We start from the raw sequence: 51750 nt of genomic DNA on the forward strand, positions 1-51750 counted from the left end.
GGCTAACTATAGTAGCTTGCAGTTTATGTGTAGTAACGTAGCAGGTTAGGTGAACTAATGTAGCAGGTTAGATTAACTAGCATAGCAGGTTAGGCTACTATGGTTAAGGTTAGGGTTGGGGAAGGGTTAGCTAACATGCTAAGTATTTGCAAAACACTGGTGGTTAGCTAAAATTGCTAACTTGTTAAAATGCTAAAGTTGTCCTCGAAACAATTCAAACATGCATGTTGAAACTGCTGATTGCCCCTTTAAGTAACCAGACCATTCGTACATATCATATGTTTTGGAGGTACACAAAAAAACGTAATATCCTTTGTATGGCTCTGAGGCCAGCCAGTATATATTTTTTTACTGACACTAATGACAAAAGAAAATAAATATGCCACTTACAAACATAAATTAATCACACCCTTTTGTTTGCAAAGACCAGCTCCTTTGAAGTATAGATACAAATAGGGCAGGTTTCCCCGGAAACAGATTAGGCATAATCCTGTACACAAAAGCAATTTAAATGGACATGCTTCTTAATCCAGGAATAAGCGTAATCTGTGTCCTGGAAACCCGCCCATAGGCTTTCAGATAGAACACATCAATTAAACATCTCTGTAGGTAGATTACAATTTTTTATTGTTTATGTTGGTCATACCCAGTGAAAATCTGAGGTAAGGAGAAACTTCAGCATTTTTCTACTTCATATGCATCATCTCTAGCACCACCCCAACATCAACATATATGAAAATGGTGCATTTCTATGTTTTGTTGTTAAAAAGATAAAGTAAGATAAGTGTTTCCAATGACATCATCGATGTGCATCGTGTCATTTTGACCAGTTGTGAGTATGCATTGCCTACTAACTGTCTACTAATTGGCTGATGATGTCATTGGAAACACTTATCTTTCTCAATATTTTTTACTACAAAACATAGAAATGTGCCGTTTTGACATATGTTGACGTTGGGGTGGTGCTGTGTGTAAACAGATCAGAACTTTGATTACATCAGTACATTTGACATACCCTCACCTCCATATGCACAGTATTTGGACAGTGAAGCAATTTAAAAAAAAAAATTGTCTCTATACTTCAGCATTTTGGATTTGAGATCAGTACAGAACATCACCTTTTATTTCATTTTTATACATATCTGTTGTACCGTTTAGAAATGAAGACACTTTATGTTAGTCTGGTTACCAGTATTTTTAGCTAACACGCCACCGCACATTTGGCAAATCACAGGAGTAGCAAGGAGTGGAATGTATGGCTGAACAGAGACGGCAACTGGGCTAACTTTACATACAGTGGGGAGAAGAAGTATTTGATACACTGCAGATTTTGCAGGTTTTGCTACTTACAAAGCATGTAGAGGTCTGTAATTTTTATCATAGGTACACTTCAACTGTGAGAGACGGAATTTAAAACGAAAATCCAGAACATCACATTGTATGATTTATAAGTAATTAATTTGCATTTTATTGCATGACATAAGTATTTGATCACCTACCAATCAGTAAGAATTCCGGCTCTCACAGACCTGTTAGTTTTTCTTTAAGAAGCCCTCCTGTTCTCCACTCATTACCTGTATTAACTGCACCTGTTTGAACTCGTTACCTGTATAAAAAGACACCTGTCCACAGACTCAATCAAACAGACTCCAACCTCTCCACAATGGCCAAGACCAGAGAGCTGTGTAAGGACATCAGGGATAGAATTGTAGACCTGCACAATGCTGGGATGGGCTACAGGACAATAGGCAAGCAGCTTGGTGAGAAGGCAACAACTGTTGGCGTAATTATTAGAAAATGGAAGAAGTTCAAGATGACGGTCAATCACCCTCGGTCTGGGGCTCCATGCAAGATCTCACCTCGTGGGGCATCAATGATCATGAGGAAGGTGAGGGATCAGCCCAGAACTACACGGCAGGACCTGGTCAATGACCTGAAGAGAGCTGGGACCACAGTCTCAAAGAAAACCATTAGTAACACACTACGCCGTCATGGATTAAAATCCTGCAGCGCACGCAAGGTCCCCCTGCTCAAGCCAGCGCATGTCCAGGCCCGTCTGAAGTTTGCCAATGACCATCTGGATGATCCAGAGGAGGAATGGGAGAAGTTCATGTGGTCTGATGAGAAAAAAAATAGAGCTTTTTGGTCTAAACTCCACTCGCCATGTTTGGAGGAAGAAGAAGGATGAGTACAACCCCAAGAACACCATCCCAACCGTGAAGCAGGAAGGTGGAAACATCATTCTTTGGGGATGCTTTTCTGCAAAGGGGACAGGACGACTGCACCGTATTGAGGGGAGGATGGATGGGGCCATGTATCGCGAGATCTTGGCCAACAACCTCCTTCCCTCAGTAAGAGCATTGAAGATGGGTCGTGGCTGGTTCTTCCAGCATGACAACGACCCGAAACACACAGCCAGGGCAACTAAGTAGTGGCTCCGTAAGAAGCATCTCAAGGTCCTGGAGTGGCCTAGCCAGTCTCCAGACCTGAACCCAATAGAAAATCTTTGGAGGGAGCTGAAAGTCCGTATTGCCCAGCGACAGCCCGAAACCTGAAGGATCTGGAGAAGGTCTGTATGGAGGAGTGGGCCAAAATCCCTGCTGCAGTGTGTGCAAACCTGGTCAAGAACTACAGGAAACGTATGATCTCTGTAATTGCAAACAAAGGTTTCTGTACCAAATATTAAGTTCTGCTTTTCTGATGTATCAAATACTTATGTCATGCAATAAAATGCTAATTAATTACTTAAAAATCATACAATGTGATGTTCTGGATTTTTGTTTTAGATTCCGTATCTCACAGTTGAAGTGTACCTATGATAAAAATTACAGACCTCTACATGCTTTGTAAGTAGGAAAACCTGCAAAATCGGCAGTGTATCAAATACTTCTTCTCCCCACTGTATCTAGTCCTCCCATTTGAGGAAGTCATAAATATTTGGACAAATTAACTTAAAGTGTATTAAAGTAGTCAAAAGTTTAGTATTTGGTCCCATATTCCTTTCATTCAATGACTACATCAATCTTTTGACTCTACACACTTGTTGAATGCATTTGCAATTTGTTTTGGGTTATATTTTTCCCAATAGGAACTGAATGATTAATAATGTATTGTGTCATTTTGGAGTCACTTTTACTGTAAGTAGGAATAGAAGATGTTTCGGGAACACTTTTACATGAATGTGCATTTCACCATGATTATGGATAATCATAAATTATATGTGAATAATGATGTGTGAAAGTTACAGAGGCACAAAGATCATACCCCCAAAATAAATGATATTATTGGTAATGGTGAAAGGTTTTATTGTAGCCTCTGTAATCTTATCACTCATCATTATTCATGATTCATTCATGATTTTTCTTAATCATTACATTATCAGGATTCATTTTGAAGTGTTCAGGAACATCTTATCTACTTACCATTCACCATTCAGTTCCTATTGGGTTAAACATAATCCAAAACACACAAAAATGCATCCAACGAGTTTGTAGTCACAAGCGGGATGTAGTTATTACATGCTAAGAATATGGGACCAAAAACTACACTTTTGAGGGGAGGACAGCTCATGTTTTTCCAAGTGTTTGATACCATTCCATTGACTCCATTCCAGCCATTATTATGAGCCATCCTCCATTCAGTAGCCTCCACTAGTAGGCACTAGCTACACTGCCTTCAGAAAGTTCACACCCCTTGAATTTTTCTACATTTTTTTGTGTTACAGCCCACATTTAAAATGTATTGAATTTAGACTTATCACTGGCCTACACACAATACCCCATAATGTCAAATCAAATCTTATTGGTCACATACACATGGCTAGCAGATGTTAATGGGAGTGTAGCAAAATGCTTGTGCTTCTAGTTCCGGCAGTGCAGTAATATCTAACAAATTCACGACTACCTTATACATCGTTCTGCCCCTGAACAAGGCAGTTAACCCACTGTTCTTAGGCCGTCATTGAAAATAAGAATTTGTTCTTAACTGACTTGTCTAGTTAAATAAAGGTTAAAAAAAATTATGTAACGGGATGAATAGAATATGTACATATAAATATATGGATGAGCAATGGCCGTGCAGCATAGGCAGTAGACGGTATAGAATACAATATATACATATGAGATGAGTAATGTATGATATGTCGACATTTTTAAAGTGACTAGTGATACCTTTATTAAAACCATTTATTAAATGTATTAAAGTGTCAGGAGATGTGTCTGTATGTTGGCAGCAGCCACTCTGTCAGTGATGGCGGATTTTCTGGGCTAACAATGTAAGAAATAATACAACAACAAAAATGACTGCAGTTTCCTAAGGACCTGAAGCGAGGCGACCATCTCTGTCGGCGCCATCTTACTGTTGATGTCGAAGTGGAATTATGTTTTTACAAATTAATTAAACATTTAAAGCTGAAATGTCTAGAGTCAAGTATTCAATCCCTTTGTTATTGCAAGCCTAAATAAGTTCAGGAGTAAAAATGTGCTTAACAAGTCACATAAGTTGCATGGACTGATTCTGTGTGCAATAATAAGTCTGATATTTTAAAAAATCCATCACACCCTTTTAAAGTGAAATAAAAATCTGGAAATGTATTAACAAATGTATGACTGTATTGGATAAGACTGTATAGACATCAGTTTATTCTGGATCAGTAATCATTATGTATGACTGTATTGGATAAGACTGTATAGACATCAGTTTATTCTGGATCAGTAATCATTGGTTGCATCGTTTTGTAAAAAAATGTTTATTTTATTTTCATTTCTCAAAATAACAAAAATGGCATTACATGCATGTTGAACTAATATAAACTTACAAATCAAGCAAGACTTGAGACATGAGATCCGCATAAAATGATCCGTTAACCGGTGAGTCATGATCCGTTAACCGGTGAGTCTTCATCCATATCATCATCCTCAGACTCATCTTCCTCAGACTCTTGTTCTTTACCCTCCTCCCTCTCTTCTTCCTCCTCCACTTCTTCCTTTTCTACCTCCTCCACCTCCTTGACAGCTACCTCCTCCACCTTTCCCTGTACCTCCACTACATCCTCTTCCATCTCCTCCACTCCATTTCCTTCCTCTGTCTGTATCTCTCGTTGCATATGCACAACCCCGTTCTCCTCCTCTTCCTCTTCCACCTCCACCATTTCCGGGGGGACTGCAACAAGAGAAATAAAGACCGGAAACAGTCAAAGAACCATATATGCAAACCCCTCTGCCCCATAATGCTGTTTACTTTGTCCATCGATGACGCTCATTTAAATACTCAGACAACGCAGGACATGACAGACACACAGTACATGCCTTGGACATGTCGTATGAGAAGATGTATTCGCCTGTACACACCTTGTCTGACCTCCCGTCCGGGGATCTGACCAGCCTGCAGCATCCCCTTCAACCTCTCCACCTCGGCCAAAGACGAGGCGTTAGCTATTGCATTCTGGGTAGGGCACAGAACAAATGTATTAGTTCATACATACAGAACCATTACATTAGATAGGCATTTGGGTTTTGATGAACAGACTCTTTTTGAAAGGACCATTAGAGTAGATTGCCAGTCCCGTTACATTCATTTGTTTAGCAGACCATAAATTGACCATTAAAATTGTGAAAATTACAGTAGGTCAGTGGAATAGTGGTATAGAAACTGAGCTGTCCACGCCATAGTGTGTCACTGTCTGAAAACAATGACGTAGGTCTAATCCATGTGTTGCAATGAGTTTGAACACACAATCTGTGGAATGAAAGCTGGCCAAAAGGAACAAACTACACAGCGAGTGTACATTTTCTGGCGCTAAATAAAATGTATAAATAAATTATGAAGTGCCTTGATCGCTTCCACGTCAGCGGGAGATGGTCCCATCTTCTTCTTCTCAGGCTGCTGCACGGCAGCTCCGGGGGTGAACCTGAGAACGCACACCAGCAGAGTTAGAGAGAACATGGAGGGGATGGGTGCTTCTCTAGCCTCTCAACCAGTGTAGTATCTCAGGTGTAGTATCTTTTCTTATTGAGTCAAATAAACTGATTCGACAGGAAATGCCATTGAGACGGCGCTCCTAAGAAACACTGTTGCATGGGGGGTGTTTACAGTAGTTGTGTCACATATTTAGATACTCCAGTTGCTACGCAACACCCCATCTACAAGAGTGATCGGTGGTGCAGATAGTCCAATTCTAGAGTCTTCCGGTGATTGTCCGACACCCCCACCAGCCAGTGTCCAGTGATTCTAAGGAGCTGCCGCCCGACGGGGACTTTCATCTTACGTTTTGGTCCGCTTGGCAATATCCTTTGCAAGCTGAGCACCTCGTTTGCCCTTGAACATTTTCTCCGCCTCCTGACGCTCCTATGGTAATACATCACAGTTAAAGTGAGAGCTTTTTCAATCAGACAACGACACCTTCACGAGAAGGACGGACAGCCGTTTGGGAGAAACATACAAATACAGCACTCTCTTAGCATGCCTAGAAAGACAGAGCTCTTCTATACATTTCCTTCTATTCTGCAGGCACTGCACTGCAAAGATTAAAAACTAGGGCCTTCGTAGGCCAAGTCCAACGGTATGTGATTGTTTGCCCTGACTAAAGGCCTACATCATTACAACTTTGTTTCCTACAACCTGACCTGTGTTATAGACGACAACCCTTTGGACCTGGTAATGACAACGCTTTTCTATAAAGCTACAACTCTTAGTTTCTGAACGATGGCATGCACTTACCTTTAACTTGACCTTCTGGAAGTCAAGCACGTGAATCTGGGGAATTTTGTTGATGACATAGAGCCTGTAGTGCTTCTTGTTGGTCACTGGATTCCTTAGGAGACTGAGATGTCACAAAATCAGAGATTACGATATTGATTTAGTTGCACAAATATAGCAACTTATCTTGTCCTGCAATTTACAGTGAAATTGATAGCAACCTAATGCATGAATCTGACTTTACTAGGTGTTGTAGTAGATGCACGTATTGATCAAGAGATACCTGAGAAGGGTCAATGTCTTCACTGAGGCTAGCGGATCCAAATCACCCTGGAGGTAAAAGCACATTTAAAAACATGCCAACACATTAAAAACAAATCGATGGTTCAACCGCTGTGACTGAACACAGGAGCACACTCATGTCACAAATATTGTTAAATAACAGCACAGGTCATATTTTTCCAATCAACAACATGCATAAGTAAAATGCTCCCAATCAGTAATTATTTAAAAAGATCTGATAAGGCCTTGACCCATTCACTGATGGGATGTGTGATAACTCACCAATTCCTGGATGTTGTTACTTGTAAGGATCAGCTCCCTCATACTCGGCAATGCCTGTTCAAGGTTTTCACCAACACGACTGTGGGGAGCACACAAAACACAGTGATAGCTAGCTAGCTAGGAAGATAACCTTAAAACGAATTCTAGCAATCCTAGACAAAACAATTGCTGCGAAAGTTACCATATTCTGTTGTTGTTCATGAGCAACGTTTTGAGCCTCTTGAGCAAAGGGAAGCCGTCCAGTTTTCTGATTTCATTGTCAGAGAAATCGATGGTATCAAACTGGTCAAGTGTAGCCCCAAGGTTTTCAAGTACAGGAATTTTGTAACCTAAATGAGAGCAGAGCATACCAGCATTAGGTTAGCCGGATAGTTTGTGATGTAGCTAGCAGTTAGCAATCACTATCCATCAGTTATTACAGTGCGAAGGCCTAGCCAACCAGAATTAGCTTCTCAAGCTAGCTAGCATGAAATGCGCAGGTTTATTTACCTCGCAGATCCAGCTCCCTGTCGCGCACGGGGTTTGTGTACTGAGCAGCCTGCTCAATTAGCTCTGCCGATAATTTGACCATATCGACGGCTAACTGTGAAATCAAAAAAAAAAATTTATAAGCGGGTTTCTTGATTTAAAAAAAAATCCAGTCCTTACAATGCTTTTTCAACACGCTGCCGCCCGGAAGTAATACCACTCCCACAATGCAACTCGGTGTAAAATAATAACTGGTCAAATTTCATCGAGCGCGCTCTAGCGCTGAGATCTTAATAGGTTCAATAAGTGCATCTGATGATGACTTGATTATCATTCAAAGATAACTGTCAGGAACTCACGGGGGTGACTATGTATTTGTCTAGAAGCTGCCCAGAACCGTATTCACTTGATAAGGGTTTCACCAGACCGAGATAGCTGCACACTTGCCCTTCTTCTTCAGTCAGTGAGATCTGGAATCCTTGGGACGTCCCTATCCTAAACCCTAACCTTAACCTTAACCCCTACTCTAAACATGTAAAATGTCATCATTAATGGGGTAGGGATGTCCCAAGGATCCCGGACCCTTCTTCTTGTAACTTTCTGGCGGACTAGATGCTTTCCGGCTTATTGCTGCCACCCACAGGTCAGTTTAGGTATTATCCAATTGGTATTATCAGAGAGGAAGAGGCGAGATGATAATTGAGATTGCACGGTCAAACTACATCTCTTCATTTGGTTGAATTTTAGTAATTTAGCAGATGCTCTTATCCAGAGCAACTTACAGTAATGAGTAACTAAATTTTCATATTGCTTCCCACTGGCCCCCCATGGGAATCAAACCCACAACCCAGGTGTTGCAAGTGCCATGCTCTACCAACTGAGCCACACAAATATCAATAAGTGAGTGCAGTGATCTTTTGGTTTCTCAGTTAAGGCAACTTCTTTGAAAGTCACCTAGGCATAACATGTTTCTGAATTACAATTAGATATCCTTTGTTCATGTATAATGATAATCCCATTTAGCGTGTTATGTACCCACAGGTAGGTTACTAATAGATCTTTCTCAGCTTCACCTCGCCCAAAACTTCAAAGGACGGTAAGCAGGGCAACTCATCCTCATCTTTGCTATAATTGGGACCCGTCTCCATTTCTTCCTTCTCTAATCCTCTGATGGTGTGCTCATCCTTTTATGTGTTATAAACGGACTGGTGCCTTAGCTCTGCAATTGTGTGCTTATTGTCTTTTAAAGTAGTTAAATAAGTAGTAGTTAAATAATATAACATGGGTTCTGAGGGGAAATCCAGCGACCTGCTAGGTCAGCATCAAAGTGAAATAAATAATTTAATCTTGAAGGGTAAGGAAGGGTGGGACCCACATTTATGGGATTTTGATTTTTTTTTTTTTAACTGTGTGGAGTGAATTAATGAATGTGTGTAGGACACTGATAGTGTAATATGTTGTGATGCGAAACAGTCATTAAAGATGAACATTAAAATGCACATTGCCATACTGTCTGTCTCTCTTGTTTGTGATGCTGGGAATAACAGCCCCATAACAGTTCAGTTCATCCTAAAAGATTACTCATGCACACAGGATCTACAGTATATGTACATTCAAATAAAATGAAATTGTATTTGTCACATGTGCCGAATACAACAGGTGCAATAGACTTACCGTGAAATCATTGCTGATGATTGTTGTCAACATTTCTGTTGTCTATCTTGTCTTGCTGGTTACTGACCGAAATGCCGGCAATAAATGTGCAGAGGTAATTGTGCGTGGGGATGTAATCTTTTACAAAGATAATGAACATACTAAACTGTATTAGTTTTACTAAGCTACCTACCTTTATTCTCTCTGGGATCTCTCTCTCTGTCCCTCAGGTATGAACTCACTCGACCTGGGCTGAAGACAACCATCTAAAACAGGGGTGTCAAACTCATTCCATAGAGGGCCTAGTGTCTGCTGGTTTTTCCTTTCAATTAAGACTTAAACAACCAGGTGAATTCTTAATAATCAGTTACCTTAATTCATCAATCAAGTACAAAGGAAGAATGAAAACCCACAGACACTCTGCCCTCTGTGGAATGAGTTTGACACGTGATTTAGAGGAAAGACCTTTACTCCCCACCCAACAACAGTAATGACGGCATGACTGTGTGAGAGACATCCTCATTAAAATAACTGCAGTGGATACAGACACTATGAAGCTTTTCAACCAGACTGGAGGGACACAGAATCAGTCTCTTTCTACAGTATCTATTTCTATGCTCATTCATTTCAGGGTCTGAAATGTTGACGTGATTCACACCAAAGTTCAAAGGCGCAATACATTTGCCATTGTTGGTTGTAATTTTCCTGAACCAAATATATTATTTACAAGTTGTGAAATTATTCACTCCCCTTGCCCAGTTTTTACATTTTCGCCTTAAATCAAAATAATTTAAATAATACCAAATCTAAGATGTCTTGATTGCATTAGTATTGCTGTGCCACACCAAAATTATTTCAGGTGCAAACATTTCTTTAAGTTGAATGGAGTCCATCTCTGTACAATAGCAGTAGTTCACATCAGTCCACACTAAATAATCCCGGTCTTTGCCAGGTCCCTCAACACATTTAAAAAGGGGGGAAAACAGCATGTTAATGCAATATATTTATTTTCACTTTATTTTCACATTTATTGTAGACCAACAGATAGCCAGAAGCATTATCACAAGATTTAGCAGAACAGCCATATTCACTATTCATTAACCGAAAGGCTTTATAATCCAAATATATGCATGTAACAAGGCAAAGACGATGGTTTATGACCCACTTTGCAAGAATTGTGTTCTCTTTCACAAAACCTGATGACTTACTGTTCAAGTGAAAACACTAAGGGCTGGTTTCCCGGATAGAGATTAAGCCTAGTCCTGGACTAAAAAAGCATGCTCAATGGAGAATCTCCATTTAAATAGCCTTTTTGTCACAATCGTCGTAACGATGAGACCAAGGCGCAGAATGATTGGAATACATTCTTTATTAAACGAAGAACACTTAAACAAACTAACAAAATAACAAAACGAACGTGAAGCTATAAACAAATAGTGCTGACATGCAACGACACAGACAACTACCCACAAATACAGGTGGGAAAAGGCAACCTAACTATGGTTCTCAATCAGAGACAACGATAGACAGCTGCCTCTGATTGAGAACCACACCCGGCCAAACACACAGAAATACAAATCATAGAAAAAGGAACATAGAATGCCCACCCAAATCACACACTGACCAAACCAAAATAGAGACATAAAAAGCTCTCTACGGTCAGGGCGTGACACTTTTAGTCCAGGATTTTACTTAATCTGTGCTGTCTGGGAATGTGATTCAATATTTTGGTGAAGTTAGATGTTCTGGTGATGTTTTAGACATTCAAACAAAGTGGACATGGAATCAGTAAAAATCACAAAACCGTCTAGGCTGAAATTGTTACTATCTAAACATTTTGAGTTTGACTTGACTGAATATTCCAATATAGAGCATGTCACAAGTAAAAAAACTAATTGCATTTGAATTATAAAGCAGATCCCACTGGGCACAGACATTAGTTAAACTTCTAGTTTTGATTATATTTGGTTGAGTTGTTAACTAACCGTGAAATCAACAACAAATGTCACCATGTCATTGGATTTAGGTGAAAAGTAGGGTGAAAAAAAGGCAAAATGCCCTTACGTTGATCTCTTTTTGCAAATCCAATCAGTTTTCCACGTTGATTCAGACGTCTTCACAGATGTTTTGGTTGAAATGACGTGGAAACAACATTTATTCAACCAGATTTTGCCCAGTGGGATTTTGGTTTTGGATATTACACTTCAGATAAACCTCATGAATTACAGATAACTAATTACATATTGAGATGTCATTTATTATGTATCAGTGTGATCAAAAAGTTGTAAAAGATCGATACAATTTATTGGCCACATCGCCCACACCTACTTGAAAGTGATCAAGTACTCAGGATATGCCTGACTGTCATGGAAGATTATGAACATGGATGGTGGAGATACACTATCTGTCACACTGTCATAAAGCTGAATAGTTGAGTTGATTTTAGGTGGAGGTACTTTCATCCCCGGTGTTCCTGTTGTGAAATCTCCAGTCAGAACTCGACATAGGTACATGTACTTCTGGCCTTGGGGATCCGGTTTTGAGTATGTGTCACTGGCAGAGTAATTTGCATTTACAGCAAAGTAGGTGCCGTCTCCATACAATGCAGCTGCAAAAAATATTTTGGAATAGTTATGAAATTCTCTAAACTTTGAAATCATTGCAGACTGTAGAGTAAATGCAGGAGAAAGCTTATTGCATTTGAATAAAAAATGTGCAAAAACATCATGCCAATATATAGATCAGAATCATAAAGTTGGATAGAGGGTGCACTTGGCCCAAGGCCTGTTTTAGCATAGTCACACCCAGAAGTAGCCAATCAATTACACTCCTGAGAAAATATTTCATAAGTGCAGGTTCCAGACAGTAAATCACCAAACGTGGCTTTATACCTTTAAAGATTTTACTGTCCAGCACAGTGGTGTTATGCACCTTTTTTCAATTTATGTATGAACAGACAATACTTTAAAATGGAATTAGCCCTCAATGGTGCTGCCCATACTGTCACTGAAGAAGCCATTGCCAATATAGGAGATGAGCTCTCTAGTAGATCTCTATGATCGGAATGCAATAATTCAAACAAAAGAAAGTGTGAGAATTCAAACATTAAAACAGAAAGAAACCTCAAATTGTTGGCTTTTCTCTTTTGGTGTTAGCCATTACTTACCATTTTTCCCAGCGTAGCTCCGATTGAAGCCAAGCTCGTTAATCTTATCTATGGTTGTGTGGCAGGCTCCATGGAAGAGCTTCCTCTCATTGTTCTGGTGACCGTTCCTGACCTCCATGTCTTTCTTCTTGATCTGAAAGCCCCCCCATAGGCCTGGGTTCTGGATCCTCTCAATCTGAGTGAAGAACAACCTTGCATTACACATTCATTGGCTAACTACACAGTGACAAAGATCTTTCACTACCATAAAGAGGTTCCAGAAGCCCTAATATAATGTTACTAAGCTGTGATGTTTGCACCTATCTAGATCAATTAAATTGAAAAGGCTATTGTACTTTTTCAACCCATTTCTGAGTATGTACAAATCATTCCATTCACCAGATCCAGCCATGATCTCAAGAGACTTGTACAAGATAGTTGTACAATAAATAAATATACATGTAACTACTATGGAAAATAGGAGAAGAGAGACCTTTAGAACATTCTTCTTGCAAGTATCTTCAAATTGTTTTAGGACGTCAATATGCTCTTGGGTTTCAGGTTGAATGGGGAATGACAGACATGGGGTGTTGGCTGGCATGTCATCCCAGTGCTGGGGGACATCTTTAAAAGTATCTTCGGGCCGGACCTTTTTCAGCATCTCATGGATCTCATTGGAAGCCTTGAGCACGTCTTTGCTGAGACCCTCTATGGTGAGTTTAGCCTCCTCTTGGGAAGATGTGGGGAAACTTATGCTCACGTCCATGGCGGTCTGCATGTCATAGATGTTCTGCAGGTCCAATTCTGATAGGCTGAAGAGGGCTTTGTCATTGATGAGGTTGAAGTCTTGCTCTTTCACGATCAGGTCCTTGATCACTTGCTTGGCATGATCAACGTGGGCCTGAGACACACCACAGATGTGGAAGCATGCAGGATCCATGTCCTGGCTCTCAATTTCAATGACTTCATTCTGTTGTGCATTATCAACTTTCCTTCTGGTAAAGAATGCTGTAAGAATATGAAGATAATTTAGTTACAGTATATTGAGTCCAATAGTCTTTACAGGTTTAAATAACAGGAAATATTACTATTAAGTACAATGGTAAACCTGACTTTATTTTCCATAAATTATGTACTGTAGATCAAAGTTTAGAAAATGAAGTATGTCATACATAAAACATTTTGGAAGAAGCCCTCCGTTTCCTGAGCGTCAGTGCCTTCCTTTTTAAGCATACTTGTGTGGAAATCATTAAGCATGGCAGGCTGAAAGATGACCATTCGGACAAGCTTCAGGGAGTTCTGGGACTTCTTGCCCACCACTTCCACAACAGCATCCAACATGACGTCTGCCACTTCACTCGGCTGTATGTTGCCTTGGCCTTGAATGACAGGACACTTTAGTTGGCACATATTGCAAACATGGATTTGAGATTGAACAAGTGTGAACACATCTTAACAGCCTCACTGTATGTCTGCTGTTAAGTTAATCATTAACTAATGCATACAGACTAAAATCTCCTTTCAGTACCTCACATTCTCTTTCCCTCCTCTGTTTTTGTAACTTACCCGTGCCAATAGCAGGTAAAGATATGGATGTGAAGTTATTCTTTGTGCACATTTTGAGTGCACCTTCGACAGACTGCTGGATCTTCTTAGTGTCTGTCTGGATTACCAGGTGGATGATCTTCTTACACTGCAGGTTGCCTGGCTTTGTCATTATCATGCCTTCGTGTGGCTGGGCTCCTGAAAATATACATTGTAGATTTCATTGTAAAGAACTGAGAAAATCGATAATTTCTTGCTTATTTCATAATTGTTGAATAGGACAGTGAAAGACTGACAAGAAAACTAGGTACTCGTCCTCATCTAATGACAAGTATGAAAGATCGGACCAATGTGCAGCGTGGTAAGTGTCCATTTTAATGAAAACAACTGAACACTGAATGACAAAACAAAAAGCGAATGACCGAGACTGAAACCGTTCTGTATGGACAGACACAGAAAACAACTACCCACAACCCATAGTGGGAAAACAGGCTACCTAAGTATGATTCTCAATCAGAGACAACGATCGACAGCTGCCTCTGATTGAGAACCATACCAGGCCAAACACAGAAATACAAACATAGAAAAACAACATAGAATGCCCACCCCAACTCACGCCCTGACCAAACCAAAATAAAGACATAAAAAAGGAACTAAGGTCAGAACGTGACACATGATGTAGGTCATGTAACTGTTTGTTAAATGCAATATGTTTTGTGGACAAGCATTAGACCCAATGATATGTTTCTGCGCATGAGCTTTGCTAGGTTACGTCACCAACATCGCCTACAAGTGTGATTGGGGGATTTCAATTGGAGTGACAGTTCCTGGAACTGTTCATGTTCACTGTCTTTGGTTGTAATGTACAAGTTATCAATCTAGCTAGATTAGCTGTTTATGCCAGCTAGCCATTTTAGTGGTTAATGTTAGCAAGCTTCTCACGATAAACGCCACTGACACTGTATGTAGCATAGTTAAGGTTTCATAATACAAACCATGGTTTTGGTTTGTAGCTGTTGCTAGTCGTTTGTTTGAACGAGAAAGTCCCGCGCACCACCAAAACCACTCTGCCCATGATTCCCTCAAAATGTATCACCGAACTGGGAGCAGGCAGAGGTAAACATTGTGTTTGATTGCCTGATTGTGTAAAGATGGAGCACTAGACAGCTAGCTAGGCCACTCCAGGACATGTGATTCTGCTTTCTAAGTTGATGTTGATGTTGTTTACCACTGGTAAACCAGGAGGAGGAAAATACCCAGATGAAAGGGAAGTATAGTGTAACCCTGTGATTGTCATATCTTGTGTTATGATGTCAGGGGTAGAGGCTCTTACCGAGTCGTTGGCATTCAGTCTCCACAGTCGGACCAGCTGCGTCCAGAATGGCTTTAGACACCCCTGGAGTGGTGTACAGAAGGGATATTTCATTTTGATTTAAAATATGCCCGGCTGAAGCTAGCTCAATGGGTTAATACAATATTCAGTTGTGCAGACATGTCAGGTTTGATACTCTATCAGTTATATGGCAATAATATTTTTTAATCCAAAACTAAACCATATCTACTTTTGTGTTTGCTATTATTTGCTATGTTTCCAAGTGTATGATCTTAAATAGAGGTAAGAGTACCTGACTTGAGGCTGAAGGAGGAGTTGGAAGAGTTGACAATGACATCCGTAGTCTCTTTGGTAATGTCCCCTGTGACGGCCTGTACAACCACTCCTGACATCTTTATCTCATACATTGCTGAACTTGAGGAAGAACCTAGCAGTTGAGAATAAAAGTCAAGCTATGGACCATCAAAATGATGGGAGTGACCTGGCAGTAATAGGAAGTTGCAAAGACAGCATGAAGCACGGAGTATGTAGCAATAACCATAAGAAATTATGTTGGCTGAATAACTATCAACTAGGATACATTTTTCCTGGTTAGGTCACAAGGTCAAGAAACACTCTGGCCCTAATGTATTATAATTCAGGTCACCATAACTATGAAACAACAATAACATTAAAGGATATCTTCACTTTTTTAAACTTACCTCTGTTGCATTTACCCTGAAAGTAGTCCGTCATCCACAGAGAAACTGTCATACACGGTTCGGATTTGTTTAAATAGCCACTGCTAACTTGGGCTAACACTGCTATGCAAAAAGGGGCAAGCTCAAAGTTGATGACCAAATTCAGATTACATAAAATAAAATAAATTAATTTGTTGGACACGGTTGTTTTTTGGTTAGCAGTGGCTAATGTTAGCAGTGGCTATTGAAACAAATCCAAAATGCTAATGTCTCTCCTGGACCATGAACTACCCACTGGGCACACTATGCCATTTCAATATGACAATTGGGTGATATTTGGTTGAGACGTTGATAAATGAGATTACAACCTAAAATATATTCACCCATTCAAAAAGACAGCTAAATGTTTGTTGAATTCCCAAATGTGCTATTACTGTGCTTTCAACCATTTACAAGCACAATAAAGTTAAAAATGGAAAAGAAATGTCAGATGTTTTGTTTATTTATACAACAACTGAATGTGTTATCACTGATAGCCAAATGAACTGAATTGCAGTTGAGGTTACATGATGGTCAATGCTGTTTAAGATTCTGCACAGATTATTATAGTAATTGTGAAGATCTCCACAGACCTGCCAGCTTGGCATGTTGTCCTGAACATACACACTCTCTAAGAACTTTGTAAAAGCTATGTGTGAGGGCCTCCCGAGTGGCATAGTGGTCTCTAAGGCACTGCAATGCAGTGCTAGAGGCATCACTACAGACCCTGGTTCGTTCCAAGGCTATGTCACAACCAGCCGTGATTGGGAGTGCTATAGGGCAGCGCACAATTGGCTCAGCATTGTCCGGGTTAGGGGAGGGCTTGCCCGGGGGCGTAGGCCATCATTGTAAATAAGAATTTGTTATTAACTTGACTAGTTAAATAGAGGTTAAATAAAAATAAAATAAAAAAGATAAAGTAACCCCAAAATGAGGCCATGGATATTTTACTCATTTTAAGGTTGAATAAATACTGTTACATACGTTTGGAAGATACAGTAAATAGCCTGAAGGTTATCATAAAAGTAATTTTGAATTGCCTTTGGTTGTTACACAAAGAAATATCAACATTTGAAGGAAATGTATCTACTTCTTGGATCGTTTCATCTGGCTTAGTCCTATTCTTTAACTTAGATCTTTGGTTGAGTTGGAAACGTGAATCCCATATATAATTTGTTAACTTGTCAACGAGTTAATAGGCTAATTACTGTATTACAAAAGTGATATTGAATTGTGTACCTACCGCTTGGAGATGTACCTACCGCTTGGATAGTTCCATCTGTGCCACTGGCTTAGTCCTATTCTTTAACTTAGATTTTTGGTTAAGATGGTGACGGGAATCCAACATATATAAATTATTACCTTTCAGAGAAACTGTATTTAAATGTAAAGTGTCCCAGAGTGGAAAATGAGTAGAGATATTTTTCTCCTACTCTTATGGGTAGATATGAAAGCTATGCATGAAACCTCTTTAGACACAAACCTTTTATTAGACCTCAAGAGCTGTCCTGACCCGTCGACAGTTACCAACAAGTGTCTTCATAATAGACAAAGGAAGTGAGTCAGAGGCTCCTGCGCCATACTCAGAAAATTGCTTTGGAGTCGCTGAAATAAGTTTTTTATATTTCTATATGATCAACCATAAATATTCTAGGCCTCCACGCAACAGTATCTCTTGCGCTTTTGAGAATGATTTCACATGAGGCCTAATTCACAAGATATGCCAAAATACTTATAACCACTAGGCTAATACTGTATATAATCACATATTTTTATTTCAATTATTTCATTAATGTACATCATGTTATTTGAAGTTATCCCTCTGGAGGGCACGTTATTATTATTTTAAATGCCTAAATTGGTCCTATAAGTTGGGCAATTGAAAGCATAGAGCCTATGTTAACTTTTATTGTGTTCAGTGAAAATGATAAACCTTTCAAATGTTTTATGCAACATTATCAGCAAGCTACTTGATGCTTAGCCTCCTGGGCCAAAGCGATTTAGAGTTGTTCAACGGGATTGACGAGTGTGTTGATATAAAGGTAATATTATAAAAATTCACTTTTAACTTTTATCACACTGTATGATTCAATGCAATATACTTGTCACATTATTCAAAATATTAGAATTGGTAAAAAAAAATATATACAGTATATGCATGCCAACATATTAGGCAAGAATTAAGAATAGCTAAAGTGATCATGTCAGGCGAAAATTATATAAACCGTTTTACAATTCCAAATCAAAGTTAATTTGTCACGTGTGCCGAAAACAACAGGTGAAGACCTTACAGTGAAATGCTTACTTACAGGCTCTAACCAATAGTGCAAAAAAGGTATTAGGTGAACAATAGGTAGGTAAAGAAATAAAACAACAGTAAAAAGACAGGCTATATACAGTAGCGAGGCTATATACAGTAGCGAGGCTACATACAGACACTGGTTAGTCAGGCTGATTGAGGTAGTATGTACATGTAGATATGGTTAAAGTGACTATGCATATATGATGAACAGAGAGGAGCAGTAGCGTAAAGGAGGGGTTGGCGGGTGGTGGGTGGGACACAATGCAGATAGCCCGGTTAGCCAATGTGCGATAGCACTGGTTTGTCGGCCCAATTGAGGTAGTATGTACATGAATGTATAGTTAAAGTGACTATGCATATATGATAAACAGAGAGTAACATCAGCGTAAAAAGAGAGGTTGGGGGGGTTACACAATGCAAATAGTCCGGGTAGCCATTTGATTACCTGTTCAGGAGTCTTATGGCTTGGGGGTAAAAACTGTTGAGAAGCCTTTTTGTCCTAGACTTGGCACTCCGGTTCCGATTGCCATGCGGTAGTAGAGAGAACAGTCTATGACTGGGGTGGCTGTGGTCTTTGACAATTTTTAGGGCCTTCCTCTGACACCGCCTGGTGTAGAGGTCCTGGATGTCAGGCAGCTTAGCCCCAGTGATGTACTGGGCCGTACGCACTACCCTCTGTAGTGCCTTGCGGTCAGAGGCCGAGCAATTGCCGTACCAGGCAGTGATGCAACCAGTCAGGACGCTCTCGATGTTGCAGCTGTAGAACCTTTTGAGGATCTCAGGACCCATGCCAAATCTTTTTAGTTTCCTGAGGGGGAATAGGCTTTGTCATGCCCTCTTCACGACTGTCTTGGTGTGTTTGGACCATTCTAGTTTGTTATTGATGTGGACACCAAGGAACTTGAAGCTCTCAACCTGCTCCACTACAGCCCCGTCGATGTGAATGGGGGCGTGCTCGGTCCTCCTTTTCCTGTAGTCCACAATCATCTCCTTAGTCTTGGTTACGTTGAGAGATAGGTTGTTATTCTGGCACCACCGGCCAGGTCTCTGACCTCCTCCCTATAGGCTGTCTCGTCGTTGTTGGTGATCAGGCCTACCACTGTTGTGTCGTCTGCAAACTTAATGATGGTGTTGGAGTCGTGCTTGGCCATGCAGTCGTGGGTGAACAGGGAGTACAGGAGGGGACTGAGCACGCACCCCTGGGGAGCTCCAGTGTTGAGGATCAGCGTGGCAGATGTGTTGCTACCTACCCTCACCACCTGGGGGCGGCCCGTCAGGAAGTCAGGATCCAGTTGCAGAGGGAGGTGTTTAGTCCCAGGATCCTTAGCTTAGTGATGAGCTTTGAGGGTACTATGGTGTTGAACGCTGAGCTGTAGTCAATGAATAGCATTCTCACATAAGTGGTCCTTTTGTCCAGGTGGGAAAAGGCAGTGTGGAGTGCAATAGAGATTGCATCATCTGTGGATCTGTTTGGGCGGTATGCAAATTGGAGTGGGTCTAGGGTTTCTGGGATAATGGTGTTGATGTGAGCCATTACCAACCTTTCTAAGCACTTCATGGCTACGGACGTGAGTGCTACGGGTCTGTAGTCATTTAGGCAGGTTGCTTTGTGTTCTTGGGTACATGGACTATGGTGGTCTGCTTGAAACATGTTGGTATTACAGACTCAATCAGGGACATGTTGAAAATGTCAGTGAAGACACCTGCCAGTTGGTCAGCACATGCCCGGAGCACACGTCCTGGTAATCCGTCTGGCCCCGCAGCCTTGTGTATGTTGACCTGTTTAAAGGTCTTACTCACGTCGGCTACGGAGAGCGTGATCACACAGTCGTCCGGAACAGCTGATGCTCTCATGCATGCCTCAGTGTTGCTTGTCTCGAAGCGAGCATAGAAGTGATTTAGCTCGTCTGGTAGGCTCGTGTCACTGGGCAGCTCGCGGCTGTGCTTCCCTTTGCAGTCTGTAATAGTTTGCAAGCCCTGCCACATAAGATGAGCATCGGAGCCGGTGTAGTATGATTCAATCTTAGCCCTGTGTTGACGCTTTTCCTGTTTGATGGTGAAAGTGGCAGCTCTACCCTTTAGCTCAGTGCGAATGTTGCCTGTAATCCATGGCTTCTGGTTGGGGTATGTACGTACAGTCACTGTGGGGACGACGTCCTCGATGTGCTTTTTGATAAAACCAGTGACTGATGTGGTGCACTCCACAATGCCATCGGAAGAATCCCGGAACATGTTTCCAGTCTGTGATAGCAAAACAGTCCTGTAGTTTAGCATCTGCTTCATCTTACCACTTTTTTATAGACCGAGTCACTGGTGCTTCCTGCTTTAATTTTTGCTTGTAAGCAGGAATCAGGAGGATAGAGTTGTGGTCGGATTTACCAAATGGAGGGCGAGGGAGAGCTTTGTACGCGTCTCTGTGTGTGGAGTACAGGTGATCTAGAATTTTTTTCCCTCTGGTTGCACATTTAACATGTTGATGTGGTAGAACTGATATAAGTTTCCCTGCATTAAAGTCTCCGGCCACTAGGAGCGCCGCCTCTGGGTGAGTGGTTTCCTGTTTGCTTATTTCCTTATACAATTGCAACATTTGATGTACAGTCACATTCACCGTGGTTGTCTGAAGCGTGCTAAAGAGTTCACAGCTGGCAATGACTCATTGCGATTGGTTAATGAGCGTCATCACTCTCTTTCCTTTCTGGTACCTCAAATTGTTGTGATTACCAGCTGAGAAACTTTTATGAGTTGATTTTACTCCTGGAACAGACTTTGTCTGAGCAGTATCTTAACATCATCCTAAAACCTACTCTGAGGTTTGTTTTGTCTTAAAACAGGTTTTAATAGGATTTCTTGGACCTTTTCTGAGACGCTTTGCGGATACAGCCCCTGGAGTAATCCCGAAAACCGTCCTTCTCGCGAAAACGTCCGTAAAGACCAAATGGTTTGAGCTACAAACTAATATGACCCTACTATGGAAAGCTAAGACTCTCACGAACACTGACATGCAAATATTGGCACAATGACTTGAATGGGATTTGTGACACAAATGCAAAAATTTGGAAGGTTTATAGCAACAGTGAACCTATTTAGTTTTAATGTGGTGATCCCTCAATTACAGTGCATTCGGGAAGTATTCAGACCTCTTGACTTTTTCAACATTTTGTTACGTTACAGGATTCAGCTTTTTCAGCCAAACCCGTTGCTGACAGGTGTATAAAATCAGGCACACAGCCATGCAATCTCCATAGACAAACATTGGCAGTAGAATGGCCTTACTGAAGAGCTCAGTGACTTTCAACATGGCACCGTCATACAGTATATTGGGGGAAACCATCATTTGTTAACATACCTTTAATCTTCTGAGTAGACACCGCTGCTGAGCCACCTGAGGTTGCAGACTTGGTTGTGAACCTCTTGTTAAATTCATCAGAGAAAGCCTGAAAATAAAATCTAAAGCCTTTAAAAATACTAAACAGAAAATCATAAATCAATCTGCTAGAACCAACTCGACTCTCCTCCCTAGACAACATTTACCAGTATATCCTGGCTATCAATGTTATTCAGTCCTGGTCCTGAGAGAGGCCCCACAGGGGTTTGTTCTTACCCAGCACTAACACACCTGATGCAATTACTCTTTGTGTGTCAGGTGTGTTAATGCTTGGCTAGGACTTCCTAATCAGTTATAATCAGTGATTAATGCCCACCCCCCGTAGAAAGCGAATTAGCATAATATCTCTAGCTGTTAAAGCTAGAGATAATGTATATCCGCATCTGAGGTGGAAGGTTGCAGAGCTACAGCGGTGTTTGTCAGACCAGGAGACATCCCGAAAACGAGTCTTCCAACAAAAACATGTCTATGGAAAAATGAGACTCTCATGAACATGATGGTGTTATCAGTTCTGCTGTACGACCCCCACAAGTGTCACAGGACCCGTCTGAAGGTAACCCGGTACCGGGCCGGAAAATGAATGGTAGTGAATAGGGCATTTCCACTGTAAAAAAATATATAATAATTTTCCTGAGCTTTCTTATTTCTATCAGATATGACAGACACTTCAAAACATACTTCCTTCTGATTTACACTGAACAAAACTATAAACGCAACATGTAAAGTGTTGGTCCCATGTTTCAAATCCCCCAAATTTTCCATACATACAAAAAGCTTATTTCTCTCAAATGTTGTGCACAAATTTGTTTACATCCCTGTTAGTGAGCATTTCTCCTTTGCCAATATAATCAATCTACCTGACAGGTGTGCAGGGTTGGGGAGTAACGGATTACATGTAAAAAGGTAACTGTAGTCCATTACATTACCAGCAAAAATCAGCATTGAAAAAAGGTGCAAGTTTAAGTTTGTTCCACCTGAGCGAGTCTGACCACAAGTCAGAGACCACTATGATGACACACGAAATGTGTTTGATGGGTTGCGGGAAAAGAGCAGGAATAGGCTTTTGTAGGCTACAGTCCAAGCTATGTCTTCCAATGGTGTGACTGCTGTCGGCATCCAAAGATGAACCAACTTGAATAAACGCTTGGAGGATGACAGCAGGATGACAGTAGTGGTGTAGTCTACGGGGATATGGATATCACTTATTATTGATATCTACAGTTGAAGTCGGAAGTTTACATACACTTAGGTTGGAGTCATTAAAACTCGTTTTTCAACCACTCCACATATTTCTTGTTAACAAACTATAGTTTCGGCAAGTCGGTGAGGACATCTACTTTGTGCTAGACACAAGTAATTTTTACAACAATTGTTTACAGACAGATTATTTCACTTATAATTCACTGTATCACAATTCCAGTGGGTCAGAAGTTTACATACACTAAGTTGACTGTGCCTTTAAACAGCTTGGAAAATTCCAGAAAATGAGTCAATTGGAGGTGTACTTGTGATTGTATTTCAAGGCCTACCTTCAAACTCAGTGCTTCTTTGCTTGACATCATGGGAAAATCAAAAGAAATCAGCCAAGACCTCAGAAAACAAAATGTCGACCTCCACAAGTCTGGTTCATCCTTGGGAGCAATTTCCAAACACCTGAAGGTACCACGTTCATCTGTACGAACAATAGTACACAAGTATAAACACCATGGGACCATGCAGCCGTCATACCGCTCAGGAACGAGACGCCTTCTGTCTCCTAGAGATGAACGTACTTTGGTGCGAAAAGTGAAAATCAATCCCAGAACAACAGCAAAGGACCTTGTGAAGATGCTGGAGGAAACAGGTACAGAAGTATCTATATCCACAGTAAAACGAGTCCTATATCGACATAACCTGAAAAGCCGCTCAGCAAGGAAGAAGCAACTGCTCCAAACCGCCAGAAAAAAGACAGAATACGATTTGCAACTGCACATGGGGACAAAGATTGTACTTTTTGGAGAAATGTCCTCTGGTCTGATGAAACAAAAATAGAAGAGTTTGGCTATAATGACCATCATTATGTTTGGAGGAAAAAGGGGGAGGCTTGCAAGCCGAAGAACACCATCACAACCGTGAAGCACGGGGTGGCAGCATCATGCTTTGCTGCAGGAGGGGCTCATGCACTTCACAAAATAGATGGCCTCATGAGGGAGGAAAATTATGTGGATATATTGAAGCAACATCTCAAGACATCAGTCAGGATGTTAAAGCTTGGTCACAAATGGGTCTTCCAAATGGACAATGACCCCAAGCATACTTCCAAAGTTGTATAAAATATCTTAAGGACAACAAAGTCAAGGTATTGGAGTGGCCATCACAAAGCCCTGACCTCAATCCTATAGAAAATTTGTGGGCAGAACTGAAAAAGCGTGTGCGAGCAAGGAGGCCTACAAACCGGACTCAGTTACACTAGCTCTGTCAGGAGGAATGGGCCAAAATTCACCCAACTTATTGTGGGAAGCTTGTGGAAGGCTACCTGAAACATTTGACCCAAGTTAAACAATTTAAAGGCAATGCTATCAAATAGTAGTTGAGTGTATGTAAACTTCTGACCCACTGGGAATGTGATGAAAGAAATAAAAGCTGAAATAAATCCTTCTCTCTACTATTACTCTGACATTTCACATTCTTAAAATAAAGTGGTGATCCTAACTGACCTAAGACAGGGAATTTTTACTAGGATTAAATGTCAGGAATTGTGAAAAACTGAGTTTAAATGTATTTGGCTAAGGTGTATGTAAACTTCCGACTTCAACTGTACATTGCACATTGATTTGAATCACACTGCTGCTCTCTCATTTAGCTATTTGCACCTTACGGATTGTGGTTGTTGTGAATGGCTGTTCACAAATCTAAATGAGTATTTGAACCCAATAATGGTTGAATTCAAGAAGTTTAAGCTGCTTATCAATCATTGTTTTTGAAACCAGTGGACAGACAGTGAAAATGCGCTCTTGCAACAGCTGCGTAGTGCGAATCCAAGCCTATGGAATAAAAGTGGGGCTTTAATTGCTCATTTTAATTCATAGGCCTAATGGACACATGCTCAAACCTGTACACTTTTGATAGACTTAAAGGGTCAATCTGTAGTTGCTACATCTATTTTTTTTAACTTATAAATGATATATACAGTACCAGTCAAAAGTTTGGACACACCTACTCATTCAAGGGTTTTTCTTTATATTTACTATTTTCTACATTGTAGAATAATAGTGAAGACATCAACACTATGAAATACTACATAATGAATCATGTAGTAACCAAAAAAGTTTTAAACAAATCAAAATATATTTTAGATTTTAGATTCTTCAAAGAAGCCACCCTTTGCCTTGATGAAAGCTTTGCACACTCTTGGCAAAGCATGCCATTCCATGAGTGCAGCATTTATTTTTGAACTGGAATCAATGAGCCCAATCAGTCCTCCATGACAACAAAATCATAATCAACAGAGGACAGCTGGCTAATAAGTCCTTAGTTTTGGGGTCATGCTCAGGTTAAACAATTTGGCTAAACTATACCTCCATATTTCCAAGTCCTATTCTTGAAGATCAAGGGTTATAACATTTATTAGAATGACTGGAATTCTGATGGACTTTGGTTTTTAATGAAAATATATAATTGAATCGTATTATTATATGTAGTAAAACGTGATGGGTTAAAAGAAACCTACATGTCAACTCATAAAGTAAAATGTAACATCCATATATGGCCAGCTATGTAAACTTTAACATTGATTTATCCTGCAATGGAGTTTGTTCAATTGGTAACATAGATTTTTGTCTTCTTCTAATGCTTCTTACGTGGAAAGTAATCTAAAAGTAACAGAATGTAATCAGAATACGTTACTGAGTTTGTGTAATCCCAAAACTACATTACTGATTACAATTTCGGACTGGTAACTTGTAACTGTAACGGATTACATTTAGAAAGTAACCTACCCAACCCTGCAAGTGTGGCATATCAAGAAGCTGATTAAACAGCATGATCATTACACAGGTGCACCTTATGCTGGGGACAATAAAAGGCCACTTTAAAATGTGCAGTTTTGTCACACAGCACAAAGCCACATGTCTCACATTTTGAGGGAGCGTACAATTGGCATGCTGACTGCAGTAATGTCCACCAAAGCTGTTGCCAGAGAATGCAATGTTCATTTCTCTACCACAAACTACCTCCAATGTCGTTTTAGAGAATTTGGCAGGACCACTACATGTAAGGTGGTCTGGGATGTTGAGGAGTGTTTCTGTCTGTAATAAAGCCCTTATGTGGGGAAAAACTCATTCTGATTGGCTGAGCCTGACTCCCCAGTGGATGGGCCTGGCTGCCAAGTGGGTGGGCCTATGCCCTCCTAAGCCCAAATCCATTGACTAGGGCATGATGAATTTATTTAAAATGACTGACTTCATTATATGAACTGTAACTCAGTAAAATCGTTGAAATTGTTGTGTGTTGCATTTATATTTTTGTTCAGTATATTTTTACATTTATTAATCTGTTATTTCTATGGGCTAATAGCAGCAAGGCCAAATTCAATGTTTCATAAAATTATTGTTTTATATATTTTTATACCTACAGGGGTCCTAAAATTCAAAATCAAATAGCTAAATGATCCTTGGTATGACGGTGACCATTTTAAAACAATTCCACATTAGCTTAGAAACCCAGAGCTGGGCCCTTAGACTCTAGGCGGATATTTAGTCTAAGGCATTAAAAGCTTATTTTGACAGTATTGCATGTTTTTCTGCTTTCCATACCTGGATAGTATCTGGATCACCTGGGTGGAGGATAAACACAACCTCCTTCAAGTGTTTGTGCTTCTTCTTACTGCTGAACTTGAGCACTTGATCCAGCATAAGTGAAGCCACCAGATCCTTGGGGAATCCTAGGTTTCCTGTGCCGATGGCAGGGAAGGTCATCGAGACTAGTCTCTGCTGCTCTGCCTCCCCCAGGCATTCCTCCACAATTCCACTCAACAACTGTGGGATGTCAGGCACAAGATGTTTGGTTTATGTTACCTTTATAAAGAAATTGTAGCAAATGTGTTCTAATTGGTAATTATTGGACCAGGCACTGTAGGTTTTTACGATTTTGTCCACCACTAAACCTTTTAGGACTTCCACGTTTGGCCATACTGTGCTGGAAACAGACTGGGTTCCTTTCAAAATATTGAATTGTACAAATTAAACAATGTACGATACAAATTGATTGAGACAAGAATAGGCTGTTCAAAATGACCCGCTTAACTTGGAAAGGTTATAGCAGCATTTGACAGTATGTTTTATTTGATCTAAGAAGTCAGTGAGATACGTGGACAGCTTTCTACCTTCTGTGCTGCACCTTTCCCTTGATCCCACTTAGGGGCAATGGTGTGAAACACCAGCTTGCTCTTAAGGTTGCAGCCATCAGTGATGATGAGTGCTCCTTCAGCAGCACTGCCAGTGGGCCCATGTTCGTTTATCAGGTCTTGAAGTCGGGGTCCGGCAGCTTTTAGGATGGCATTCGAGACCGCTCCGCTATGAAGTAGCAGGTCTAGACCCACTGTGTTCACAACCACCTGAGTCTGTAACAGACAAATACAAATATTCTATAGATCTTTTAGTTGCACTGCATGGTTAATGGCTGGTTTTAAATGAGTTGTGAATTTAATTCAATGACAATTATTAGTGTGTGTCATTTAAGTGCCCAAAGGGTAATCTCTGATACAGTATATCCGGTTTTTATTGAATCTAAATTGAATGAAGAATGAACTAAGACAACTGAGACAAAAGCCAGGAAGAGGGTGCAATAGTGATAGTTTACCGTAGCATCCTGGATGTTCCCTTTCATCAGGATGATTGTCAACCCCTCTTTGGTCTGCACTCTGTCAGAACCATCCCTGCTCTGAATCAGTCTATGCTGGTTCTGTGTCGAGAAAGTTGGATGATTATGCTGCTGGAGACTTTTTCCATGGCTCCCAAACCCCTTCTGATCTGTGTCCTCCATAGCCTGGACCGTCTGGTCATCCTTTTCAACCAGATGGACCACACAGCCTGTCTTTCTCAAGATTTCTTCAACACACATTGCCTCCTTTTCCTGGAAGAACTTCTTTCCGCCAGGCTTGGAGACTCTCAAGATATCAAAGGATGTTGAGGATATTAAGTTTTGAAAAAAGTCCATGCAGTCCTTGACATAAACCCTGATGCCGCTAAAGCAAATGGCCTTATCTTTGAAAGACACTTTTACTGTGTCTTTAACCTTATCGGACCAAGCATTTTTGTTGTGTTCCTCGATGAATTTGACAATGGCCTTAGACTTGACCTCAAGAGTTTCATCAACTGGAGTATTCTGACATAAGTAGTCATCAACTTTTTTCCGGACTGAATCAACAGTTTGCTTATAGCCAGATATTACCACTTGTAGACTTGGATATACACCAGGTGTCCTGATGATGCATTTCTTTGATGGAGTGTTGAAAGCTTTCTCCAAATCAGTGACAAGGTCTTGCCACTCTGACATCTTCAGGACATTAGAGTCTTCAACATCGATGTATTGTGAAATCAAAAGGGTATCTAGTTGGTTTTCTGCTTCGCTCAGAACCTCCTCTGAGACAGCCAGGAGCTGTACTCCCTTTCTTTCTAGTTCTAGTCCTGCATTAATCCCTTGTGAGGTGAAAAGGGTACTGGTAAACTGTTCCTCGTCTCCCTCATTGTTCTTCTGCAGAAACTCAAAGACATAGTTGTCTAATTGCACCATCCTCCGTTTCACTGCCATTCCTCTTTCCATAAACTTCCTGTTAGCACCCAAAACCTCTTGTGTCAAGCCAAATAAGATTACACTCTGATTCTGATGATTGTACGTCATTTTCAGCTCTGGAAATTCACCTGCAATTTTGTCCTGTAGTCCGTCTTGCAAAAGTATATGGTAGGTAGAGGGCGGCAGTGGGAACTCCTCTGTTATGCCCGTCTTCTCCCTCTCAATGCTGTTGGCAATCCTGTCCATGATCCCATTTAATGTTTGTTTGAGCCTATCCACATCTTCTTCCAATCCCACCACTTTCACAATACCTCTAGGCTTATCAGGAACTACAATCACTGCTTCCCCTGACATCTCCTTGTGTATTGCACCTTCATGTGCTTCCCATGCGTTGGCCTGGATCTGGAGCTCCAAGGACTTGAATTTAGACAAGGCTTGAATGAAGACAGCCTTGGCAGTGGTCTTCCACTTGTTGATGTGCTTGGCTTCGACATCCTTCTGCTGGAGTAGAGAAGGCAGAGGGCTTAACTGGACGGTAGGTTGTTGAAAGTCTACTTTGCAGAAGTGATCAGCCATATTCTTGTGGATGGTCTCTGCAACTCCTTGCTTGTCAGAAAGGTATCTCCAAATGGCCTGGTCAATGTTCTCAGTGAAGGCAGCAGGGAGTTTCAATGTGGGTCTATCTTTGCCATACAGGGCCATTCCCAGAGATTCATAAAATGGGAAAACTTTCATCTCTTTATGTTGCTGTTTTAGGATTCTGTCAACAGCTAAAAGACAATCAATATTTGTTAATACATCATTTTCAAATATGCATTTTTCCAAGGCATACTGTATACCAATAATTTACCTTTCGGATCTTGAAAAGTGATGATTGCAGATTGATCCTCTTCAGTCATTACAACGTCTTCCACAACCTCATATTTGTCAAAGTGTAAGCTGAGGTGTTCTGAACTAAACTTCGGCGGTATGTTTTCAACTTTCACTTTTGCTGTAACCTCCAGGGGTTTGACTCGTAATTGTTTCTGCATGAACTTTCTGTTCCCGGGGCAGCTTGACATGAAGTGCTCAGTCGCTGACAAAAAAAAGTATACTAGTTTAGATCTTTTCTTCATTTCAATCAATGTACTCAAATCATGTTAAATTATGTTCTGGAGATTTTCTCTTTAAAGTTTGACATACTGTAAATGAAACATTACTGAAACTCAATTAAAAACGGGACATTTTCATGTTAGATAAACAGTAAACCATAACTTTCCAAATATGTATATGACCTACACTGTAAACGGGTTGCTGTGAATTTGACAGTTATTTAAAGGCAGCTCGTGGTAATCTAAATACAGTATCAAAGCATATACTGTGTAATGACACACAGTACAATACCGTAAAATTGACTGTATTATACTGTAAAAAGTTAATGCTACTGTAATTGTAATGAATTATTAAATTCATGAATTCATGAATGCAATTCATTGAGGGGAGATGGGGTTTGTATTTCACAGTAGGTTGAGTGTTAGGTAATGTTTTTACACGTTACAGCATGTCAATGAATATGTTGTGTTTTATATCACTTGCACTTCTAGAGGCCTTAACAAAGGCTTCCAAACTGGCAGCGACTACAGGGAAAAACAGACCAAAAGGACATGGCAAAATGCTCAACCATTAGAAGCACATACGAGTTAAATTGGAACAGCACTCTCACTAACGGGTGTAACAAATATAACCTCTTATAAGGCACTTCTCAAAATAATGAGACGGAAACAACAATACCATGCAATCACTTGTGGTCAAAAGGTTTTTGCTGCTCAAAAAATATGGTCCAGTGCTGAATTACAGTACAGCTAATTTTTCCGCACCCACAACATCTTCCCACAGTGCACCATAATTTACAGTAAGCTGCAGTATGGTGCGTTTTACAGTAATTTACTGTTGATCATACAGGTGAAATACTGTAAAAACACAAACAAAGAAATAAAACAACATTTGGAGTTATGATAGGGTTCAAAAGTTTTACTAAGCTCATGAGGCACTTACAGTGCATTCAGAAAGTATTCAGACACCTTCACTCTTTCCACATTTTGTTACGTTACAGCCTTATTCTAAAATTGATTATATTGTTTTTTCCCCTCATCAATCTACACAATTTAACCCATAATGACAAAACAAGAACAGGTTTTTAGATTTTTTTTTAAATAACTGAAATATCAAATGTACATAAGTATTCAGCACCTTTGGCAGCTTTTACAGCCTCGAGTCGTCTTTAGTATGACGGTACAAGCTTGGTACATCTGTATTTGGGGAGTTTCTCCCATTCTTGTCTGCAGATCCTCTCAAGCTCTGTCAGGTTGGGGACCATCAATGCTACAGAAATGTTTTGGTACCGTTCCTCAGATCTGTGCCTGGACATAATCCTGTCTCGGAGCTCTACGGACAATTCCTTTGACATCATGGATTGGTTTTTGCTCTGACATGCACTGTCAACTACACTGTCAACCTTATATAGACTGGTGTGTGCCTCTCCAAATCATGTCCAATCAATTGAATTTACCACGTGGACTCCAATCAAGTTGTAGAAACATCTCAAGGATGATCAATGGAAACAGGATGCACCTGATAGCATAGCAAAGGGTCTGAATACTTATGTAAATAAGGTATTTCTATTTATTTGTAATAAATTTGCAAAAAAATCTAAAAACTTGTTTATTTGTTTTGTCATTATTGGGTATTGTGTGTAGATTGATGAGGGGAAAAAATATTTTATCCATTTTAGAATAAGGCTGTAACGTAATATAATGTGGAAAAGGTGAAGGGGTCTGAATACTATCTGAAAGCACTGTACTGTATAAGGTGTTCCCTTTTTTATTCGTTTACCTTTTGCATTTTGAAAAGTCACAACAGCCAAGCAGGAGTCAGGCAGGATCTCCAGGCTGAAGTTCTCTGATGCAGAAGGAGAGTCTTTTAAAACATTCTCCACCAGCATCTCCAATAACTCCTGGTCCACACTCTCCTGAATGTTCTCCAACAAGGCTGAGGTGGACCCCTGCTCTTCCTCGTCCGTTGGTGCGCTCACACTAACCATCTCCCCCTGAATCTCAGGAGGAGCTGTGTTTCCACCCTGAAGTAAGTCTTTTGGACCAGTAGCAGCTGAGAATGAACAAATTGATTGCTGTAAATGTAAAGGCAAAAAACTCTGCCCAATATAAGAATTGTTGAGAGGGGGCATACTCTTCCTGTGGAAATTGTCTGTTGTCACAAACTGTGCCAGGAAAAGAGCCTAATTGTCATAATTTCGAAACCCTTTTAACACTAGTTACCGACAACAAAAAACTATTTACCATGATTTCTGTGTTAATATAGAGGAATTAAGAAATAATCTATCTTTTGTATACTAGTGGTACGCTGCTAAACTGAAAATGTGAACTCAGTAGTAAACTTTGTAATAAAAGCACACAATTTGGCACAGAGGTAAATACAGTCATGGCCAAAAGTTTTGAGAATGACACAAATAGTATATATTTTCACAAAGTCTGCTGCCTCAGTTTGTATGATGGCAATTTGCATATACTCCAGAATGTTATGAAGAGTGATCAGATGAATTGCAATTAATTGCAAAGTCCCTCTTTGCCATGCAAATGAACTGAATCCCCCAAAAACATTTCCACTGCATTTCAGCCCTGCCACAAAAGGACCAGCTGACATCATGTCAGTGATTCTCTCGTTAACACAGGTGTGAGTGTTGACGAGGACAAGGCTGGAGATCACTCTGTCATGCTGATTGAGTTCAAATAACAGACTGGAAGCTTCAAAAGGAGGGTGGTGCTTGGAATCATTGTTCTTCCTCTGTCAACCATGGTTACCTGCAAGGAAACACGTGCCGTCATCATTGCTTTGCACAAAAAGGGCTTCAAAGGCAAGGATATTGCTGCCGGTAAGATTGCACTTAAATCAACCATTTATCGGATCATCAAGAACTTCAAGGAGAGCGGTTCAATTGTTATGATGAAGGCTTCAGCACACCCAAGAAAGTCCAGCAAGCGCCAGGACCGTCTCCTAAAGTTGATTCAGTTGCGAGATCTGGGCACCACCAGTACAGAGCTTGCTCAGGAATGGCAGCAGGCAGGTGTGAGTGCATCTGCACGCACAGTGAGGCGAAGACTTTTGGAGGATGGCCTGGTGTCAAGAAGGGCAGCAAAGAAGCCACTTCTCTCCAGGAAAAACATCAGGGACAGACTGATATTCTGCAAAAGGTACAGGGATTGGACTGCTGAGGACTGGGGTAAAGTAATTGTCTCTGATGAATCCCCTTTCCAATTGTTTGGGGCATCCGGATAAAAGCTTGTCCGGAGAAGACAAGGTGAGCGCTACCATCAGTCCTGTGTCATGCCAACAGTAAAACATCCTGAGACCATTCATGTGTGGGGTTGCTTCTCAGCCAAGGGAGTGGGCTCACTCACAATTTTGCCTAAGAACACAGCCATGAATAAAGAATGGTACCAACACATCCTCCGAGAGCAACTTCTCCCAACCATCCAGGAACAGTTTGGTGACGAACAATGCCTTTTCCAGCATGATGGAGCACCTTGCCATAAGGCAAAAATGATAACTAAGTGGCTCGGGGAACAAAACATCGATATTTTGGGTCCATGGCCAGGAAACTCCCCAGACCTTAATCCCATTGAGAACTTGTGGCCAATCCTCAAGAGGTGGGTGGACAAACAAAACCCCATAAATTCTGACAAACTCCAAGCATTGATTATGCAAGAATGGGCTGTCATCAGTCCGGATGTGGCCCAGAAGTTAATTGACAGCATGCCAGGGCGGATTGCAGAGGTCTTGAGAAAGAATGGTCAACACTGAAAATATTGATTCTTTGCATCAACTTCATGTAATTGTCAATAAAAGCCCTTGACACTTATGAAATTCTTGTAATTACACTTCAGTATTCCATAGTAACATCTGACAAAAATATCTAAAGACACTGAAGCAGCAAACTTTTTGGAAATTCATATGTCATTCTCAAAACTTTTGGCCACGACTGTACAGTTGAAGTCGGAAGTTTACATACACCTTAGCCAAATACATTTAAACTCAGTTTTTCACAATTCCTGACATTTAATCCTAGTAAAAATCCCCTGTCTTAGGTCAGTTAGGATCACCACTTTATTTTAAAATGTGAAATGTCAGAATAATACTAGAGAGAATTATTTATTTCAACTTTTATTTATTTCATCACATTCCCAGTGGGTCAGAAGTTTACATACACTCAATTAGTATTTGGTACCATTGCATGTAAATTGTTTAACTTGGGTCAAACGTTTCAGTTAGCCTTCCACAAGCTTCCCACAATAAGTTGGGTGAATTTTGGCCCATTCCTCCTGACAGAGCTGGTATAACTGAGTCAGGTTTGTAGGCCTCCTTGCTCACACGTGCTTTTTCAGTTCTGCCCACAAATTTTTTATAGGATTGAGGTCAGGGCTTTGTGATGGCCACTCCAATACCTTGATTTTGTTGTCCTTAAGCCATTTTTCCACAACTTTGGAAGTATGCTTGTTTTGGAGCAGTGGCTTCTTCCTTGCTGAGCGGCCTTTCGGGTTATGTCGATATAGGACTCATTTTACTGTGGATATAGATACATTTGTACCTGTTTCCTCCAGCATCTTCACAAAGTCCTTTGCTGTTGTTCTGGGATTGATTTGCACTTTTCGCACCAAAGTACATTCATCTCTAGGAGACAGAACACGTCTCCTTCCTGAGTGGTATGACAGCTGCGTGGTCCCATGGTGTTTATACTTGTGTACTATTGTTTGTACAGATGAACGTGGTACCTATAGGTGTTTGGAAATTGCTCCCAAGGATGAACCAGACTTGTGGAGGTCGACAATGTTTTTTCTGAGGTCTTGGCTGATTTCTTTTGATTTTCCCATGATGTCAAGCAAAGAGGCACTGAGTTTGAAGGTAGGCCTTGAAATACATACACAGATACACCTCCAATTGACTCAAATTATGTCAATTAGTTTATCAGAAGCTTCTAAAGCCATGACATAATTTTCTGGAATTTTCCAAGCTGTTTAAAGGCACAGTCAACTTAGTGTATGTAAACCTCTGACCCACTGGAATTGTGATACAGTGATTTATAAGTGAAATAATCTGTCTGTAAACAATTGTTGGGAAAATTACTTGTGTCATGCACAAAGTAGATGTCCTAACCGACTTGCCAAAACTATAGTTTGTTAACAAGAAATTTGTGGAGTGGTTGAAAAACAAGTTTTAATGACTCCAACCTAAGTGTATGTAAACTTCCCACTTCAACTGTATGTCTACTGTAGCTGAGAAAGTAATACTAAGTTTGTATTGCGTAGTAAGCTGTTAGTAACCCATGTGCCTCACCCTAATAATCTATTTTCACCTCTTAATTTCGCCTACTGTTCTGACTTGGTCGTGCACATGTAGCCTATAACCTGTTTTTGAGACATGTAATCGTTGAATACTGTAAGAGCTTTCATTGTCTGCTTATATGCCCCTTTATTTATCCTACGGTTCTGACTTGGTGAACACTGTAAGAACGACACATGTTCTGAATTCTGTCGCTGTACATTTCAAAAGTGCTGAACAAATAGTTACATTGACTACGTCCGTCCTAGCGCGCTCATTAATGTCTTAATCGAAATTATGGATTGTTTCTTATCCGCTTGTTGTCCCCTTATGCCATAGTTTGTACATCTCAGTTGTCAGTAGAAACCACATTTGTTTAAGCAAGCCAGCCATATCAGCTATGTTTTTTAAAGGCAGTAAATGAGGCTGAATGAACTGTTTTGCTGCCAGACAAGGCTCCGCTGAAAGCCAGATGTAGCAGTGGTAAGGTGTTGGGACTGCTGTTCGGACTCTGAGGTTGGGACAGCTTTATGTAGGCCCTAACAGTTTGTGGGCACCGTTTGTCACCGTTATAGTGCAATTAATGTATTGTTTAATGTTGTGTTGTTTAGTGGCTTTGCTGGCATGCATCCCACTTTCTTTTTTTTTGCACCACCAAGATTTACATGCTAAAATCGCCACTGCTCCCCTCTATTTTCTGGCTCCCTTTCCTCCGATCCTTTTCTTAACTCCCTTTACTTTCCTTGTTTCCTTGCTCCCTTTCCTTCCCTAGCTTCCTTTCCCCTCCTCCGTTCCTACTTCTGTTTCCTTTCCTCCATTCCTAGCTTCCTTTCCTTGTTCCCCATTCCTTCCTTTCATTTCCTCGATTCCTAGACTAATTTCCCCCTTTCCCAGCTCTCTTTCCTAGGAAAGGAGGAAAGAAAATGGAGCTAAGAGAGGAGGAGAGGAAAATAAGCTAATTAAGGGAAGTGAGCAAGAATAGGAGGAAATTAAGCTAGGAAAGGAAGAAAGGAAAGGGAGCTAGGAAAATAAAATAGGGAAAGGGGTCTAGGAAAAGACGGAAAAGAAGCTCAAAGGATAGGAGGAAAGGAAATGAGCTGGGAAAGTCGAGGAGAAAAGGGAGCTAGGAAAGGGAAGATAGCTCGGAAAGGAGGAAAGAGAGCTAGGAAATAAGGAAAGGAAGCTCAGAAAGGATAGGAGGAAAGGGGGCTAGGAAAGGAAATTCGAAACGGAGCTAGGAAAGGAAAGAGAACTAAGAAAGGAGGAAATGGAGCTAGGAAAGGAGGAAAGGAAGTTAAGAAAGAAAAGGAAGCAAGAAAAAAAAAAAAGAACGAAGGCTTCATTCCACCCTATTAACACCGAAATCATGGTAAACTGTGTGTTTTTGTCAGAAAATAGTCCTAAAATTTCAGAAAGATCAAAAAAAGGTTAAGAAATTAAGACATTTATGACCCCTTGGTGTCAAAATTGACCCTTGTTGGCGGTTTTAGGCTTTTACATGGACTCTGACATGTTTCTCTGTGAACATTTATATTTCTGAAAGTGAAAAACCGAAAAAGAAAAACCAAACCAGGATTTTTTTTACCAAGAAAAGAGAATTCAGGAAAATCCCAAACTGAATTTTGGAAAAATGAAGAAACTAGGAAAAAGTAGGAAAGAGAGCTAGGAAAGTAAAAAAGGAAAGGGAGCTAGGAAAAGAGGAAAGAAAGCTAGGAAAGGAAAGGAAGCTAGAAAAAAAAAAAATGAAAGAAAGCTAGGAAATGAAAGAAGGAAAGAGCTAGGAAAGAAAATAAGGAAAGGGATATAGGGAAGGAGAAAGGGGGCGGCAGGTAGCCTAGTGGTTAGAGTGTCGAACTAGTAATCAAAAGATTGCTAGCTCGAATCCCCGAGCTGACAATGTAAAAATCTGTCGTTCTACCCCTGAACAAGGCAGTTAACCCACGGTTCCTAGGCCGTCATTGTAAATAAGAATTTGTTCTGAATTGACTCACCTAGTAAAATAAAAAGAAAGATAGGAGATAAGGTAAGGATGAAAGGAGGAAGCTAGGGAAGAAAAGGGAGCTAGGTTAGGAGGAAAGCAATATAGGAATTGAGGAAGTAGGAAAGGGATCTCGGTACAGAGGAAAGGGATCTTGGAAAGAAAAGGAGGAGTTAACATGTATGTGGTAGGGAATAACTATGGTCTGTAGGTTAGTGACAGACCATCTGCTGTGGGCCTGCAGCTGGACTAGATCAGATACAGTACAAGTGGCTCAACAGCACCCTGGCTAGATTAATGGTAACTGTGCATTATGTGGCTAGACTAGTGGCAGGTAACTACATCAAGACTGGCAGATCCCAATTTTACAGGAATTGTTTACAATAATCATGAAACGGTGTATGATAAAAATGATTGTGCAATCCGGTTTCCGAGCTGGTCATGGGTGCACCTCAGCCACGCTCAAGGTACTAAACAATATCATAACCGCCATCGATAAAAGACAGTACTGTGCAGCCGTCTTCATCGACCTGGCCAAGGCTTTCGACTCTGTCAATCAACGTATTCTTATCGGCAGACTCAAGGTTTCTCAGATGACGGCCTCTCCTGGTTCACCAACTACTTCGCAGACAGAGTTCAGTGTGTCAAATCGGAGGGCCTGTTGTCCGGACCTCTGGCAGTCTCTATGGGGATACCACAGGGTTCAATTCTCGGGCCGACTCTTTTCTCTGTATATATCAACGATGTCGCTCTTGCTGCGGGTGATTCCCTGATCCACCTCTACGCAGACGACACCATTCTGTATACATCTGGCCCTTCTTTGGACACTGTGTTAACTAACCTCCAAACAAGCTTCAATGCCATACAACCCTCCTTCCATGGCCTCCAACTGCTCTTAAATGCTAGTAAAACCAAATGCATGCTTTTCTTTTTTTCTTCTTTTTTTTACCCCCTTTTTCTCCCCAATTTCGTGGTATCCAATTGTTAGTAATTACTATCTTGTCTCATCGCTACAACTCCCGTACGGGCTCGGGAGAGACTAAGGTCGAAAGCCATGCGTCCTCCGAAACACAACCCAACCAAGCCGCACTGCTTCTTAACACAGCGCGCCTCCAACCCGGAAGCCAGCCGCACCAATGTGTCGGAGGAAACACCGTGCACCTGGCTCCCTTGGTTAGCGCGCACTGCGCCCGGCCCGCCACAGGAGTCGCTGGTGCGCGATGAGACAAGGATATCCCTACCGGCCAAACCCTCCCTAACCCGGACGACGCTAGGCCAATTGTGCGTCGCCCCACGGACCTCCCGGTCGCGGCCGGCTGCGACAGAGCCTGGGCGCAAACCCAGAGTCTCTGGTGGCGCAGCTAGCGCTGCGATGCAGTCCCCTAGACCACTGCGCCACCCGGGAGGCCAAATGCATGCTTTTCAACCGTTCGCTTTTCAACCGTTCCCTGCCCTCCCGACTAGCATCACTACTCTGGACGGTTCTGACCTAGAATACGTGGACAACTACAATCACCTAGGTGTCTGGCTAGACTGCAAACTCTCCTTCCAGACTCATATCAAACACCTCCAATCCAAATTCAAATCTAGAATCGGCTTTCTATTTCGCAACAAAGCCTCCTTCACTCACGCCGCCAAACTTACCCTAGTAAAACTGACTATACTACCGATACTCGACTTCGGCGATGTCATCTACAAAATAGCTTCCAATACTCTACTCAGCAAACTGGATGCAGTCTATCACAGTGCCATCCGTTTTGTTACCAAAGCCCCTTATACCACCCACCACTGCGACCTGTATGCTCTAGTCGGCTGGTCCTCGCTACATATTCGTCGCCAGACCCACTGGCTCCAGGTCATCTATAAGTTTATCCTAGGTAAAGCTCCGCCTTATCTCAGTTCACTGATCACGATAAAACACCCACCCATAGCATGCGCTCCAGCAGGTATATCTCACTGGTCATCCCCAAAGCCAACACCTGCTTTGGCCGCCTTTCCTTCCAGTTCTCTGCTGCCAGTGACTGGAACGAATTGCAAAAATCGCTGAAGCTGGAGACTTACATTTCCCTCACTAACTTTAAACATCAGCTATCTGAGCAGCTAACCGATCGCTGCAGCTGTACATAGTCCATCTGTAAATAGCCCACCCAATCTACCTACCTCATCCCCATATTGTTTTCATTTACTTTTCTGCTCTTTTGCACACCAGTATCACTACTTGCACATCATCATCTGCTCATCATCATCTGCTCATCTATCACTCCAGTGTTAGTCTGCTAAATTGTAATTACTTTGCTACTATGGCCTATTTATTGCCTTACCTCCTCACGCCATTTGCACACACTGTATATAGACTTAATTTTTTTTCTATTGTGTATTGACTGTACGCTTGTTTATTCCATGTGTAACTCTGTGTTGTTGTTTGTGTCGCACTGCTTTGCTTTATCTTGGCCAGGTCGCAGTTGTAAATGAGAACTTGTTCTCAACTAGTTTACCTGGTTAAATAAAGGTGAAATAAAAATGTAAATGAAAAATTACAAGATATTGAACACAAAACATTCTTTTCACAAACATTGGACCTAGTCCATGAATCATGAGCAACATGCATTTGTGCGTAGGCCGTATGTTGAGCATGGAGTTGTTAGTACAGCTTTACAGACATATTTCCATCACTATCAAAACAACCCCTCCCACATAGACCACAATTGAATTTAACCCACTTACCAGTATTTGGTTTGCCTGAGTTGACAGCAGATGGTGTTTCCTAAACATAAAAAAACTTGTGTTATTACTATTTTTCTTGTTTTTTGTATTTTACTATTTAATGGAGAGATGTTTAGGTTTTTTTGTTGATAGAATCACCTACAGAGCATTGACCAAACTACTCTTTCTTAAAACACGTACTATTAGGGACAGATAGAAATGTACTGGGGGAGGGGTGGTCCAAAATAGGGGAGGGTTGTGTGTTTTTTTTACTGGGCACAAGGGAGGGTAGTGTATGTTTTCCCTGGTTAATATTTGCTTTTCTGCTTGTATTTTTTCTATGAACAATGACTTGAGTTACAGTGCATTCAGAAAGTATTCAGGACACCATGACCGTTCCACATTTTGTTATGTTACAGCCTTATTCTAAAATTGATTAAATTGTTTTCCCCCCCTCATCAATCTACACACAATTCTCCATTCTCCACATTTTTTTATTTATTTTTTGCTAAAAACTAAAACTAAAACTGAAATATCACATTTACATAAGTATTCAGACCCTTTACTCAGTACTTTGTTGAAGCACCTTTGGCAGCGATTACAGCCTCGAGTCTTCTTGGGTATGACGCTACACGCTTGGCACACCTGTATTTGGGGAGTTTCTCCCGTTCTTCTCTGCAAATCATCTCAAGCTCTGTCAGGTTGGATGGGGAGCGTGGCTGCACAGCTATTTTCAGGTCCCTCCAGAGATGTTTGATCGCTTCAAGTTCGGGCTCTGGCTGGGCCAAACAAGGACATTCAGAGACTTGTCCTGAAGCCACTCCTGCTTTGGCTGTGTGCTTAGGGTCGTTGTCCTGTTGGAAGGTGAACCTTCACCCCAGTCTGAGGTGCTGAGTGCTCTGGAGCAGGTTTTCATCAAGGATCTCTCTGTACTTTGCTCCATTCATCTTTCCCTTGATCCTGACTAGTCTCCCAGTCCCTGTCGCTGAAAAACATCCCCGCAGCATGATGCTTCCACAACCATGCTTAACCATAGGGATGGTGCCAGGTTTCTTCTAGACGTGACTCTTGGCTATCAGGCCAAAGAGTTCAATCTTGGTTTCATCAGAGCAGAGAATCTTGTTTCTCATGTTCTGAGAGTCTTTAGGTGCCTTTAGGGAAACTCCAAGCGGGCTGTCATGTGCCTTTTACTGAAGAGTGTCTTCCGTCTGGCCACTCTACCATAAAGACCTGATTGGTGGAGTGCTTCTGGAAGGTTATTCCATCTCTACAGAGAAACTCTGGAGCTCTGTCAGAGTGACCATCTGGTTCTTGATCACCTCCCTGACCAAGGCCCTTCTCCCCTGATTGCTCACTTTGGCTGGGCGGCCAGCTCTAGGAGTCTAGGTGGTTCAAATCTTTTTCCATTTAAGAATGATGGAGGCCACAGTGTTCTTGGGGACCTTTAATGCAGAAGAGATGTTTTGGTACCCTTCCACAGATCTGTGCCTCGACACAATCCCGTCTCTGAGCTCTCCGGACAATTCCTTCGACCTCATGGTTGGGTTTTTGCTCTGACATGCACTGTCAACTGTGGGACCTTATATAGACATGAGTGTGCCTTTCCAAATCATGTCCAATCAATTGAATTTACCACAGGTGGACTCTAATCAAGTTGTAGAAACAGGATGCACCTGAGCTCAATTTCGAGTCTCATAGCAAAGGGTCTGAATACTTATTAAGGTATTTCTGTTTTTATTTTTAATACATTTGCAAATATTTCTAAAAAAAAATTGTTGAAATGTTAATTTAATGTTAAAATTAATTTGATCAATTTTAGAATAAGACTGTAACGTAACAAAATGTGGAAAAAGAGAAGGGGTCTGAATACTTTCCCAATGCACTGTACTTTGATATTTCCCTAATAATGTTTAGAAACGTTTATGATGGTTTGGTGTGATCTGGCTATTACTAAGGTTTACATACTGCAGGCCTATGATATGAAGTCAGTGCGTCCTGGCGCTCCAACTGACTCTGACAGTTGAACTTGAGTTGAGGAAGACTGTTTCAGGCCTACCAGAATTACTCCTATAATCTAACAATATAATGCTTACCTTTATACAAATTATTCTGATAGAACATTAACAAATTAGCCTCCTTCTGTATTGCTATATCTGTATAGCAGACGCAGTAGCCATCTGACATAAAGAAGTGCATGTTGGTGTCGTAGCATGCCAACGGCATATCTGTCTCTCTCTCTCTCTCTCTGGGGTTAGGCCTAAGCTTCTCTTAATTGTATATTCAATTATTTAAAAAAAATATATCATACAGTGGACAACTAAACCTATAGGCCTATGCATGCAATGCCTCTGTCACGTTTAGTGTTAAAATCTCTGACACCTGGAGTCTTTTATCTCCCTCTCTAACTTTAAGCATAAGCTGTCAGAGCAGCTTAATGATCACTGTACCTGTACACAGCCAATCTGTAAATAGCACACTCGACTACCTCATCCCCATATTATCACTTACCCTCTTGCTCTTTTGCACCCCAGTATCTCTACTTGCACGTCATCATCTGCACATATATCACACCAGTATTAATGCTAAGTTGTAATTATTTTCGCCTCTATGGCCTATTTATTGCCTACCTCACTACTCTTCTACATTTACACACACTGTACATAGATTCTTTCTATTTTTCTTTTCTTTTGTGTTATTGACTGTACGTTTGTTTATGTGTAACTCTGTGTTGTTTTTGTCGAACTGCTGTGCTTTATCTTGGCCAGGTCGCAGTTGTAAATGACTGGCCTACCTGGTGAAATAAAAAATAAAAAATATGAATGTCCGTTAAATTTCTCAAATGTCCGGGAAATTAAAATCTTCTCTGTCATGTTGTCCGGTGCCAAATTTTCCCGAAGGAAACTCTGAAATGGTATATTGTTTTATGAAGATTTTTGAATATTCGCATTAAAATCTGTCGTCAATTGGATGGAAACCTAACGATAGACACCCTGAAGACTCTGGCAAGTGTGCAGTGTCACTTTGATTATGACTGCACATCACGATTTACCAGCAGCCCCAAACATCTAAACAATAAGCTACCAGCCAAACAAGCTTGTAAGAATTGTACTTAAACTCCCCCCTCATACTCATCTGGAGGTTGAGCATTGTTTCTTCTCTATCTCTGTAATGTATCTGTATCTATGTAATTGTATATGTATTTCTGTAAAAAATAGCTACCACAATAGAAATAAGTCCCCGACTTTATTGTGCAATACCGGTGACTTTAAAAATCTTTGTGCACATATGTATTTTATAACTGACAAATAAAATCAATCAATCAATCCAAACTGCAGCGGCCAATTGATGAATGGAAAGTGACATCTGTTACAAAACACCAAAAACTTAATGACATTCGGACATTGCCAAGCCTTTGATACTGGCTAAGCCTACAAGGCAGGGAGAAATGTATTTTCTGTTTGTCGAGATTGATTGTGGTGTTGAAAATGCAAACCATAACATTGAAGTGCCCGAAGTTGCCATGCTTTGTTTATTGGTTGTGTGGTGCATTGGCACAGAAACCTATTGGTGGAAAATTAGTTGCATATATTTTATGTAATTATAAATATGGCATCAAAAAGTTGAAAATCTGATTTCCCCCTATCTGATCATTGTCTGCAGCATAATGAAACAGGCAGGGAGATTGTGACATTGACTGTGCCATAAAAGCATCCTGAAGTGGAAAAGTTGACGTTTATAAACACAGGGTCACTACAGTTATTATTATTTTTGGTCGTAAACATTATTTTGAGTTAATTCTATGAGAGGGGAGGGTGTTCAGTTTATTTGACAGTACAAGGGGAGGGTCATGTGAAAATATTTTTTTGTTTGGGGGGGTGCACTTTTTTTTATGACACCTTGAGTTGGACCAGCCCCTCCTCCCCAGAAAATGTTGATCTGTCCCTCAAAATCATGGTACTGTATATAAGATTTTGGGAAAAAGACACCAACAGTGTCTTGAGGCTGTAAAAGGATCATGATTGGACATTTTAAGGGACCACTGACCTGTGAACTTGTGACCCCATCTGGTGGCAGTCGAACAGTCAGTTTCAGCACTCCTTGATCCAACTTGATCTCATGCATTTGCTTCCCAAGAACCTTCTGCCTGGCTGTGCATGGGACAGAAAATACACAATCTTACCAATTTACAAAGTTTGAAACCAGAAACTGAAATCGCAGCCATGAGAATTTTTTGTAGCAACACTTGTTTCCTACAGACAACAGTATTCCTATTATCTATACTTGACCTTGGGTATCACTTATCACTATTTGTATATTACCAAACAGGTGATACCAAACAGTAGGTGTTCAGGAAATAATCATCTAACTGACACCAACATTTCAACTAACTAGCCACTAACCCTGACCAGGGAACTGTCATTGCTTTTCAACGTCATATTAATCATCTCCAGCACCATCACCTCCAACATCAACATGTGTAAACAACATCAACATGTGTAAACAACATCAACATGTGTAAACAACATCAACGTGTGTAAACAACATCAACATGTGTAAACAGCAGGTTTCTATTTATTGCAGTCAAAAAGATAGAAGAAGATACATGTTACCAATGACAGAAACACTGCCATATTCTAGTGTGCATCATGTCATTGTAATACTGCAGTGGGCTAAATCATGGTCAGAGTGTTTCTTGGTAGTCTTAAAAAAATATATTTCGAAAACAGAAGTATACACCTCACACACATGGTTAAACACCTGTACCATGTCAGATATAGAGTTGAAATGTATGCCATTTTGAGTTTGCGTCCCAATATGACACTATATACATCACAGACGACTGAGGTATAACAAAACAGTTTCACTTTTTTTTTTTTTTTTTTTTACTATTTGCTACATTGTAGAATTATAGTGAAGACATCAACATTATGAAATAACACATGGAATCATGTAGTAACCAAAAAAGTGTTAAACAAATCAAAATCTATTTTAGATTTTAGATTCTTTAAAGTAGCTACCCTTTGCCTTGATGACAGCTTTGCACACTCTTGGCATTCTCTCAACCAGCTTCACCTGTAATGCTTTTCCAACAGTCTTGAAGGAGTTCCCACATATGCTGAGCACTTGATGGCTGCTTTTCCTTCACTCTGCAGTCCAACTCATCCCAAACCATCTCAACTGTGTTGAGGTTGGGTGATTGTGGATGCCAGGTCATCTGATGCAGCACTCCATCACTCTCCTTCTTGGTCAAATAGCCCTTACACAGTCTGGAGGTGTGTTGGGTCATTATCCTATTGAAAAACAAATGATAGTCCCACTAAGCGCAAACCAGATGACATGGCATATCGCTGCAGAATGCTGTGGTAGCCATGCTGGTTAAGCGTGCTTTGAATTGTAAATAAATCACTGACAGTATCAGCAGCAAAGCACCATCACACCTCCTCCTCCATGCTTCATGGTGGGAACCACACATGCGGAGATCGTCCATTCATCTACTCTGCATCTCACAAAGACGCAGCGGTTGGAACCAAAAAATCTCAAATTTGGACTCATCAGACCGGTCTAATGTCCATTGCTTGTGTTTCTTGGCCCAAGTAGTCTCTTCCTCTTATTGGTGTCCTTTAGAAGTGGTTTCTTTGCAGCAATTCGACCATGAAGGCCTGATTCACGCAGTCTCCTCTGAACAGTTGATGTTGAGATGTGTCTGTTACTTGAACTGCAAAAGGGCTGCAATCTAAGGCTGGTAACTCTAATGAACTTATCCTGTGCAGGAGAGGTAACTCTGGGTCTTCCTTTCCTGTGGTGGTCCTCATGAGAGCAGTTTCATCATAGCGCTTGATGGTTTTTGTGACTGCACTTGAAGAAACTTTCAAAGTTCTTGAAATTTTCAGGATTGACTTACCTTCAGGTCTTAAAGTAATGATGGACTGTCGTTTCTCTCTGCTTATTTTTTAAATATTTTTATTTAAAAATTTTACCCCCTTTTCTCCCCAATTTTCGTGGTATCCAATCGCTAGTAATTACTATCTTGTCTCATCGCTACAACTCCCGTACGGGCTCGGGAGAGACGAAGGTCGAAAGCCATGCGTCCTCCGAAGCACAACCCAACCAAGCCGCACCGCTTCTTAACACAGCGCGCCTCAAACCCGGAAGCCAGCCGCACCAATGTATCGGAGGAAACACCGTGCACCTGGCCCCCTCGGTTAGCACGCACTGCGCCCTGCTCGCCACATGAGTCGCTGGAGCGCGATGAGACAAGGATATCCCTACCGGCCAAACCCTCCCTAACCCGGACGACGCTAGGCCAATTGTGCGTCGCCCCACGGACCTCCTGGTCGCGGCCGGTTGCGACAGAGCCTGGGCGCAAACCCAGAGACTCTGGTGGCGCAGCTAGCGCTGCGATGCAGTGCCCTAGACCACTGCGCCACCCGGGAGGCCCCCTCTCTTTGCTTATTTGAGCTGTTCTTGCCATAATATGGACTTGGTCTATTACCAAATAATATGTTCTTTATATCAAACACATTACGAAAAAAAGAAATTCCACAAATTAACTTTTAACAAGGCACACCTTTTAACAAGGCACACCTTAATTGTAATGCATTCCAGGTGACTAGCTCATGAAGCTGGTTGAGAGAATGCCAAGTGTGTGCAAAGCTGTCTCCAAGGCAAAGGGTGGCTACTTTGAAGAGTCTAGAATATACACTTTTTTGGTTACTTAATGATTCCATATGTGTTAATTCATGTAGAAAATAGTAAAAATAAAGAACAACCCTGGAATGAGTATGTGTGTCCAAACTTTTGACTGGTACTGTATATATATATATATATATATATATATATAAAGGCCAAACTCTTGAGGCCGAAGAGGGTGCTTTTGGTAGTTGACTGCAGGAATGGCAAAGGTTACTTTAGTTAGAACATTGGGGGCATAAAGTAATAAAAAGCAGATATACACTGAGTGTACAAAACATTAAAAACATCTTCCTAATATTGAGTTGCCCCCAACAGCCTCAATTTGTTGGGACATGGACTCTACAAGGTGTCGAAAGCTTTCCACAGAGATGCTGGCCCATGTTGACTCCAATGCTTCCCACAGTTGGCTGGATGTCCTTTGTGGAATGTGGACCATTCTTGATGCACACAAAAAAGTTATAACAATACATTGTGTAGTGGTCTTTATAGGACAATGTCATTTTTTATTCAACCTGACATGATTGAATATTTTTCCATGTAAATTGCAGAATACAAATGTGCTTTTGTTGAATCTTCAATCTTCATATGTGAAACTATTTTATACAGTGGGTGGTTTGGAATTCCCATTGTTAGAGCCTATCCTGCCCATAATATACTAGGCAACACACACGTGGCCAGTACATTCATAAGAAGTACCATTGTTTACGTCGTTACCTAGCAACACACTACTACTACTACTGAACTACTGCTACTACTACCAATACATCTGCCCATCCATGCAACTTATAAACTTGATCTCCACTGTAAAAAGCATCTGGACCAGTGGAGGCTGCTGAGGGGAAGGACAGCTCAAATGGAATGGCATCAAACCGTGTGTTTTGATACCATTCAAACAATTCAGCTCCAGGCATTATCACGAGCCGTCCTCCCCAATTAAGGTGCAACCAACCTCCTGTGATCTAGACATTATCTCTGACATTTGCAACATTGTTACAATATTGCAATTCGATCTCCACTGTAAAATGTATTAACGTGTCTAGACGAGACAACCGGGCATATTTTCTCTGCCAGTCGAAATAATGAATCAGCATCATTTTCAAGGATATATAGCCTACAAATAAAAAACATTTTTTACTGAAAATTCAGAGAAAAATATGTAAAACTAAACGATTTTTTGCAACTAAACACAATGTGGAATGTCTGAAAGTATCTTCACATAATTAGCTTACATTTGACCTTTCCGTTGGGACAAATTAAATGAAATAGGGGTTGTTATTTCATAATAGTGTATCTTATAAACAGCCTTATGCTTTTGATTTCAATATGCACATAACCTCATCTGGTGTGGATCATATGATTTGAATCATCTATACATCAAAGTTACCCCAGTAAGAACATTGGGGGCAGAAAGTAAGAAAAAGTAGACATAGATGTTTACTGCAGGGTGTGGGGAAATCTTTCAACTTTCACTTTACTTCTGACTAGCTTCACTAGAATAAAACTCTGGCTGCTGTTCAGAATTCTCTGGAAGCCTCTTCCTGTTGGCAATCAGTCTGAAGCTTGTGAGGGATTCTCTACATGACATACAGTCTCTGCTCATTCAGCTGCCCAGAGAACAGGTTACTCTGCTGAATTTGAGTGATGAATGGAGAAATAGTGCTTGTTTAAAGGCCCAGTGCAGTGAAAAACATGAATTACCTGTGTTTTATATACATTTCCACGCTATGAGGTTGGAATAATACTGGCCCCTAAGACTTAAACAAATGTTTACAGATGCACCATTGAGAGAATCCTGTCCGGCTGTATCCCTGCCTGGTACTGCAACTGCAATGTCCGCGATCACAGGGCTCTCCAGAGGGTGGTGCGGTCTGCCCAACGCATCACCGGCGGCGCACTTCCTGCCCTCCAGGACATCTACAGCACCCGGTGTTACAGGAAGACCAAAAAGATCATCAAGGACCTCAGCCACCCGATCCACGGCCTGTTCACCCCGCTACCATCCAGAAGGCGAGGTCAGTACAGGTGCATCAAAGCTGGGACCAAGAGACTGCAAAACAGCTTCTATCTCAAAGCCATCAGACTGTTAAACAGTAACCACTAGCCGACCTCTGCCCAGTACCTTCCCCTGAACTTTAGACACTGTGAATAGCTGTCTAGCACCCGGTTCCTCAACCCTGCACCTTAGAGGCTGTTACTAGCCTGCTACCACCCGGTTCCTCAACCCTGCACCTTAGAGGCTGTTACTAGCCTGCTACCACCCGGTTCCTCAACCCTGCACCTTAGAGGCTGTTACTAGCCTGCTACCACCCGGTTCCTCATCCCTGCACCTTAGAGGCTGTTACTAGCCTGCTACCACCCGGTTCCTCATCCCTGCACCTTAGAGGCTGCTGCCCTATGTGCATAGACATGGAACACTGGTCTCTTTAATCATGTTTGCATACTGTTCTACCCACTTCGTATGTATATACTGTATTCTAGTCAAGGCCTATCCAATAGCTGCACAAATACTATTCTATCCTACGTATTCTTCAGATATACCACATATTCTATCCATATACTGTCCATACGGTCTTTACATCCCATCATATATACGCTACCGTTAGCGTAAGTTTGGGGTCACTTAGAAATGTATTGTTTTGAAAGAAAAGCACATTTTTTGTCCATTAAAATAACTAAATGACTATTGTAGCTGGAAACGGCTGATTTTTTAAATGGAATATCTACATAGGCGTACAGAGGCCCATTATCAGCAACCATCACTCCTGTGTTCCAATGCCACGTTGTGTTAGCTAATCCAAGTTTATCATTTTAAAAGGCTAGTTGATCATTAGAAAACCCTTTTGCAATTATGTTAGCACCACTGAAAACTGTTGTACTGATTAAAGAAGCAATAAAACTGTCCTTCTTTTGACTAGTTGTGTATCTGGAGCATCAGCATTTGTGGGTTCGATTACAGGCTCAAAATGGCCAGAAACAAAGACCTTTCATCTGAAACTCGTCAGTCTATTCTTGTCCTGAGAAATGAAGGCTATTCCATGCAAGAGATTGCCAAGAAACTGAAGATCTCGTACAACGCTGTGTACTACTCCCCTCACAGAACACCGCAAACAGGCTCTAACCAGAATAGTACGAGGAGTGGGAGGCCCCGGTGCACAACTGAGCAAGAGGACAAGTACATTAGAGTGTCTAGTTTGAGAAACAGACGCCTAACAAGTCCTCAACTGGCAGCTTCATTAAATAGATTAGTGATTTAATCTAAAGAAACATTGAACATCTAATAGTCAAATCAAAGCGTAAAAGCAGGTGAGCTGGTTGTTTTGTGGTGGAAAACATTAGCCGGTCGAGCATAACACGTCAACACTGTTACCCATTGATAGACAGGCTAGAAATGTTTTAACGTACATTTTTTGGGTGAAGCTTGATTTCAATTGCCCCTCCCGGTGGACATAACAAGCATCCATTCCTTCTGTCACAAGGGAATTCATGGCTGATTTAAGATTAAATCGTCAACCCTGTTACGGTCAACACTGTTACGGTCAACCCTGTCACTTTATTTGACACATAATAAGGAGTAGTTTATTCTTGAGGTGGGAAAACATGTTTTTTCTTTTAGTTGAACATGTGTTCTTTATGACAATGTGAAAGTGTGAAATAAAAACATTTCGGGGACCAAGTTACACTACCCAAAAGGTACTCAATTGGTGGACCGACCCAATTATCATAGGCAAAGCCTACAATAATTTACAGAAAACATATTCAAAACAAAATATTTTTTCCCATTTAAATTATGTCCAGAAAATACACATTTCAGAACCATGTGGCTCCAAATGTGTTAATTGCGTAACTCAAATGTCCTTTTGATTTAACATGGGATGTGAAATTGACGCTTCAATCTTTATATGTGAAAAAACAAAAGTAACATTTTCTAAAATCATGTGTTTTTCAATGTGAAATGTCTGAAAGTAGCTTCACATCTTTAGTTTACATTTGACCCTTCCATTAGGACAATGAAAATAAATGAGGGTTGTTATTTCATAATAGTGTATCTTATAAACAGCCTTATGCCTTTGATTTCAATATGCACATTAACCTGTATAATTTGTGTGAAAACAAGTGAACTTTTATAAAACTTACCCTCCTCTGTCTGGAATCGCACAACTGCTCTTTGTCCATTTGAGACTTCAACTAGACAATCACCACCGTTGGACTTTTTACTCTGGAAATATTTGATCAACTTGTTTTGTACTTTGGGGACATCAGGGTTTCCTAGCTCAACAAGCAGAGTGAATGAGTATGCTTCTGCCATTGCTGCTGGCCATCAATGACTGAACAAGTCTCTAGGCTGCTGTAGAGATAGACTGGTATTCACTGCAGGGTGAGGCGTGTTCTTTCTGGTTTCACTTTTGCTTATGCTTTATGAAAAAATATATTATTTGAACCCCAAATTTTTTTTACCAAGTTACATTACCCAAAACGTACTCAACTGGTGGAACGACCCAATTATCATAGGCATAGCCTACAATAATTTACATAAAACATATTCAAAACTAAATATATTTTTTCATTTAAATGATGTACAGAAAATACACATTTCAGAAAACCATGTGGCTCCAAATGCGTTAATTGCGTAACTCAAATGTGCTTTTGATTTAACATGGGATGTGAAGTTGACGCTTCAATCTTTATATGTGAAAAAACAAAAGTAACATTTTCCAAAATCATGTGTTTTTCAATGTGAAATGTCTGAAAGTGGCTTCACATCTTTAGTTTACATTTGACCCTTCCATTAGGACAATGAAAATAAAATGAAATGGGGGTTGTTATTTCATAATAGTGTACCATACAAACAACCTTATGCCTTTGATTTCAATATGCACATTAACCTGTATAATTTGTGGAAAAACAAGTGAACTTTTATAAAACTTACCCTCCTCTGTCCGGAACCGCACAACTGCTCTTTGTCCATTTGAGACTTCAACTAGACAATCACCACCGTTGGACTTTTTACTCTGGAAATATTTGATCAACTTGTTTTGTACTTTGGGGACATCAGGGTTTCCTAGCTCAACAAGTAGAGAGAACGAGTATGCTTCTGCCATTGCTGCTGGCCATCAATGACTGAACAAGTCTGTAGGCTGCTGTAGATATAGACTGGTATTCACTGCAGGGTGAGGTGTGTTCTTTCTGGTTTCATTTTCGCTTATGTTTTTTCTGGTTTCATTTTCGCTTATGTTTTTGTGAAAAAAAGATCTTATTTGACAATGAAACATTATATTGCAGCAACATAACATACAGTAGATTACAAATAAACAGATCACAGACAATGAAAAAACAACAACTAAGGGCTGTGTAGTAAATCCTTTATTTTCAGGAATGCACAAAAATGTGTGATACTTGGTGACAAAACTGCTGCAACAGAATTT

General features: G+C 40.8%; 2 protein-coding genes across 3 annotated transcripts; both read right to left on the reverse strand.

The window, feature by feature from the left end:
• Positions 1–4731: 4731 nt before the first annotated feature.
• On the reverse strand, positions 4732–8190 carry snrpa1 (small nuclear ribonucleoprotein polypeptide A'). The gene is made up of 9 exons (XM_071400824.1): positions 7750–8190; positions 7442–7589; positions 7261–7339; positions 6980–7026; positions 6718–6820; positions 6266–6345; positions 5830–5908; positions 5349–5442; positions 4732–5160 (listed from the first exon to the last, which is right to left on the reverse strand). The coding sequence occupies exons 1-9, from the start codon at positions 7829–7831 to the stop codon at positions 4874–4876; spliced, it is 999 nt and encodes a 332-aa protein (XP_071256925.1). The 5' UTR covers positions 7832–8190; the 3' UTR covers positions 4732–4873.
• A 2181-nt stretch (positions 8191–10371) lies between these two features.
• On the reverse strand, positions 10372–51481 carry LOC139575643 (protein mono-ADP-ribosyltransferase PARP14-like). 2 transcript variants are annotated; one of them, XM_071400825.1, is made up of 16 exons: positions 51255–51481; positions 43679–43782; positions 39656–39695; positions 31453–31725; positions 29432–29656; positions 27649–29351; positions 27173–27409; positions 26604–26825; positions 21772–21859; positions 15697–15831; positions 15405–15467; positions 14093–14269; positions 13699–13905; positions 13020–13534; positions 12548–12722; positions 10372–11989 (listed from the first exon to the last, which is right to left on the reverse strand). In XM_071400825.1, exons 1-16 carry the CDS (start codon positions 51424–51426, stop codon positions 11706–11708), a joined length of 4620 nt encoding a protein of 1539 aa, XP_071256926.1. In that variant the 5' UTR covers positions 51427–51481; the 3' UTR covers positions 10372–11705. The 2 variants fall into 2 exon arrangements, with proteins under 2 accessions (XP_071256926.1, XP_071256927.1); XM_071400826.1 differs by lacking the exon at positions 51255–51481 and adding an exon at positions 50462–50687.
• Positions 51482–51750: the final 269 nt, after the last annotated feature.

Source organism: Salvelinus alpinus, chromosome 5 (genome assembly GCF_045679555.1).
Source record: "Salvelinus alpinus chromosome 5, SLU_Salpinus.1, whole genome shotgun sequence".
NCBI lineage: Eukaryota > Metazoa > Chordata > Actinopteri > Salmoniformes > Salmonidae > Salvelinus > Salvelinus alpinus.

What these genes read in the sequence shown, in the direction of transcription:
- snrpa1 (XM_071400824.1), bottom strand. Translation starts at nt 7,831, where the DNA reads ATGGTCAAATTATCGGCAGAGCTAATTGAGCAGGCTGCTCAGTACACA. An exon ending in ATGAACAACAACAGAATATG is followed by an intron (nt 7,340 to 7,441) that starts GTAACTTTCGCA and finishes TGCTCCCCACAG; the next exon opens with TCGTGTTGGTGAAAACCTTG. An exon ending in GTAACAACATCCAGGAATTG is followed by an intron (nt 7,027 to 7,260) that starts GTGAGTTATCAC and finishes TTTTACCTCCAG; the next exon opens with GGTGATTTGGATCCGCTAGC.
- LOC139575643 (XM_071400825.1), bottom strand. Translation starts at nt 51,426, where the DNA reads ATGGCAGAAGCATACTCGTTCTCTCTACTTGTTGAGCTAGGAAACCCT. An exon ending in CACTTTTCAAGATCCGAAAG is followed by an intron (nt 29,352 to 29,431) that starts GTAAATTATTGG and finishes ATTGTCTTTTAG; the next exon opens with CTGTTGACAGAATCCTAAAA. An exon ending in CTTCTTCCAAAATGTTTTAT is followed by an intron (nt 13,535 to 13,698) that starts GTATGACATACT and finishes ATATTCTTACAG; the next exon opens with CATTCTTTACCAGAAGGAAA.